Source organism: Andrographis paniculata, unplaced genomic scaffold, assembly GCF_009805555.1.
Source record: "Andrographis paniculata isolate CXL003 unplaced genomic scaffold, ASM980555v1 Contig34END, whole genome shotgun sequence".
Taxonomy (NCBI): domain Eukaryota; kingdom Viridiplantae; phylum Streptophyta; class Magnoliopsida; order Lamiales; family Acanthaceae; genus Andrographis; species Andrographis paniculata.
In genome coordinates, this window is record NW_026137567.1 from 1837675 (window position 1) to 1909763 (window position 72089).

Below are 72089 nucleotides of genomic sequence, written 5' to 3' on the forward strand. Positions count from 1 at the left end.
TCAAACATTAACCTCGAAAGAGTTTTCAAGGATAATAAGTCTCTAACTCCAACTACCGTTGAAGCTTTTAGCACCTCCACCATTTCTGGATTTGGGGCCAGTTCCACGAGGTCGACGCACTCCTTTGCCGATGGAACCGTTCCACCTGATTCCCCGAAGAAAATTTCATCCGAACCCTTAACTGCTTTCACATAGCTTCTCTTGTCCCTCAGACCTGGTCTCGAAACTCTTCTGTATGAGTTCCCACCCCCGTCTCTTATTGTCCTTCAAATTTAGACGAAAATATCTCCATTTCCACCGCCACCCATTAAACCTACTGATCGTCTTCTCTGCTTTTCTCTATCATAAAGGAAAAAAAAAATATTTTTTTCGCCTGTTAAACAAAAAAAGTCCTAATGTTTTTTCTAGTTTTATACAATTTTTTCTATATTTTCTATTATAAAAATCATAAAGTAACAAAAAAAATATTCTATTAAAATCAATGACAAATACAAATGAGTATATTTAATTTTTCATTTTTTAATTTTTAATTTTTATTTTTTTACGAAGGAATGAGTACTTTTTATTTGTATAATTATATAAGTATAATATTATTCTTTACAATATAGTATTCATATTAAATATGTTTTATTGGTTATAAATTTTAAAATATTTTAATATATATTTTTAATCAAATAGTGTCTTAATTCAATCATTAATCAAATTAAATCACATTCCAAACAATAAAATCAAATTTCTAACCGTAACCAAACATTCCCTAAACTTCCAAGGGCCACGATCAAAGCATCATTCATCCGACGGCTAAAAATGAGCGCAGCCATTCTCAGGCAAGCCGCGGTTGTCGGTCTCCGACACCACCCAAATTACTCAAACGCATTACTCACATGGCAATGGCATATCCTCCCAAAATTGTTCCGCCGACGTCCGCCACCACCGCAACCACCGTCTCCGGCGGCCCTAGCAATCCATCCATCCACATTATTCATCAATCAATCGATTGCAGAAACCAGAAACTAAATTAATTAATTTAAAAAAAAAAAAAATCAATAAGCCAAATTATTTAATGAATGAATGGCGCACGTTAGCAACTGCCTGCTCGCAATCTTCAACCTCCTCTCGCTCCTCCTCTCGATTCCGATGGTCGTCGCGGCGGCGTGGGCGTGGCGCGTCTCCGCCACGCACTGCGGCCGGTTCCTGCAGGCGCCGTTGGTGACGCTGTCGGTGGCGGTCCTGGTGATCTCGGCGGCGGGGCTGCTGGGCGCCGCCCTACGGCTGACGTGGCTGACGTGGGCGTACATGGCGGCGATGTCGGCGGCGATCGCCGGAATTATGGCGGCGACGGCGCTGGCCTTGGCGGTGGTGCGGGAGGGGAGGTCCGGCGTGGAGGCGATCCCAGGGAAAGCGTACGTGGAGTTCAGGGCGGAAGGGTACTCAGAATGGCTGAGAAATAGGGTTTTCGGACATTGGGATACGATGAAGAGGTGCTTGATTCAGGAAAACATCTGCCGATCCATGGCGGACGACCATGCCGCCATGTCCGCCCGAGAGTTCTACTCCAAACCCCTAAATCCTCTGCAGGTACGCACCTGAAATTTACACTATTTTCCTTCCATATTATTATTATTTTTTAAAAAACTCTATAATTAATATTATTTTATAAAAATATAAATATCATATCAAATTATTATTTTTAAATTTTAAGAAATCTAAAAAAAAAAGCATACCTAAAATCCCATGCCTAAGAGATTATTCTCTGCGAAACTAATAATAATTTTATTATTCATTGTGATGTGCTTACATGAACTTAGAGTGTGTTTCTTTAAGGGCTTTTCCATAAATTTGAATTTGAATTTGATTTTCATTTGAATTTTGAAGTGGGTTTGAATTTATACGATTATTTTGTATTTAGGTTTAGGTTGTGTTTGAAGAGTTTTGATGTGTACTAATTTGATGGTAATGAATATAATAATATAAATGTAAATTAATTTATATATCTTGATTATAAATTTATATTATATCTATGTATATATTTCTAAATTTTTATTTATTTCTATTATAAAAAAAAAAGAAAAAACAGACTATCAGCCACTGTCCTCCAAACCCAGTCTGTAAAATTGCACATGAGAAATACACTCTTAATATGTAGGCATATATAACCAAATAATTATGGTTTTCAATAAAAGTCTTTTTTGTATGTTATAAAAAATATATATCTATTTTTTTTTAAAAGTGAAAAATCATACTTTTTTTTTTATACTATGAAAGACTAAAAAAAATACATTGAATTAAAATTTGTGTCCAAATCAAATAAGTTTATTTTTACATAATAGATGAGCATATAATAGATTTTGTTTAAACAGAAATTTTAGAATTTTAAAACATTGAAAATAATATAATTTGAATCTGGTGCTAAATTAATAATTTTAGAACTTTCAAAATAATGTAACAACTTGGATCAGGTGCTGAATATTTTAGTTCACGCAACCATGCTGATGTTTAACAACTAGATACATACAAATATATTAATTATCTTATTTAATAATAAAAATTAAAATAATAGAATTTTAATTATTCATTACGGGTTAATTCAGCACCCCAACTCTTATGATAATATAATTAAAATTTTTATTTAATTTGATATTTTGTAAGATAAAAAATGATTAATATGATATTTTAATAAAATTTGAATGTTGTAAAAAAATTAAAGTATTGTTTATATAAAGGTTTATTAAACAATATATTCATTTTGTTAGACGAATCTTTATTATTATTATTATTATTATCATTATTATTATTATTATTTTGTTGGTTCTGAAAATATGATTGATCACCACTTGATTTTAATCATATTTTTGGGCTATAATTTTGAACTTGGAAGCAACATTACATCCACTAAATTAGCAATTTATATCGGCCGGAATATATGTTCAATTTTTCATTATATTATTCTACACATTTTTTCTTTTATTATTTATTTCTACAACCTTCAATGGTTAATAATTCAGCATAATTCTTTACATAAACCATATATATATATATATATATATATACACTCTCTCCGTCCCACGTAACTTGTTTCTATTTTCTATTTTTGTCCGTCCCACATAATTTGTCCCTATTTTCTATTTTCGTCCATCCCTCATAATTTGTCCTTTCTTTTTTTGAAAAATTAATTATACACTTTAATCATATTTTAAAATTTAAAATTTAAATTTTTTTAATCTTAATTAAACTATCTAGTTATCTTAATCATAATCTATAATTATTTTTACTAAATAATTATTTTTACTAATATATTTCTTAATTAGTTACTAATTATACTTTATCTAAATTTCCGTGTCTACAGTTACATGAGACGGAGGAAGTATATTATTCAAATCATAAGAATTTTTCTTACAAAAATCGAGACATAAAGAAAATGAGATAAACCAAGGGTAGCTAGAGATCAAACAAAGATTATAATTTCCCATTTCACGATGAAAACTATACAATGTACCTAAAAAAACACAAAACAGTTGTGGGATATAGGGTGTGTTTGTTTTGTATGTGTTCAGTTTGAAGTGTTTCTTTAAGTTAGATATGAAAAAAAATGTATTGTTAATATAAAAAAAAAATAATATTTTGTATTGAATTGTTAATTTTTTTAATAGATATATTGTATTTTTTGTAATACTATTTAAGAATTTTATCGAAATTTTTTGATTGATTGAACAAATTCACAATAATTTTAAATATATATATATATATTTTAAATAGTACGAAGATAAAGTTAAAAATACAAGTAATAAGCCAAAGTTATCCATATATAGACTAATTGAAAGATAGTTTTGGATGGGTGCAGTCCGGCTGCTGCAAGCCCCCAAATGAGTGCAAATTCGAATACGTGAGCCCGACAAAATGGAGGGCGACGGACAAGTCTAGCACGGCCAAAAATAATACTATTAATCCTGATTGCGGAGCATGGAGCAACGATGACAACATTTTGTGCTACAACTGTGAATCGTGCAAAGGGGCGATGCTCTTCCAGCTCAACCTAAGCTTGATGAAGTTTGGCGCTGTCGGCATCATCATCCTCAGCTACCTCATCATCGTCTTCGCCGTCGGATGCTGTGCCCTCCGGAATAATAGGAAGCAGGATGAAATGAAAAATGGACAAAGATGACATAATTAATAATTAGATAGGGAGGAGAAAAATTATGCAAATGAAAATTGTTACTTACAATTTTGGTAGTTCGGGTTTATGTTTATTATTTTGGCCTTAGGTAGCAATTTCCTCAGCTTGTTTTGATTCAACTTATTGTAATGATATTTTAGTTATATATATATATATATATATATATAGGGTATCTTTGTTTACAGGTTTGAAATTTAAGTTTGCTGAAAGAAAATAATTCGACATGGTGCTGGATGTTTTTATCTAACACTCAAATCCATATGCATTTAGGTTAGGATTTTAAATTGAAAAAAACAAATCTTTCAATTATATTACTTATGTCACTTTTTACATAAAATTTTAAATGATATAACTTTTATAGTTTTTATATATAATTTTTTTCTTATATCTTATTCAGAATGATTTTATAGATTATATTTAAAAGAATAGGTGAACAAAAGCTATGAAAAGTTTATGATGGAGTAATAGAGGGGTTCTTGACGGGTCTATGAATACGTATGTCGAAATAAATGCATTGAATCTTAGCAATATTTAAGTATTTGCAGCAGAATTAAATCAATGACAAAAGGTGAATATATGCTTAGATCGGTCATCAGATGATCGATGGTTGTTAGAGAAAAAATGCAAAAATTGTAAAAGAAATTGAATACAAAATTTGTTTACTTATTCGGTCATCAGTTGACCGATGGTTGTTAGTGAAAGAATGCGGAGATTGTAAAACAAATTGAATGCAAAGAAATCATTAAAATCATCATTTTATTTTTATTTGTTTGTCCTTACATGCAGTAAATCCTACTAATATTGTTTATATATTTCACGAAAACTTTTCTTCAAATGGGCATGTGTTAATTAGTCATGTCATCTTTAAATTGGAGTTACTAAATATTATCTTTCATTTATAATGTAAATGTTGGGTTTTATTTCACCCCGACCCGATTAAGATCCGATTTGATCCAAAACCAACCCGACCCGGACCGATATAAAATTTTTAAAACTAGAATCTCATCCATATTGATTCATATCCAATCCCTTCTTTTCTCTCTCTCTCTTTTTTTTTTTTTTTTTTTTTTTGTAGAGTTTACCATAATTCGCAAAAAATTGTTCATATCTTTTGGTTTTCCAAAAAATCCGCAACAAGATTGAAGTACTTCTCTGTTCCTTGGTTCAAGCTATATATCTGGTGTGTGAGCGTCGTGAGAGGAAAGAGAGATTAGAAAGTAGTTTTCTTTGTGAAACTCTTATAAAGATCATCTCCAACCCGTCTAACTCCATTTATTCAATTTTACCTCTAAGGTCATCTTCAACCTATCAACTTCATTTATCAGTTTTATCTTCAAATATGCAGTTGCTACATTAATTTTACTCCAACCATAACTCCATTTTTCACTATTATTCCTCAAATATTCAATTTTTCCTATTATTTTAAACAATTTTTTATTTTTATAATTTTAAATAAAATTTTAAAAAATTTTTAAAAATAAAAATTAAATTTAAAAGTCAAATTTATAATTTTAAAAATTAAAAAAATTTAAAAATAAAAATAAAATAAACACACCATAAATGGCGTTTGCTACAGTGCAATGGTGTTACACTATAGCAAACATAAAAAATGGTGTTGCAATTGGCGCCCGATTGGAGACCCATAGCGGCATAAATGGGGGTTGCAACGTCAAAATTGACGTTGCATTGGAGATGCACTAAATATGCAGTTGTTACGGTAATTTTAATTCAACCATAACTAAATTTTTTACTATTATTCTTCAAATATTCAATTTTTCCATTATTTTAAACAGCTTTTTATTTTTATAATTTAAAATATATATTTTTTAAAAATTTAGAAAAATAAAAAATAAAATTTTAAATTAAAATTAAAAATTAAAAAAAATATATATATCTATATATATATATAGCAACGCCATTTTTTTGGCGTTGCTACAGTGCAACACCAAAATTGGCATTGCACTGTAGCAATGCCAAAAAGTGGCGCAAGATTTGGCGTCGGTTGGAGACAACCGACGCCAAATTGGAGATGCTCTAAGCTCACGAGACTACCTTGGTGAAATTAGCTTTTTTTATTCTAGTTTTATTACTTCTCCAAACTTAGTGTCAACCCATTTCCTTATGTGGATTAATTTGTGAGATTTTTTTGGGTTGCATCATGATTGAACCAACATTTTTCTCCTTGTATTGGATGTTGCCTCATTTGGACAATTTGAAGTTGGCGTAGAATGGGCAGTTATCTGAGCCTGCCATAATTTTTCCATATCTTTCAATCGATTTTAGCACTATTTTAATTCTTTCAATTGTTATTATTCCGATTCGATTATTGGTATCTATTTACTAATCTATTGATATTCTTTGTGAGGATTTTTTTGGTTGTAGGAACAACCCGTAGCAATCCTATCGGGAAAGAATTCCCAATTTTTGTATCAGAGCAAGGTTGTAAGCTAGGCACGGGTTCTGTTTTGGTGAATTAGAAATAACTTTATTGCCAAAAATTTTTTGTAACAAAAGGCTAACCTGTACTTCTTATTTGCTAATTAGTTACAGGGTAAGTTGTGATTAAATTCTTTATGATTAAAGTTGTGTTTCTTTTAATGAGTTTAGAAAAAAAAATTTGGTTTGGGTTTGGTATGAAAATAATATTTGATAGGATGTTTTGTTAGAGGAAAAAATATATTTTTTTTGGAAAATGCAAAGTCAAAATAGTAAAATTTAGAAAAACTTTGCTAAAGAAAAAAAATACTAAATCTTGATTTCCAATTATTCTCGAATTTCTTGACACTACTGTCACGTTACTGGTTGCTCTAAGAGTAAGTAAGTAGTTGGCACTAATAGTTTGTGATTTCATGTGGTATACCTTAGTGGTGTAAGTTGGTCTACTCCAAAAGAGTAAGGAGCTGACCACTGATAGTCATTTGTGTGACTCTGTGTGAAATTTGTTAATATAATATTTTTTTTATTGCACGTTTTGATGAAAAAATTGATTTGTTTTTTTTCAATTTGGCAACAAAAGATTAAAGGAATTTTGCCAACTCATTAACTTTTGATGGAAAACTTGATTTTTCAATTTGGGTTGCAAGGAAATTTGGAGCTCTATATATGCAACCTTCTTTTTTACAAGGAGACTAATGATTGACGAAATAAGTTCATTATTGTGGGCTCATCAGGTAGATGACGTGCAGAAGAATGAACCATAGCAGGTGCTTTTCTAGAAGCTCGCCGAAGAAAGTGCATGACATTCAAAGTCATTACTTTTAACTTTCAAAGATCTTGGGTACGTCGGGGACTGACTCCTAAGTACGATCCCTCTATTTCTGCTGTCGTCATTGAACCAACAATTTTCTCCCCTGTGTGGGGTGTTGGCTCATTTGGGCGACTTGAAGTTGGCGCAAAATGAGTTGTGATCTGAACCTACCGGAATTCTTACATATTTTTTGTTTGATTATAATACTGTTTTATTTCTTTCAATTGTTATTACTTTCATCCGATTAATTGGTATTTATTTACTAACCTAATAATATTCTTTGTAAAGATTAATTTGGTTGTAGAAACTGTCTGATGCAGAATAACCGTCTCATCTAAAAGCTCAAACTGTTATGGATACGCATCATTAATTTATATATCCGCAAATGAGAATCCCAAACACGCTGCATCGGATCACGTGTCCAAAGTCCACCTCTGTCCTTCCTGTCCACCCAATAAAAGGAGTAAATGTGGATCTGTTATTTATTTAGTTATTCTTTTATTCTTTTAAAAATTAAAATATGAAGAAAAATTGCAAAAAGATCCCTAATGCTACCCCTCGTTACCAGAGCTGCCGTTGTGGACCAAAAAGCAATTTTGTCTCATCTTCATCTTCGTCTTCGTTTTCCTCATAGTCATCATCAGTCTTCGCACCTCACGTATATGTCGAATTAGGGTTAATTTAGGGATTTTCTTTATAGAAAAAAATAAATAAATTTTGAGATGTTGCAGAGCCTGAAAATAATGGAAGTTATGACATGATTTTGAATTATTATTAGTTTTATTCATTAATTTTTGTAACCAACATAGCAATATTTTCTCAAATCTGATTTATTTGCTAATTTTTTTGTGACATTTCCGGCTGGTTAAGTTTTATGATTTCTGGTTGCTGTCCGTTAAGACCAACAACAAAGACGGCGACGTCTTCTAGAGACAAGTTCCGTATCCGTCATTGATAACTACAAGTACATTGGCAGAGTTAATATCATCCATAACGACAAGACTAACTTTATCATTTTCCGACATGGCTAGCAGTCGTGAACCATAAGAGGAAGTTGCATGAGTCATGGTAGGTCGATCGAGGAGATCAGGTTTAATGCCAAGTTCTTTAAGCCACCAAAAAAAAAAAAAAAAAAAAAAAGGCTTGTTAAGAAAATGGAATGTAATGAAATGAACTAAAAAAAATTGCAACTTTTGTAAGAATTTTTTGTTACATCTTAGACGACTAAATAATACTAGTATAACTTTAGTATTTTATTTGAACTATATAAACATTCTGTTAATCAAATTCACATTAATTGTTGATTAGGATAGTAGTGATAATTATATTTGTCAAGCAATTTTCACAATTTGTGAAGAAAAAAACAATTCAGAGGGGGATGTTGATCACAAAAGAAACGGATATTGATCGACCGGAGGTGGGGAGTCTTGAAAACGCAAAAATAATTGAAAGAATATATGTTTATTCTACTATAATCAACAATTAAGTAAATAAAATAGATTTTACCATTACTTTAAAAAATTAAGTGAAATTCATGCGTTCAATATGCTTCATTGTACTAATAATTTTCAAAATAAACCATTGTAGGTCTTTTCAGCCGTAGAATTAAAAACTCGACCAACATTTGCTCCTTCTCAACCTGATTATCATATATGTCTTGTCTACTCAATCTTCTTCTGTAGCTTACCGTAGAAACATGGCCAGCATTTAGCCTTAATTTGACAGATACAAACCATGACTCTGAGAAAGACAATGATGGCACAAAATTGCTTTTTGGTTAGCGGCGGTAGCTCTAGAAGGTCGACGACGAAGGTTGAAGCAAAAGAAAAAAAGACGATGAACGCGGGCTCTGCTGCTCCATTGGGGAAGAGGGAAATGACGAAAAGGAGGGCTCAAAGGACCATTTTGCAATTTTTCTTCACTTCAAATTTTAATTTTCAAAAGGAATAAAAAAAAACATAATAAATCCACGTGTACTCTCATTGGGTGGACAGGAAAGGCAGGAGTGGATTTCAGACAGGTGATCAGTGAGGGTATGTGAAACTTGCACATGCATATGCCGCAAATGGGGACGGTGGGATTCGAACTCGAGACTTAGCCTAAACTTTGATACCAAGTCGGATGCAAAATGACCGTCTCACATAAAAAATCGAACTGTTAAGGATACGCATCATTAATTTATATCTCAGAAAATGGGAATCCCCAGTAAGAACAACTTTTGTCATCCTATCAGAAAAGAATTTCCAACAATATGTTTAGTAACAATCACTTTGGATTATTTGCAAGTGAAAAAAATTGAATACTTAATAAATCATAATATAAACATATATCATCGTGTCGTATAAAACTTAAAATAAATATGGGAGACTTGAATTGTATAAAATATGGATACATCAAAATAAAAAGCACGAGATGAGATACTCATCTCCCCTCACCTCCATGCCCCTTTGTATAAAGTAATATATATATACACATTGTATGTATATCCAATACATTATATATATATTTATATATTATATATATATACACAATATGTGTTAGAGGAGACTGGGGGGCCAAGTAGAAGGGAGGGCAGATGATCCCCTCCCAACAAGCACAACACAACGTGGTTACAACCAATCATTTGGATTAAGGATGGGTCCATCCTATTTCCAATATTGTTGTCGTCAATGTTGATAGTGAATTTTTCTTTTTTCAACATTGCATACAACACCGAGAAGTTGATGATAAATATAAATAGGAAAACATCTTGTATGTAATATATTTAATTCCTCTTTCTAACTGTAGTGCAGTGTAGCAAAAGCAAATTTATACATATATTTGTTGTCAATGAAAAAATAGGTTGTTTGCGTATATTTATTTTGTTTGTTATACAATTATTTTTGTCGTTTAGCCACTTATATACAATCTTAATGATTAAGTAATACAATATAAATACATGACAAAATTTACATTACAAAACAATAACACGGTGTAGCGCGCAAGCTGAGCACTAATATATATATATATATGTCTTCATTAGTTCCAAGTGTGTATATAGCCGAAGTTTTGATACCAAATAAATTTTTCTCTACACACAATTAAGTATATACATCATATTCATTGTAGTTTTGAATATGCCACCTACTGCAAGAAGATTTAAATTTGCTAAACACATTTCTCCATTAAAATGAGACAAGATTTGGCAAATTCAATTCATTTTGACAGTTCTACACATATTATTGAAATAATTTTATATTATATTTTTGTAACATATTTATAGAGTTTATAATTTCATGCAAATTAAAATGTTAAATTTAAAACCGTTTTAAAAATAAATTAAAATTATACAACTATCGAATTATACCAACCGACAAGCCAACCTATATAATTCAATATTTGACACATTTTGGTCAGGACAAGTTACGGAAAATATGAGTTAAATACTTTTTCCGTCTAATAAAAGTTTGTACAAATTTTTTTTGGACACGATTTCCATTTTTTTTTAATAGTCTTTTAATATTATTTTAAGAAATTAGTCTTTTAATATTATTTTAAAAAATTAGTCTTTTAATATAAGTATAGAGTTGAAATATTTACTCCCTCCATCCATAATCAAATGGGCATTTTGGAGTTTTGTAATAATTAAAAAATAAAAGTATTTTATTAGTTAGTGTGTAAGAGTTTTTGATATTTTTATCATTTGACGTTATGTATAAAGTAATTGTATGTGTAATAGCTTATTTGTAATTTAAGTAAAAGTTAAAAGTATTTTCGTACTAATGTAAGATAATATTTCCTGAATTAGATAATGAATGATTTGAATTGGGATATACACAAATGGTAAAAAAGAGTATTTTGAATTGAAAATGAGAGATATAAAGTCACTAACATAATTTTTATATTAAAGTAGAATAAATTGTGACATTAGTATAAATAGATAGAAAAATAGTTGGTAAAGATTTGAAGAAAAATTGTATTTTTTTAAAACAAATTTTTGGTAGAGAGATGAAAGTAGTAAATTTAGTATATTTTTTCAAAATAGAAAGAGTACTACTTTTTTTACCTATAATGTATGTATTTTACTACCAGAAATTGTTACAAAAGTCTCGGAAAAATTGCCTCAGAATTTAAAAGAGTTCCGAGGCAAATTATTTTTTTCCTCGAATTTTATCTCGTAACTGTACCGGCAGAGAAAAATCCGTTGCCATTTATGTGGGTTCAGAAATTCCAAGGTTAATTTCAAAAGTTTGAGAATTTTTAAAGCTATTGCTGAACTAAATAATGGTTCCGAATTTCCGAAGCATTTATAATTTTTTTCTTTACCTCCCAATTTTTATATTTATTATAATAAATATAATTATATTCATTGAGGGCTATAGCTGTAATAAAAGTTTAATATAAAACAAAATTACAAATATGAAGAAAAATATTAATCCACCAAAATCGTAGACATCACGTACACTTTCAACAAAATATATGTTTTCATCAAAATTAGAGTGCCGTATTCAACTATACACTATACAATTGATTATCCTCCGAAAAAATGTAAGGGTACGTCGAATACGATACTTTTATAATATAACAAAATAAGAGTAGTCATGGCCACCAGTTCAAAATGCACAATATCTCGATTGGTAGGAAGATTATAGTTTTTAGTTATTACTTACGGACGTCATTGATACTCAGTTGGAGGTATTGTTTCATCCGAGTCCCCACTATCATCATCGTTATTTGCGCATCCGTCGTCTCCATTATCATCCGCGTTGATCACTCCAACCACATCATTTTCATTTGTTGCCATAAATGGGCTTTGGAGAAGGCCCCGACTAGCAAGAATTGGAAATAAAAGCCCGGTGTTGAAGGTTTTTCCCGACACAAAAGCCTCCAATATCATCGCAACACTCCGTTACACCTACCACAAATTTATCGTCAGGTATTACAACAATAGTATCCTTCAAAGTAACTATATAATAACAACTAGATACGGTTTTGTCATAGAAAAATAGAAGAGATAATTGCGTAATTCTTTTCACATGGATTTGATTGTTTTTATTAGTCGAACAAAGTACCGCGACAGATTATGTCTAAACAAAATTTATATTGTGCTCACTAACATAACAAATGGTACATGATCGAAATAATCAACATAAAAATAAGGAAAAATGTTAAACGTTCAATTATTTAACAGAACATGTATTACCTGTATCATTATCTCTTCCTGACGTTGAAGAGCAGTTTGGGTTTGTCTCAAAGCTTCTTGTTGAGCTTGCATCTCTGCTTCCAAAGGGCATATATGAGCCTGTAGGGTGTTATGGACGGCACGCGAACTAGATCCACGTAATAGTATTCTGGCGGTGCTCTCTTGGGAGCCAAGCCCTGCCACTCGACCTTTATTTTCGTAGCCCCCGTAAGACTTGATAAACTCATTTCTCGCTGTAGAAGTAGTTTGCTTGCCATATTCTTCACAGTATTTCTTCAGACTCTCCTACATTCCCAATAATAGATTATATAAGGAACTGATGTATCAATAGTTACTTAACATTTTGCAAGTAATATCACACTCATGCATTTCCAACAAATTTGAGTAATGTTTCATTTTATGGGATATATGAGATTCATTTTCCATGTAAAACATGTTGTGCGCATAAATAAAGAATAGTATACCGCTATCTCAGCTAGCTTCGTAGAAGGATTCGTTCCATTCTTCTGTTTCAAAAAAAGTTCATGGAGCTCAATTGCAGATGAAGGTCGACCTAAATTCTCTTCCTGTTAAACAACCATACAAACGTTATATTAAACAATAAACAACAACTAATATAGTTATTGCCGTGAAAATTAAGCTCGATTGAAAACCTTTAAATTGTAATCTACATATTCTCAGCATTTTTTTTACAAGATCCATCGACCACGCTCCGCATCTATACTTATTAAGCAGTGCATCCTTATTTTTGTTTTTATTTTCCTTGTTGCGCTCCCGAATGTTTAAATACTCTGGGCTGGTAAACTTGTTAATCATGCCGGCTTGCAACTCTGGTTTAACCATTGTGGCATCTTTAATTTCTTTCGGGCTTCCCTCAAAGCCCGCGATAAAATTTAGGACTCTTTTCTCTCAAACAAGGTCCGAACGTTCCCCTCATCCCTTGCATCCCAACGATATAAATTCTAGATGCCATATCCGAAGATAGTAGATGTTATTGCATTTATTTCTAGCATCCATCTTATATGACACTATATAACTTAATATACGCTTGATTATATATTCATCACAACACCAAATAAATAATTATGAACTATTTGAAAAATAGATAAAATCCTTTTTGAGATTAAAGAAATATGTAAATGCGTTTTGAAAGTTAGGTCATAAAAATAATAAAACTAACCATGAACATTTGAAACCATCAATCCCGTGTATCACTTGGAACTTCAGACCATGTTATGCACCCGTCTATAAAATTTGAGGTGATTATCTTTCAAATTTGTTAGTGAGAGCAGTGGTGACACTTCACAACAAAACACAACACGTCAAGGGTACGCTATACCTTGTGATTTCCTACATAGGTAAACAAAAAATACACGTATGAACTATAAATTTCTTACTGAAAAGACCATGACGAAATAGTCGGTCGTTTGTTAATAAGTAATATATATTTGGAATATATGTTAATAAGTAATAAGTAATAGTCGGTCATTATCATTCCACACATTTTTTTCTTTTATTATTAAGTTCTACAACTCTCAATTGTTAATAATTCAACATAATTCTTTACATAAACTCTCTCTTTCTTTCTCTATATATATATATATATATATATTCAAATCATAAGATTTTTCTTTTACTAAAATTGACGCACAAAGAAAATCCATTAAACGATGGGTAGAGATCAGACAAATAGTACAATAAACTGCCGTGCGAACCAACAAAAATCGCATAATACAAAATAAAAGAATAATCAAAAGCGCGTAGGTAAAACATTTCGGAAAAAAGAAAGTTAGGGCTCATACAACCACAAAACTGTCCTTTCACTTTGAGACTAATGTGTGATGATGCCTCTACCGGCTTTATATCGTCTTTGACGCTCAACATTCTCATGGTCGTTGATGAAACTGATGCTGCTTGAATTCAGAGTTTGTACTTCGTTCTAAGAAGTGCCACTAACCACATCGCCTTATATAGGCTTTGGAAATAGTAGCAACGACTGAGATTTTTCAGTCTGTGATATGACGGGAGAAAGATTACCCATTTAATTACTCCATGTGAGAGAAATATTAAACGTAGTTTTGTTTACGTAACCTATCTATAAATACTAAAAAAATTATTTATAGATATTTGAGTACTAATAGAACGGTTCTCTTTTCTTATTTGTTTGCTCAATTTAGTGCAGTATGGACGAAGTGCTAAATAAACTATTTTGCTTATTTATTAAACCAAATTGTTTGTTTATATATTTATTTATTTCAAGCCAAAATGGTTTTAACACAAACAGTACAATATATATTTTTCTAGAATTTATAAATTATGGGAAAGCATAATTTTTCATCCATGGTTGAGTAAGCACTGGTTGGAATATTAGAACCTCCTTGATCTGATCAAAAGACTTCTGCTGCAACTCCCGGTGGCATTAGCAATGAACCTCTGCAGGAAATTGATTTTTCCCATAAGGTTCTACAACTTTTTAATATTTCGGGGCGAACCGAGATCTGAATGGCTTTTGTCTTACTGGCATCCACATCAATCATCTTATGATGCACTAAGAATCCTAGAAAGTTACCCGCTTGAACGCCAAACACACACTTGGATGGATTCATCTTTAGATTGTGCAACCGCATCCACAAGAAAGACTTCCGCAAATGCGCCAAATGCTCCTCAAAGGTTCTGGACTTCACCACAACATCATGTATATAAAACTTCATGGAGCTCCTGATAAAAACATGGAAAATTGTGCTCATTGTTCATTGATAAATAGCACCAGCGTTCTTGAGCCCAAAAAGGATCACGATCTATTCAAAAATGCCTATAGCTCCCAGACAGTGGAATGCTATTTTATGGGTATCTTCTTCAGCAATATAAATTTGGTTATACCCAGAATACCCATCCATAAACGATAAAATTTGATATTCGGCAGTAGCGTTTACCAACATAGACACCCATTGTCATTACATAGTTATTCTTAGGTATGGCTAGATTTAAATTCTTAAAATCTATACACACGCTCAACTTTTCATTTTTCTTAATCACTGTACAATATTTGATATTCACTCCGGATACCTACAACTGCGGATACAATTGGCCTTCAGGAGCTTCTCAATTTTCTCTTTGATTTTTGGAAGCAGGTCTTGGTTAAACCGTCTTGGTGGTCGTTTATGTAGTCGGCAAGAAGGCTTAGTAGGCAATCGGTGTTCTTCCAATCCTCGTGCTAACCGAGGCATCTCATGATATTCCTAAGAAAAGCATTCTCAAAACTCTTTAATCAGCTCAACCATATGCTTCTTTTGTTCCTGAACCAACAACGTGTTAATCTTAGTAACTCGAGGCTCTTTATCGCTTCATAAGTTAACATCTTCTAGTGGATCCTAGGCCTCGAATGGCAGAACCTTGTGCTGAATCGACAAGATAAGATTCTCGTCATGATTATTCTCAGGGGTCAATATTTCTTCAGGCTCCGACTGCCCCCAGTGGGTTCCGTTAATTGTTCCATCTCTTGGCATGATAGCTTCTGCAGCCGGTCCTCCCATTTGTTGATGAACTCGTAATCGTCAATCATCATTTTCTTCCATGAAATCCAGCCATGAGTCGGCCTTAACTCGAGCCTTAAAACCCTAGGTGGTAAAATTGCACCCACTCTTCACACCCTTGAGTCATCATGGATAAAAGGTACACATTCGGCAAATAATATATTAGTTCCACAGTGTGGACCTCTATCAACGGATCAATTTTCACTTCAACCTCTTCCACCTTGTCACCATTCCTAAACATCACTTTTTGGTGACTAGTAGAGGGTACACACTGGGAGGTGTGTATCCAATCACGTCCTAGAATGGTAGAATAAGTTAGTTTTCCTTCGATTACTAAAAACGTCATCCTATGCTTCCTACTTTCAACAATAACATCTGCTACCACCACTTCAGTAGGCGTTTCTTGTAAACTCCGCTGTCCTCATTGCCTTCGGTCTCATTTTATTTCTAGTTTTCTCGATTTTCCTCAATGTTTCTAGCGTCATGATATTTGACAGAAGCTCCACCATCAACTAATACTTTGCTTATTGTCCTTCCGTTCAGAGCAATGGTAAATAAAAGCGGTTTCAAGTGTCAGGTAGATTCTTCTGTTGGCTTCTTAAAAATCATGTTCTCTTGCTTAAATTCCTCTAGTTCCCCTGCATCTTCCGCCCATAGTATCGGATTAAACTCGTCTACCATGACATACCCTTGTTGAAATTGTGGCTGAACCGGTAGTCCCATAAACTCCTTCAAAAGAATCCCTATCATATTGACAGTGAATCCTTGTGGTATCTCATCGTCATTTTTAAATGCTCGTCGTTCACGATGATAGTGAAACTAGCTTTGGACTCATCATCATCCTTCAATAGTGCATTGCCCAATGGGTCATCCTTGTGACCCTCAAACAAGTTACTACCAGTGAAATCTTCTGGGAAATTTATACCGGCTTCGTCATGCATGATTTTTTCCTCCAACACACATCGGGGTTGCCACTAATGGATTCGCAAGAGGTTCCTTAACTCCATCTGGAGTATATTGTTATGGCTTCTATCAGGGTCTGCAGGTCCTGCTTTTTATTAAATTGAAAGAAAATGTATAAGCAGAGTAGAAAAAAAATGATAAAGAAAGCTAATAAAGTGTGGAAAAAGTAAAATTCTGGAATGAAAAAGTAAAGATATAAAAACTGAAAATTGTGTTGGTCAAGGACCCCTTTTCTGTTGCGACTCATCTTCTTTTATAACTTTTCCCTTTAGCCACTTCTCCTAACTTCATTGAAATCCTCCATTAATCTCCTCATAACTTCCCAAAACCGCCACTTGTAACCCTATCGTCTAATGACTCATAATTTGGTGATTACTTCATAGTCGAAACCTCTCAAAGTTTTCAATCATTACTTCCCCCTTTAGCTCATTTAATAGTTAACTTATAATGCAATTATTGTCCCATGAGTCATGAAATTCATAAATACAATCCATTCTTTCACTTTTTCCATCTGTTTCCGCAGGACGCCGTTCTTTTCACTTCTGCTACTGCTTCCCGGCCCATTATGCCTGCTTCCTTTGTTTTTGCCTGGGCTGCTCGTTCTTCCTTAGGTTACTTTTTCTTGGCTGAATTTTCCTCACATTTTAAGCCCAACAAATATATATAATATAATGTTTAACGTAAATACTATTTTATATATTAATTATACAATTTCTTATATCTCACATAAAAAATACTTCAAATTAAAACACTAAGCAAATACATATGTTGAACAACATAATTGTAAAATAAATTCAACAAGTATCCGATCAAAATAAATAAATAAATTCAACATGTAGCCCTTTAATAGTTACAGAAATTTGTTTTGCAGAATAATGCACAATTCATGGTCACGTCAAAAACAAGAGTTCCTCAACAAATGGGTTCAAATCTACACCAACTTGAACATAGAAATGACAATTCAAGATCGAAAAAATGTAATAAAACAAGAGTTCCTCAACAAATGGGTTCAAATCTACACCAACTTGAACATAGAAATGACAATTCAAGATCGAAAAAATGTAATAAAACAAGAGTTCCTCAACAAATGGGTTCAAATCTACACCAACTTGAACATAGAAATGACAATTCAAGATCGAAAAAATGTAATAAAACTCTCCTCCGACTCCATAGGCGCTACCAAAAACCCCTCGACCAATTGGAGCCAGGCAGCGACGACCACAACTTTCAAAATCGCCTTTACCAAATGTAGCAATAAAATCTTGAAAAAAAGATGGAGAAATGTCATGGCGGCGAAAAAACTAAAGGCAATACATGCCACATGCTCGCGCCGGAGTGCTCTCTTGAGATGGGCTTAGAAAATGAAAAATATGACATACGTGCTTCGAGGGCTCGTGCCCAGAGGGGATGCCATGGAGGATGAAACATTTCTAATTATGGAAATCATAGATTACATTGCTTCACTTTAAAGTTCAAGTGGGCGTAATGAAACATGTTCTTATTGCTATGAAAACCTAATTATTAATTATTGTAGTTTAGATTTGTGATCTTTTTTTTTTTTCTTTTAAATTATTTATTATTTATCCCGTTACGAAAATTAGAAAAATAAAAAAAATGAAAAACACACAAGATCACACCCAAGAAGACGAATATTTTGTTGACTCGATTCGATTAGATTGATATACGTCCGGGTGGTCAAACTAAATAGTTTCACTAGTATTTTTTGTGTATGTTGCTGAAAGAATACAACAATTATATATAGATTTTAGAATGTACAATATGCTCTAGACTGGACTTCAGAACACAACATATCTATTGTGATTTTATGTAAAAAATTATTATTTTCTTTTACACATTATAAATTCGTAATATCCTATCATCATCTAAATAACAAATACAAATATAAATCAAACATACTGTTTAATTGAAATGTAACTTCTAGGGTTAATTTGCAATATCAAAGAGGCATTGTACTACCTCCGTCCACCGCCTATCTATCTGTTTACTTTTTGCACGTAGATTTTAGTATATTAGTATTATATTGATATGTGGTACAATTGATATACATAAAGACTATTATACCCCTTAACATTTATGGTATTAAGTAGTGTTATTTGATGGCATTTGTGTAATACTCCCTCCGTCCACACATAAAGTATACAATTACTTTTGGCGCGGTGTTTAAGAAATAATAGTATTTTAATTATAATGAGTAGTTAAAAGTAGTGTAATGATATTTTTGCCCTTGCTTTTTGGTGTAAAAGTAATGATGTGATGTAAAATAGGGGTATTTGTGAAAAAAAAGTGAGGTATTTAATGAAATATTTACTTTGTAATTGGACGTACCAAAATATAAATATGTATACTTTCTAACTGAATATTTGCTATTGATAGACTAAAATGACAAAATAGATAGATTGACTGTGGACAGATGGAGTATTATGTATGATTGACATATTAGTAATATAGGAACTTGCTGCTGTTATTTTTCGCATGCATGCTATGTAAATTTCTAACCAAAGATAATATTATGCAAATTACATCAACAAGAATTCACACCCAAAATTTTTATTTAATGGTTACATAAGATTCTTAATTTGGATAGACAGCGATAGCATATGTACAATCATATTATTATTATTTCGCTGAGTTAAGTGTGTTTTAATTTATTAATATATTGAATTGCTTGGAGTATAAAAACAAGTTTAAAATATTTTAAATGGGAAATGCTCTTTCCATTCTGCAACAAAATATATATATATATATGGGGTGTGTTTTTTGGATAAAGTTTGAAAAAAATTAGTTTAAATATAGTATTAAAACAATGTTTAATGAGATATTTTATATATAAAAAAAATAGTATTGTTTTTGGAAGAATAAGATAATTCAAATAGTAAAATTTGAAAAACAAAATAGGCAAAAAAATACAGTCATTTTTGTCTATGACATAAGAAGATATATATATATATATATTACTAGATTTTTAACTTCACTATACATTATAAATATCTTTAAATTTACATTTATTTATGTCACTATATTACATCAAAGTAAAGCATAATGACAAAAAAAAAAAAGGAAAAAAAAAATGTTACACACAAAATATCACGAACTACCATTTAAACGTTATTATTTCTTAATAATATCTTTTGCAAAACGTAAATATATACCTATTTGCGAGATAGAGGATGTATAATAAAAAATCTATAAACACTATAGATTAAATTTTAAAAAACAAAATGCTAATAAACAGAATTTGTAAAATGAATTCCATTGAAATCGCCCCAGCTAACGTCTAACACTTAATTCATTACAAGCAAAAAAAAAATAACACATAGAATCAAGCGGGCACATTGAATTCAATATTGTCCAAATTAATTAAAATTTGGACAAACAAAAAGCAGGCATAAATTGCAATAAGCCCACACCCCAACCATTTATTATTATTATTATTCCCCTTCAAAAGCACCACAACTGTCCAAATGATCCCCAATACCAAAAACCCAGAAATCACATAAACTGAAACCCCAACACAAATAATTTCATAATCATTTGGATAAGCCCTCCAAGCTGATATCCCAAGTGACAATCCCAACCCCACAAGAACATTGAACAGTGGCCCAGCAAAGCATCCAGATGTCGCCACGTGGACATCATCCAACCCTCCATTCCTTGACATTGCTACGTTGGCAACCAAGTCACCCACTGAGTTCCCCCAAGCAAGAACTGTCAGCCCTATTAAGGAATGACTCATCCCCAAAATTAGGCTTAGTGACACTAACAAGGACACCAATTCTTGTGCCAACAAGTATGTCCAACAAATGCTCATTGTGAAACCTTCTACAAGCCATAGGACTACCCATTTTCTTGGTGGATTCTTCTTGTCTGAATTTAAGGATAAAAGAATCCCAGATGGAATCCCTATCAATGCACCTATTGCATAGGCTAAAGCTCTTGTCTTTGCCTCTTCTGTAGGGAAAATTATAAGTGCCAATGTAAGAGGGGCTAATGTGGCTGCAGCCACACCATATGGCTTGGACCATTTGTCGGGTGAGACGACGGGAATTGTTAGTCGACGTGGCAAGTCGAGTGGCAGCTCCAACATGCACAACGTTTGGTCGAGAAAATTTAAAAATCTCCCTTCCTTGTTAGGGTCTTGGACCCGAATTGGATCGTTTATGTTGTATTGTGAAGCCCAAATTGGAGTATGAAGAAGTACTGTACATCCAGTCTCTTGACCTAGCATGGCCGCTTCCAGACGTAAATCATTATGATCGAATTGGATCAACAAAGTCCTGTCTTCTTGTGTGCATGTTTTTGTGCGTTTTTCATTTTCTTGATTTTCTCGAATTTCGTAATAGCTTAGATTTAGCCCTTGATCGCTCCTTGTGTGCCCTAGCAACGGTGTGCTTAGATCGCCGTGTCGATCATCATAGTCCTCGCCAGATGTTGTGAAAACAACGATCACATATATAAAATACAAGAAAATGAGAGAAATGCCGCCATACATACCAACATGGCCAACTATGATGATCACGACGAGACAAGCAAGGGACAATAGTAAAAACACGACATTTGTAATAAAAATCTTCTTGTTGATGATAACACAAGATGGATCGACATATAAGCATATAAGTCCAAAGACGACGCAAATTACGAAGACCGCAGCCCCAAGAGTACTATTCAAGCCAATATCAACGGACTCATTCACCGTAAAGGATATCACACTTGCAAATATATCGGGTGCCCCATTCCCTAAAGAAAGGAGGGACACCCCCGATATGATTGGCAATAGTTTAAAATATTTTGACAGACCGATGAGTGAACTACAAAAGTAATTGCTCGCCGTGTCGCCTAATAAATAGAAGAGTATGATAAGCCAAAGGGTGATGAAAATGTAGTCAAGAAAATAAGGGGTGAAAGTGCAATAGAAGAAGTGGAGATAAGGAATGTATCCTCTTGGATTGCACCCTTGATGGGATCTTACATATGAACATTTTTGATCCTTTGTTCGAGAGTTTTGATGAATCTTTTGGCAATCAATGTCTTCTTCTTGAGATTCTCTTTGGTGGTAAGAATTGGGTAGTGGATTGGTTGTGAGACAAGAAATAATTATCATTCCAAGAAAGGCTAAGTTTAAGAGGGCTTTGGACATTTGTTTGAGTGAGGGTTTTGCCATTGGAATCTTTGTTATTGTTTGTGTTTTTCAAGTGAAATATATTGATTGGGAATTCATGTGGCTTTTATTTGTAGTGAGAGGGTAGACAAGAAAATCAATTACAACTAATGTGGATGATACGAGGTTGATCATAAGCATTCTTTTTGAGCTGTCTAATCTTGGAAATTATGTAATATATATATATATATATATATATATATATATAATAAAAATCTTATGTGGTTGTTGATCACAAGAAATATTCCAATTTGCTTCTTTATTAAAAAATAGAGAAAGCCCTGCCCACTTTATTACTTGATCAAATGGAACTCTGATCTGATTCGTCCCAAGATGTATGAATTCTTGATTTTGGGACACATACATGATACACACATGACTCATATGTCCCCTTATTGTCTATCAATTTCTCTGTTTCTATCTTTATTTATTCATTTATCCATTTATTTATTAAGGTTTGGTATTGGTGAAGTTTTGGCAAGCTTCTACTTTTTATATATATGGGCCTAATTATCCTAGTTGAGTGCATAAGATTTGGAAGAGCATTTATGCCGTCAAAATGATTTTCCATGCTATTTATTCATAGTATCTTTATATATATATATATATATATATATATTTTAAATTACATTAAATTCAATTTCATATTTAGTTATTCTTACAAAAATATCACATTGTTCGTCTTCCAAAATTTCAAAACTCCAAATGTGTGTCTAGTTGGTATTTTTTTTAAATAATATTTTGGACAATAATTTAGATATAATGTTTTGATGCTGATTTTTCATTCTAACACTGTAACTAGACAGTAAAATATAATATTAAAAATATCATATAATTATAATATATATATATATATATAATTATTATCATATTTAATTGACTGGATGCTAAAGTGCTAATCCGTACCACTACATGCTAATTTACTTTTAACTTGTGGGCCGTATGAAGTAATTTGTTTAGGCCTGTATTTTAATAAACCTAGAAAATTACAACTCAAATCCATTTAAAAAATAAGGATACAGGCCAATTTGGAAGATTCAATCCATTTTGATGGCTTTAAAAACATCAAATTTAATCACTATTTAAACATGTAACACAAACACAAAACATAAAGTGTGTTTCTTTAGGAGTTTGGAAAAATTTAACTATATTGTTGTTGTTCAGCTTCAATAGGCATGAAACACACCCAATGTGACAACTCATGTAGTCTACGATGGTAGATTCTAAAGAGCTGAGGTTTATATATATCTATATCTATGTATATTTATTTATTTATTTATTTATTAAATTTACAAAAATATGTCAGTGCATTTGAGTTAACAAAATTTTTCTTAATATTATTTTTAATTTACAAAAAAAAAATTATTATATTATACTTTTACACCAACACACAATCATTATCCATTAGATCAATAACATCAAAATTTTTAAAATTCAAACACACCTATGAATTTAAAGAACACAAAATATAAATGTTAGTCGTAAAGAAATCGCCACCGACGGTTTAATAGAAAAATTGATGAAAACATAAGGTGAAAATAACACTACAAAAAATATCGCAAGTTAAGACGGAATTATTTCGTCGCAACTTGATAGTTTTCGGTTGCAAATTTACATTGTGATGGATTTTACATCCAAATAGGAACCGTCGTAAATATTTGGTTGCAACTCCGAAACGACGATATTGAGGTTCCGTCGCAGAAAATTGCAACGATATTGCAAGTGAATAATCTCTTCTTAATGCCGTCGCAACATTAGAGAATATTGCAATGCATTTCTTCTATTGCTAATTCCGTCGCAATATTAGAGAATATTACAATGCATTAATTATGTTGCTAATTCCGTCACAAAATCTCTATTATTACTCAATCCTTTAGCTTATTTTTATCTCTGCTATTCCAAAGATGTATATACCTATATTAATTCAATCCTCCACAATAAATCAATTGAAAATCTGAATTAATAACTCTCGTCAAATATGCAAAAATTAAATAAAACTGGATACAAATTTTTAATTTAAAAAAAAATCTAATGAACTACATACATTATAATAGAAACAAAATGTATTTAGCAATGATGTTGAAAAGAAAGAACATCCCATGTTAAAATTTCATGCAAAACTGATGACATATCCCAACAACAACTAAATTCCAACATAAAGAAGCAATTGCATTAATGCGAAAAAAAAATTGATAATAATAAGCTATGTGATACATGCCTTTCGCACAAAAGCATTAAGTTTGGTTTCACAAGTACTGCATTTTTTATACTGTTTCATCGGGGATCCATTTAAATTAAACACCCACTAAAGTTGGTATTTGAAGTACCTATTGCTCTTTGAAGGCTATAACTTAGGACGAATCTTATGCATAATAATCACAAAACATCATGGAACTCGGTTATGTTCTGCCCATCTCAATCTGCATTGTCAGACAAGAAAATAATTTAATGAGCTGTTGGTTTTCGGGAATATTAGCAATTTAGGCGCGTAGTAGAAATCACTCACAACAAGCTCAAAGTCTTCGGACATGCCCATTTAAAGCTCACATTGCTCTTCTGCTATCCCCAGTGCTTTGTAAACATCACTCTGATAATTTGCTAATGTCTGAGAATCACCCAACAATGAAATCTCAAAAACAATTGAGAATTGGATCACAACAAACAATCACCATCTCCTTCAGCCAAGTTCAAAACAATGCCGGACAAAAAAAAAAAAGAGAACAACCAACACTATCTCCTTCAAGACTTTGTTAGTTTGATGAGTTTCCACTAGCAACTATAAAAGAAGACCATGGAGAACAAACAATGCATCACTTTATTCTATTTATAGCTTTATATTCCATATCCGAAGAGATGATAGCCTGTAAGTTATATAAGGCCCAACATGTTCTTTGCACAATACAAAACTACTACTTTAAATTATAAAAACATCCTACACATTATTATTGAACATATTATTATTATTATTATTATTATTATTATTATTATTATTATTATTATTATTATTAAGCATACTTGTGTAGACAGACGCATGCAGAGATAAAATAAGAATACAAAAAGATTATTACCAAAAAATTAATTAATAATAATAGTTAATTAAGATCCCAAAAATATCTAAAAGTGATGAGAAACATGGGAAGCACAAAAAATGGACACAAAATATATCTATTATCTCATCACAGATTTAGTCTCTGGCAGTCTCAAATCATTTAAAAAAAACAGTGATCTGATGTGCTCTGACTGAGGGTGGATTCTTTCATGCATACATAGACACATACACATACACCAAATTATAGTAGTGGTAGTAGTAATAAAACTGAAATGAAATAATTACGCGAAGAAGACATGGAAAGATTTACTTTACCTGTCCTGCAAAGACTATATCTCTTAAACATGCATGCTAAATAGAATCACTACCCCTTTACCATCAAACACCCACACCTCCAACTTGATGTCTCTGGACATGACATGTAAGCAAATAAAGAATTAGAATGAAAATTTTATTCCCCGGTAAGAACAAGACATTGATTCAAATAAATCACCGCTGCTCCACTCACACATAAGTCAGAAAACCACAGCTAGAAATCCAAATAAAAATGCGATAAATATTTTTCATGTAAAATTAATTAGTATTAAGCATATAGTGATCAATAGACATCTAGAATTAAACTAATAGCCATGCAGTATTATTTCATGGTTTTTGTTTGCATGTATTTTAAAAATATTTCAATCAAGTATATATTTCTAATTCAATTTTTAATTATATGCTTATATATATATTAACCATGATCCACCATCATTACGATAATGATTGTTCTCCATTTTGCACACAAACAAATGTTCTAATATGTATGCATTTCCCCATTATAGAATATTGAAACTAGTATGCTTAAATGAGTTCTATAACATAAGCTAAAGACAAGACTAGAACACACATACATGCACACACACAAATAAATTCTACAGGCATGCAATACATAGGCAGCACAATTCAATTGTTGGTTGCAGCGAGCACTTATCATCATGTTGCACAATTACCATTGCGTAGGATATGTGCTCTGCCAATTATGTATGGAACAATTGATCACCTCTGGCTTCTTGTCTTCAGGATTAGGAATATATTCCTTATCATACTAGTCTTTAGGTTGCTATTGAAACCCAAAAATTATAACACTGTCTAAAGTACAAGATATACAAATGTGAATTTTTAGTTTATATGTGTGAACCAAAATGAAAGAACCTTTTTCGCCTCGGTGTCCTTGATTTTCTTTGTAGGTAGATATCCCGGTCAGAGTACAAGCTACCAGACTGGTTCTCAACATTGTGCTTGATAGAGAACTGGAAAACTAGGATCTTATCTTTGTTGGTAAATTTAGGGAACTCAACAGAAATGGCATAGAACTTATAATCTTCACTTGTCTGGATACCTGTAGTAAGATAACAAAAATAATAGAGCTTTCATCCTGTGTACTTTCAATACCTATAAAAACTGCACAACGCAACACAATTTTATTAATTTTGTGATTAGTTTCGATTCCATTTTCCATAAGTGTGATTCCATTCACCAGCCATGTTCTCATTTCTCTTCCAGTCAGATTTGACCCATCGAGTTTCCCAATTGAGCAACACATTTCTGAAAATTAATTAAAAATAACTATTCGCCAGAGTTCTAACGTAGAAAATATTTTTATCTTCAGCGACAACTACAAGGAGAAATTACATACTGAAATTTCGGTAGCCGAAGGAACCAACAAGCTAGTAGTCGATCCATAGAATCAACTGAAATTGCAGTTGCAAAGTGAGATTGAGCTAAACCTAATCGATTCGGCAAGGTCTAGCAAAACAAAGAACCTAATAAGCTAATGAAATTGTTACATTGTGGGAAATCACAAAGCAAGCTTACTAATGAAACTGCAAAGGCTTTTTCCCAAGCAAAATTAAGCCTCCCAAGTCCCGGTCACTGGTACAAAAACCTTAGAAAGGATCGAACTCGATGTCAACGTTGAGGGGGTTGCTGGCGATGGATGTGTTTGCGTCGGTGGGAGAGTGCTGCGCAATGATGTGTTCACCTCCGCGGGAGAGTGGTGGTGCAATTAGAGGAAGTGGGAAATATTTTGCCCTCATGTGACGGTGCGCAAATCCATGACAGAATCCTTTGCAGAATTGCAACCGATCTGAATTATTCGTCGTATAAAAATTTTATTTTGGGGCAGAATATATTTCCTTATATTCAGCCATTCAATTCAGTCTAGGTAGCCATTTGTGACTGAATATTTTTTGTGCAAATTCTGTCACTAAATTGCAATTGAGCACATTTTTTTTGCAAAATCTCTTATTAATTTGTAACCATTTAATAGTTATTTTGCGATGGAACAATTTTTCTTGCGAATTTCATCACTAAAATGTGGCCATATTACGACTTCTTACATCCTTTTCAATATTCCATTGCAAAAATACTTAATTACAACGGATTAGAGCTATCCTTGCAATGTCCATCACAAAGTTGCGACGAAATGTGGACCCTTGCAAAATTCCATTGCAATTTATGATTTTTTTTGTAGTGTAAAGCTAATAAAACATGAAGAAAGCTGGAAAGGAAGCTGGAATTAATGTGAAAAAGCTGTAAAAAACTTACATTGTTCTTGAAAAAAATTAAAGTAGAAAATGCAGAGAAAATATTGTAGAAGATGATTGTGAACGGAGTCTGTTTTTTGCTGCCCTAGATTTTCCTTTAATTTTGTTTGGATAAAACCTATCCCTAATTATCTTCCAACGTCTTCCTATCCCTTTCAACCACCTTTGATTAGATTTCTTCACCTTGGATGACCTGCATTATGGTCTGGGCCTCCCTGGACAATGGGCCGGGTATTGCAACAAGTTTGTGACTGATTAGGGTTGGACATGGCCCACACCGGTTTCAGGTCGGAGGTGGCCTTGGTCTTAAAATCTCATTTTTGGACTGCATTGACATTGGGCCGACCTCATAATTTATTCGGGTGTATACAAATGTGCCCACTAAATTATCTGGACAAAAGTTAATTTGTAGTCCGGATAATTTTGTTAAATGTTACTCGATTTATCCACATGTTTTTCCTCATTCTACATGATCGCGCCTTCCGCCCAACTCCCATAGAGAAAGATAAAATCTTTTATAATGTTTTCCATTGATAAATACCTTCAGCTTCTCCCTTTCGGGCTCCATCAATCTATATGCGCCACTGGATGACTTGGTCGATACATGAACGGTCCTTCCCATGTGGGAGACCATTTCCTCAGCTTCGCATCTTTGGGACCTTCCGGGAGGATGGTCTTCCAGACTATGTCACATTCTTGGAAGGTTTGGGGCCTCACACGCTTCCGGAAAGGTCGATTCAGCCTTCTTCTTTTGATTTTGAATGCACTCAAGAGCTTACAGCTTCTCTTCAGGCAAGGCGTCGAACTCCTAAAGTAGGGCCTGATCTTGCTCTTCCATGGACAACTGATTTTCCTTCAAGATTAAGAGAAAAAGGACTGTGATTTCCAATGGAAGCAAAGCGTCATGGCCGTAGGTCAGTCTATAAGGAGTGTTCCCGATTACAGAGGATTTGGCATTTCGATATGCCCATTAAGCCTCTTCTAAAGTATCATGCCAGCCCCTCGGGTTGTCCTCCAGCACTTTTTCGATAATGGAAATCAAGAGTTTATTCATTGCCTCGGCTTGCTCATTTTCCCGAGGATAATAAGGAGATGAGTGGAGTAGTTGGATCCCGTATTGAGCTGAAAATGCCTTGACCTTCGCACTCATAAACACGGTCACTAGGTTGGTGGTAATCGTCTTTGGAATACCAAACCTATGAATGATGTTATTCTTAATAAAGCATATGAAATGATTATATTGTACCTTGGCCAATGGAACAGCTTCCGTCCATTTCATAAAGTAGTCGGTGGCTACGACGATGAAGGAATGTCCATTGGAAGATGGAGGATGAATCTTGCCGATGATGTACATCGCCCATCCACGGAAAGACCAAGGTTTGATAATCGAATGAATTTTGCATGACGCTGACATGTTGGGCATCCCCGAGCACAATCTATGCAATCCTGTGAGATTTTTGGCAAAAATAGCCGTATCGGAGGATCGTCCATCTCATAACGTGTCCGGCCCTATGGGCGTCTCCGACACCTTCGTGGATCTCGGCCATGAACTTCATCGCGTCCTCATGACCCAGGAAGCGAGCTAAAGTCCCATCGGATTTCCGTCAGTATAGCTCCCCGTCGATTTGAGTGTATTTTAGAAGTTGATGGTGCATTGCTTTCGAAGCGACCTTCTCAGGATCCCTCAAACCTTTCAGCAAAGGGTCTCGCCAGTCTGGGTTTCGGTCAGTCTACAAACATTCGTATCTTGGTTGTATTCCTTTTCTTTTAAATCCGAAAGCCCACTGCGCCAAACTGTTTGCCTCTAAATTCTCTTCCTGAGGTATTGACGAGGACGTCCAATCTTCAAGCATTCAAATGCCCGTGGGACCCATCACTCGAAGCCGAGCTCGTCAATTTCAAAAATCCGTCACTGCATTGATCAGATGATTTTTCATGGAGAATCAATTTAAGGATGATGCTTGGAGACCACTTAGCCCTCACCTGACGCTCCTTCAATGGGACCCGCAAGAATCCCAATTGAAAGATCAAGAGAATCGCTAATAATGGAAGGTTATCAAGGGAATCATCACTTATGGAGAGAATCACTAATCATGGAAGTATATCAAGAGAATCCTCACTTATGGAGAGAATCACTAATCATGGAAGTATATCAAGGGAATCATCACTTATGGAGAGAATCACTAAATCATGGAAGTATATCAAGGGAATCATCACTAATTTCCTTTTATTATAAGTTTCCATATAGAATAATTCCATATCTAAAACTTCCCTAATTATTTATTTCCTTATAGTTAGACTTACCTTTTGGTTTGTTTCCTTTATTATTTGTTGCCTTTTATTTTCCTCAAGGACCTCTATATAAGGTCCTTGCCTATCATTGTAATGCGGACCTTTTTTACATCTTGAATTGAATTTCACTTTTATATTTTCTAGTGTTAGGGAGTGATTTCCTCGCATTTAGAATCTCAAATCGGGTCTTTGGAGTGATTCCATCGGTTCGTGGCTTCCAATCCTTTGCAGTGGGATTTAGCCTATTGTTTGTGTTTTACCTATAGATTGATTTCAGGTCCGAGACTTATTCTCGTGGTTGGTTATCATCTATACTAATTCACATTCTCTGCACTATCTTTCTTCTTCCTTCTCTTTTCTTTTATACATATTGTTAATCCATTTGTTCTATTGAACTTTGTGGGTAAGAATATTATGTTGGTTATAATTATACGCGGCCGGGCCGTGTCATCTGGTATCAGAGCTAGTTGATACAATCTCTTGATTGATATCACGGTTCTTATTTGAAAAAAAAAAAGCAAAAAAAAAAAAGAGTAAAAAAAAAGCAAAAAAAAAAAACGAAAAAAAAAACGAAAAAAAAAAAAAGTTATTATCAAATATAATATATTTGTTATTTACTTCTAGTTCTCGAATCATCTTTTCTTTTATCAAAAAAACAAAAAAAAAATAATCTATTTAGATTATTTGTCTTCTACCTTCATTCTGAACTTATATTTCTTTTGGTTTCCCTACTGTTTTGGATTTTTTGGCTATCGTCTTTGGGAGAATTCCATCGATTTGATTTGAGTACTTTTTGCGAGACGAAGAGGTACATAAGGTGTGGAGTGATATACGAGAGTTCTAGTGAGGTTATTTTCTTTGTTTTTTTTCTTCTATTTCTAATGGCAGGGGGTGAAGGATCCAATTCTCAACAAGTTGATGTACAAGGTCTTCTCAACACCATTCTACAAGAGTTCAAAACTCTTCACCATTCTGGATTGGAGTTGATGAATAATAGGATGGATCAACTGGAAGAGAATCAACAAAAGTTACAAGAGAATATCCGACCGTTACCTGAAGCTCAAAGGCGAAATAATGTTCAACCGCATTTGAGGCCAAGACGCAACATCTGGCCCCCATCACCACACAACACTGACGAACCCGATGATGAGGAGTTTGGAGGAAATTGGGAATGACCTAGGCATCATAATAACCATCACCGACGGGATGGAGATGAGGCGATCAACTCGATTAAGTTCCAAGTGCCACCGTTCCAAGGAAAATCCGACCCTGAAGCATTTTTGCAATGGGAGCGAAGGTTAGAACTAATCTTTGATGTTCAACAATTAACTGACCAACAAAAACTCCGTGTGGCCGTAATGGAGTTTTCAGATTATGCGCTTGCATGGTGGGACCAATTGAGCATCAACCGCCGCAGAAATAGGGAGGCTCCAGTGCGTACTTGGACAGAACTTCGTACACTCATGCGAAAGAGGTTTGTTCCCCCTCATTACCATCGTGAAGTATTGCGGAGATTGCAGAGTATACAACAAGGGGCGCGGTCAGTGGAGGAGTACTATAAGGAGGTTGAAACACTTCTTCTACAAGCCGATATCCATGAAGATCAGGAGCAAACGATGTCTAGATTCTCGAATGGACTTCAAAGGGATATTGCTGATGCGGTAGAGATGTACCAATACGTGGACCTTGAGGAGATGATACACTTGGCCATAAAGGTGGAGAAGCAACTAAAATCAAAGCGGATGCAAGGTAATCAGTTTAAACTTTCTCCAACTGTAGGGTTTCCTAAAGCGCCACTTTCACAACATATCAACAAAGGAAAAGAGATAGCGGGAGTTGATTCGACGCGGCCTAAGCCGCCAACATATGCCCCCCCAAAGAGCACCACCCGTAGCCGAGATGTGTTATGTTTCAAATGCCAAGGCCGAGGACATTTTGCGAATCAATGTCCAAACAAGCGTACTATGGTTCTTACGATCTCCGGTGAGTACGAATCTGAATCAGAAACTGAAGAGGTCAATGAGGCAAACTCCTACCAACAGGAAGCTGTAGAATCCATACCGGAGTCCAATTTGACGTTAGTCACTCTCCGAGCTCTTAGCACTCTTCCAAAGGAGGTTGAAGACACCGAACAACGCGAAAATTTATTCCATGGAAGGTGTAAGATTGCGACTAAGGTATGTAGTCTTATCATTGACGGTGGTAGTTGTACTAATGTGATTAGTGACCTCGCAGTGAAAAGACTTAATTTGAGGATGAATTTGCATCCGAGGCCTTACAAACTACAGTGGCTCAATAATTACGGGGAAATCAACGTCACCAAACAAGTGTTGGTGGAAATTGAACTACAAGGTTACAAGGATGAGGTAAAATGCGATGTAGTTCCAATGCAAGCATGTCATATTTTGCTTGGGAGACCATGGCAATTTGACAAAGAAGTTGTACACGATGGCCGCCGTAATCGATATACTTTCACACATGCCGGACGGACCATAGTTCTAAGGCCGTTGAGTCCTCGAGAAGTAAATGAAGATCAAAAATACTTGTACAAGCAATTTGCCACTGAAGCAAGAGAGAAAATGAACCAAAGGAAAGACAACAAGATGGTGGGCTATGTCGCTGAATCAACTCTATGTGAGGAATCCAACTTGAAGCCCTCCTTAGAATCACCCGCAACAAAAGGTACTCCGCATACAAGTGCATCTACTCTTTCATATAGCCTAACTACCCCACAACCTTTCAAATCTTCATCTTCACCAATAAATACGTCTGCCCCGAGCCACTCTCAAATACTCTACCCTTCTACTCAAAAATCAAACACGAGTGTAGTGATTCAGCGTGAAACCTGCTGGAATATTAAACACGAGAGTGAGAGGTCTAATCTTTTTATGTGTAGGAAGGAAGCTTTACGCTTGGAACATGGAGTTCATTGTTTGCTATTACTTTCTAAACCTACTTATTTTTCCATGAATGACTCTAACAAACTTCCATCTAGTTTTTCTAACTTATTGCAGGCGTATGTTGATGTTTTTCCTAATGAAGTACCCCATGGTTTACCACCCACTCGTGGGATTGAGCACCAAATTGATTTTGTCCCGGGAGCATCAATTTCTAATCGGCCAGCCTATCGAGCCAACCCGGATGAGGTAAAAGAAATACAAAGGCAAGTGGAGGATCTACTGAGCAAATGTTGGATTCGTGAAAGTCTAAGTCCTTGTGCTGTACCTGTCCTATTGGTGCCAAAAAAATATGGAGGTTGGCGCATGTGTGTGGATTGCCGAGCCGTCAACGCTATAACAGTTAAGTATCGTCATCCCATTCCTAGATTAATGAGATGCTTGATAATTTGTGTGGTTCTGTAATTTTTTCAAAAATTGATTTAAAAAGTGGCTATCACCAAATTCGGATGAATCAAGGTGATGAATGGAAAACTGCCTTCAAAACTTCTTTTGGTCTATATGAGTGCTTAGTTATGCCATTTGGACTTACCAATTCCCCAAGCACATTCATGCGATTGATGAATCGTGTTTTAAGGAATTTTATAAATAAGTTTGTGGTAGTATACTTTGATGACATACTTGTTTATAGTACTTCTATTGAAACACATGTTGAACATTTACAAGTAGTTTTAGATGTTTTACGGGTTGAGAAGTTATATGCTAACTTGAAAAAATGCAACTTTTCTGTCGACAAGTGCAACTTTTTGGGTTTTATTGTAGGAAAGGATGGAGTATGTGTAGATCCTGCGAAGGTTGCAGCCATCCAAGAGTGGCCTACACCTACTAGCGTACGTGATGTCCGCAGTTTCCATGGCCTTGCAAGTTTCTACCGTCAATTTGTGCGAAACTTCAGCACTATTGCAGCACCCTTAATTGAAGTTACCAAAAAGGAGGATAAGTTTGAGTGGGGAAGTGAACAACAAAATGCTTTTGATACTTTAAAATCAAAACTTACATGTGCACCCGTACTTGCTTTACCTGATTTACCTAAACCGTTTGAACTTGATTTTGATGCCTCTGGTGTAGGTATTAGCGCCGTCCTCTCGCAAGAAAAGAGACCCGTTGCATTTTTCAGTGAAAAGCTACATGGCCCTGGGTTGAATTACTCAACCTACGATAATGAATTGTACTCCTTAGTGCGGGCCCTGCAAACATGGCAACATTATGTACGTCCTCCCGAAGTTGAAGGTGCAATTCGTTGGTGTACAAGGTGCCTCTCGTTGAAGTCTACTGTTCATCCACGCAGTTTGTATACTCCGCTACCTATTATTGAATCCCCTTGGGTTGATATTTCTATGGATTTCATATTAGATTTGCATAGGAGTAGGTCTGCTAAAAATTCAATATTTGTTGTGGTTGATCGCTTTTAAAAAATGGCACATTTTATTCCATGCACAAAAACCACTGATGCTTCGTATGTTGCTTCATTATTTTTCAAAGAGGTTCTTAGATTGCATGGTGTTCCAAGATCCATTGTTGCTGATAGGGATTCTCAATTTTTAAGTTATTTTTGGAAAACACTTTGGGCTAAATTAGGTACAAAACTAATGTTTTCCACATCACACCACCCTCAAACTGATGGTCAAACAGAAGTTGTTAATCGAACTGTGGGTAGCTTGTTACGTGCCTTAGTTAATAAGAATTTGAAGAGTTGGGAAGAATGTTTAGCTCATGCTGAATTTGCATATAACCGTACGGTTCATAGCTCTACGAATTGTTCTCCATTTGAGGTTGTTTACGGTTTTAACCCATTAACTCCTCTTGATCTTATGCCATTGCCACGCAATGAGCACGTTAGTTTGGATGGCAGAAAAATGGCTGAATTTGTACAACAACTTCATTCTCAAGTTCGGGATAACCTAAGAAAGGCAGCTGACAATCACGCAAAACAAGCTAACCGTGGGCGCAAGAAAGTTGTTTTTGAGATAGGAGATTGGGTTTGGCCACACTTAAGGAAGGAAAAATTTCCAGAATTGCGAAAGTCAAAACTTACTCCCCGTGGCGATGGACCTTTTCGAGTGTTGGAACGCATTAATGATAATGCCTACAAACTTGAACTCCCAGGTGAGTACCAAGTCCATGCTACTTTTAATGTTTCTGACTTAAGCCTTTTTGATACAGCGGATGAATATCTTGTTCGGGAGAACAAGAAAGCTTTTCAAGAAGGAGGGAATGACGAGGACGTCCAATCTTCAAGCATTCAAATGCCCGTGGGACCCATCACTCGAAGCCGAGCTCGTCAATTTCAAAAATCCGTCACTGCATTGATCAGATGATTTTTCATGGAGAATCAATTTAAGGATGATGCTTGGAGACCACTTAGCCCTCACCTGACGCTCCTTCAATGGGACCCGCAAGAATCCCAATTGAAAGATCAAGAGAATCGCTAATAATGGAAGGTTATCAAGGGAATCATCACTTATGGAGAGAATCACTAATCATGGAAGTATATCAAGAGAATCCTCACTTATGGAGAGAATCACTAATCATGGAAGTATATCAAGGGAATCATCACTTATGGAGAGAATCACTAAATCATGGAAGTATATCAAGGGAATCATCACTAATTTCCTTTTATTATAAGTTTCCATATAGAATAATTCCATATCTAAAACTTCCCTAATTATTTATTTCCTTATAGTTAGACTTACCTTTTGGTTTGTTTCCTTTATTATTTGTTGCCTTTTATTTTCCTCAAGGACCTCTATATAAGGTCCTTGCCTATCATTGTAATGTGGACCTTTTTTACATCTTGAATTGAATTTCACTTTTATATTTTCTAGTGTTAGGGAGTGATTTCCTCGCATTTAGAATCTCAAATCGGGTCTTTGGAGTGATTCCATCGGTTCGTGGCTTCCAATCCTTTGCAGTGGGATTTAGCCTATTGTTTGTGTTTTACCTATAGATTGATTTCAGGTCCGAGACTTATTCTCGTGGTTGGTTATCATCTATACTAATTCACATTCTCTGCACTATCTTTCTTCTTCCTTCTCTTTTCTTTTATACATATTGTTAATCCATTTGTTCTATTGAATTTTGTGGGTAAGAATATTATGTTGGTTATAATTATATGCGGCCGGGCCGTGTCAGGTATGTCCTCCAACGTCACCTCCATGAGCTGCTGAAGAAGATTGTAGTTCGGCCAAGAAATCTGCGATGGTTTGTCCTCTCACGACCTTAAGGGGTTGGTATGTTAAAGCAAATAATGCCAACTTTAATGCCCATTTAACTAAACAGCCTCGGAGGACTAGCCTGTTTAATGAATAGCGTAGGAGGTCGACTTTGCATATGACTTTAGTTTCGACTGACACCAAATAATACCCTAATTTCGTGTATGCATTATATAATGATAAACACAGTTTCTCAATACACGAATAACGAGTTTCAGCATCATTAAGGTCTTACTAAGGTAATACATAGCTTGTTCCCGACTTTCATCATCATCCTGGGCAAGGAGGCAGCCGGTGGTGTCGTATGTCGCAGCTATGTACAGCTTCAGCTTTCTTCCACTGATTGACGGCATTAGCACCGGAGGATATGCTACTGCTTAAGCTGATCTAGGGCTTGTTGTTGGACTGTTCTCCACTCGAACACATCCTTGTTCCCACACAGTAGCACCGAGAAGGCCTTCATTTTTCGAGCAACATTAGCAATGAATCTCTTCAGGAAATGGACCTACCCCATCAAACTTTGCAGCTCTTTAATGTTGCGTGGGGGCCCAAGGTCTTGGACAACCTTGGCTTTATTTTTGTCAAATTCAATGCCCTTCTGATGCACCAAAAATCCTAGGAAATTCCCAGCTTGTACTCCGAAATCATACTTCATTGGGTTCATCTTGAGGTCATGTTGTCTCATCCGCTTAAAGGTCTTCCGAAGGTCCAACAGGTGGTGATCGAATGCTCGGGACTTTAAAACCATGTTATCTATATATACCTCTATATAAGCACCGATCAGGTCGTAAAAAATTGCGTTCATCGCCCTCTGGTAGGTCGTTCTGGCATTCTTGAGGCCGAACGACATTACTATTAATTCGAAGATTCCAACTACTCCGAGGCAGTGGAAAGTTGTTTTATGGGCGTCTTCTTCAGCCAAATACATTTGATTATAACCAGAGTAGCTGTCCATAAGGGAAAGGATCTCATATCCGGCCGTAGAATCCACGAGTCATGTATTCGTCCTTTGGCCTTGCCAAATTAAGGTTTCGGAAGTCAATGCAAATCCAGATCTTTCCATTTTTCTTCACCGTTGCTACAATGTTAGAAATCTACTCCGGGTACCTGCATATTCAAATAAAGTTAGCTTTAAAGAGTTTTTCGACCTCTTCCTTCACTTTCGGCAACAATTTCGAGTTGAAACGCCTAGGGGGCTGTTTGTGCGGCCGAAATAAAGCTTTAGTCGGTAATCGATGTTCCAGTAAGCTTCTTGACAACCCCGCCATCTCATGATAATCCTATGCAAAGTAGTCCTTGAATTCAAGGATCAAAACAATCATTTGCGCCTTCTTCTCGATATCTAACAAGGCGCTGATCGTTTTCATCCGAGGGACTGTCATATCTCCCAGGTTGACCTCTTCTAATGGATCCTACGCTTCGAAAGATAGAGCAGCTCTCCAAATCGGTAAATGAATCTCTTATTCGTCTTGGTTGCGAATAGGCGGCTGGGAGGATGTCCCCACATGCTTGTCACAAGGTTGAACGGCATGATTTCCAGCCCGTATAAATGGACATCCAGACCTACATGCCCTCGCCTACAAATCCTATAAAATCAGGATGTCAAACATAATAAATACCTGAGTTATTAGGCCATGCGTTGGCCTTGACTTTGATTTCGAACCCTTTCATATTTATATTGCATTTTTTCCACATCTCAGCCTCTTCCAGCATCATGGACAAGGAATATACGTCGGGGGAATAATAAAAAGCCTCTATGGAATGCACCTCCATAGCTGGATCAGCCTCGGCCTCCACTGTCTTCCCTTCGATGATGAAAAAAGCCATCTGGTTCATCCTTGTTCCAACTGTCATTTTCGCCACCTACACGCCTATGGCCGTATGCGTATTTCCATTAAAGTCGGTCGTTCGCATGGTTTTCGGGATGAGATCATTTCTATTTTCCCGATCTTCCCTAGGGTAGACAAGGTCATGATATTGATGGACGCTTCTCCATCAACTAGGAACTTGCTGACCGTCCGCCCATCTAGATTTATGGTAAGAAACAGGGGCTTCAAATGATATGTACTCTTGTCCGTTAATTTCTGGAAGATTACTTATTCCGGGCATCCTTTTTTAATATCGGAATTTTGGTCCACCCAACATAAAGAACCCACTCCTTCCAACAGAACATCTCTCTGGAGATAGTCGAGCTGGACTGGAAGAGCTTCAAATTCTTGAGGTAACACACCTATTGTATTAACCTTGAGGTCTCCCTCATAGCGCGAAGGTCATTCAAGTTCTTGGTCGGAAGCAATGATATCCAAGCTAGCGTCCGACGCCTCATCGCAATCAAGAGCACCTATCATCGGATCACCCTGAGGAATCTGGTCCTCCCCGAATGTTACAATAAAATGAGGTTCGGTAGGATATTCAACCCTGACAAAAATTCCTTTTGGCCTCCATTCCTTTCGGGCCTGAAGCTGGTGATGAAGGTCCTCCCGACCAAGCTTCGGCCTTCTAGCGAAAGCTCTTTTTTAGTCCTGGATCTGCTTCCCCTTGGCCTAACCTTCATGGTCATCAGTATGCTTCCCCTAGCCTAGCACTCTCGGGAAAGGCGAGTAGCCAAGCGTTGTCGTTGCATTCTCCCATTTTCAGTCCTAGTAAAGGGTCGCATCACTTGCTCCTTCCTATTCTTTGTCCAACTTCCATCATCTAGAGCTTTCCTAGAAATGCGGGCCTGATGGGGTATGACTACCATCTGATCCACGGAGGTCATTCGCCAAACCTCACCTCCCTTTTCAAAACTTAATTCTGCGACCGTGTTCATGGGGCAAAGTCTATCATACACCGAACCCCTTCTCGGTGGTTTCATTGACCTTCCAAGCCTTTCAAACACTATTTTTTTAAGTCCTGCTCCCCTACCATTTGTTCTAGACCCTGAATTCGACTTTATGGACCAGGTTGGACACACTCCAACGATATTTATCAGTGTGGGGAACGGTTCCATATTTACTTTCATATCAGGTTTTTCGGCCAGCTTGAGGCGACCTTCTTTAATGGCCTTTTGGACTGCATTTCGGAAGACAATGCAATTACTGATCTGATGGCCATATACTCCATGTCATTTAAAAAATACATTTCCATTCAGCTCCTCTTCAGTCGGCATTTTGTGACCTTCTTTGAGGCGGAGCTGGTTGTCTTTAGCAAGTAGTCCAAAATCTACTCCGTCTTCGCAATGTCGAAAGAGTAAGATACCTTCGGATTTACCTCATTCCATCGGGGCAGCTTAAGAGCCGGGCATGTATATGTCTTAAGGTCTCCTCATGTTCCTCATCGGCCTTGGCAGCCTCTTCTTGGGCAAAGACGCAATGATTTCCACTCTGGAATTCCTGATTTCGGGATGTTTTAGCCTCTTTCATGACCTGCTCGGCCTTCACAGCTTTGGATGTCAGTTTCTGGAAGTCATAGTATTCTTAGAGGGCTAATTTATCACGCAGCTTGTGTGTCATGTTATTTATCGCCACATTCACCACCTGGTACTCTGGTACACAAATCTGACATCTAGTTTATGCCCTCCTGAATTGTTCCAAGAACTGCTCGACCGACTCCTTGCTTCTTCGATCGTCATACATCCTATGAATCGCATTTTCGATTACTTGTGGATTTATGATGGAATGTGCTAGCGGCACATCTCTTCCTGCCCCCCAGGCTGCTCGGAAACTGCCTGAACGGACGGAAAATTGCGTAACGCCCGCTGCAAAAAGACTTGATAAGTAAGTCCACATTATGAGAAACGAACTTGGGAGCCTTCCGTAGGTTCTCTAAGGACTAGAACCTGCTGCCATGGTTTGTTTTTGGGGGCTGGTTGGACAGGATATTCATAACTTTATTGTGTCCCGGAACCAGCAGGGAATCGACCTTCCCCAATAGCTCCTTACCCCCCTAGTTTATCGGGATAGTGTCCGGACGGTCCCCCTAGTTCCCAACTCATTTCAGAAGGTGTTGGAGTGAAGGAAGGTGCTGGAACTACTGTCGGCCATGCCCCCCAAGCGTTAGAAATCCCTTGTCCCGCCGTCGGGTTTCCTTGGAGGCTCGGAGTGTGGACTGGGGTGCTGAAAGTAGTTTAAGCAAATAAGAGATTTTTTTGCCCATGTGGTGCTGATGGGATTGACTCGAAGGTTATTCCTAATCCATCGGTTGAAGGCAGGCCAAAGTAAGCCTGCCCAGTCGATGCTAGTGATTCTCCGACCTTTTGGGTGGTGATCGGAGGTCCTCCAGATCCAGCACGCCTACCGAACAGAATAACATGACCATACTTAAGTGTTTGAGAGATTGGATCTGCTGCGAAGCTGGTTGTAAGGCCCGCGAGAGGCCAAATCTCTAGATGGCTGGACTTTTTCGAGTTTCTTCCTCTAGAAACAGCACCAACTTGTTCTGAATAACGGATTTCAGAACGTCAGTAATGTATCGTGATAGTTCTAGGGCGGATCCGTAAAGGGACGATCGAATTTCCCTACAGATCTGATATTGAAGGACGCTGGCTGTAGGCCTAATGATTTGGTCCGGTCTTCCAGCAGCCGCAGAAGCCTCGTCGCATGGGGTAGCTTCCTGCGCATGGCGCAATGAAGAATCGCCAACGATTTCTTTGTTTTTTTTTACATCTTCATAGTTGTCGGCAGTGTCAGTTTTGTCTTCCGAAGTTGCAAGAAAATGTCGCGAACGTCTGTGTCTCATTGGACGTGCCAATTTTGTTGTCGTAAAAAAATGGCCACCGATGGCTTAATCGAGAAAGCCTGTCGAAATTGATTTAAGCGTAGGGTTCCCCGGCTTCCTCAAGAAAGGATCCGGGCTATCTCGCGATAACCGAAAAATTGATGAAAAAAAAAAGGTGAAAATAAAGCTAATAAAACATGAAGAAAGCTAGAATTAATGCAAAAAAGAAAATTACATTGTTCTTGAAAAAATTAAAGAAGAAAATGCAGAGAAAATATTGTAGAAGATGATTGAGAATGACGTATGTTTTTTTGTTGCACTTATCTTCTTTTAATCTTGTTTGGATAAAACTTTATCTATAATTATCCTCCAACTTCTTCCTATCCCTTTCAACCATCTTTGACTAGATTTCTTCACCTTGGACGACTTGCATTCTGGACTGGGCCTCCTTGGATGATGAGCCGGGTATTGCAGTAAGTTTGTGACTAATTAGGGCTGGACATGACCCACACCAATTTCGGGTCGCAAGTGGCCTTAGTCTCGATATCTCCCTTTTGTACTGCATTGACATTGGACCGACGTCATAATTTATTTGGGTGTATACAATAAATTCAATTTAACATTTAAATCTAATTCAAATCCAAGTTCAACGTTCTCAAATTTTCTCGAGAGAAACACGCACATCGAATCCTAGGTGTTTATTTTTGTAACGATATTTTCAGGTTTTATTGTTGCTGTGAAAAGTCTTTTGTAGAGAAAGTTTTATCACCATGAACGTGGTGCTGATAAAAAAATAATTTCAGTATGGATATTGAATAGTTAAAACTTAATTATATATACTTAGCATTTAAACCCGTGCTATGCACGGGTGTATATATAATTAAAATATTTTTAAAAATAATAAATGAAGTATAAATAATTATTATTTTAAAATAATATTTACATTGTACTTATATATTTAAATGTAGGTTTTTATTTGAAAAAAAAAATTAAAATAATTAATTATATTTATTAATAAAAAATTAAAAAAATTTAATTTTAATTTCAATGTAAATATATAAAATCATGCAAGTCTAGTGTTTTGCATAATACATCCAAATAAAAAAATTATTCGATAATCAAAATACTAATTCAATAAGATTGAATAATACATCTAAATAAAATATCCAAATCAAATTATTAATGAAAAAATAATAATAATAGAATTACTTATCTTTATATATATATATATATATATATTCTTCTCTTTTTAATGTATAATACATTAGAATATGTACAAATAATAAAAATAAAGCTTATTTTTTATATTTAATTTTAATTTATCGGAATAGTAAATAATTATATGCTTCAATTTTATATTACAGACAATCATATTATTCAAAATTGTAACAATTGAAAAATATATTAAATAATTATATTTATAATAAATGTTATATTTTATTTATATATATATATATATTTAACAAATAACAAACTACATATTTATAAAATATAAATTATAATTATTTCAAATAATTGAAACATAAAAAGAAAAAGAAAAACATAAAAATAAAAATGTAATTTCAATCGAATTTATCAATAAAATTTATAACCAATTAATAAATATATAAATTTAATTTTAATAATATATAATTAATTAACACCAAATAAAATATTAAAATAATAAAAGTATATAAAATATAATTAAGGAAATGAGAGAATCAAATAAAATAAAACAATTTTATCAAATAACTATTATTTATAGTTTTTTATTTAAAATATAAACGTATTTTATATTAAATAAGAAAAAAAAATTAAAAAATAAGTATATAGAAAATAATTAATATTATTTAATGTGTGTATATATGTTTTTATAAGTTGTTGTTTATCAAGATTAAAATAATTAGTGATAATTAATACTAAAAATAAAATAAATAAATTTAATTTTATTAAATTTCAAAATGGATTTCTTAATTAAACAATTGTCCATAAATATAATTGACAAAATATAAAGATACACACGTTAATATAATATATAAAAATTATTATTATACACTCATAAAAAGTGGACCGCTGATTGAATTAGCTAGTTTGACTCATAAAAAGTGAACCGCCGATTGAATTAGCTGTTTTGACTAGCTGATCCAATTAGCGATTTGTATTCAAATACTTGGTAAAACAATTGTTTGATATTGACGATTTATACATAAAATGACTATTAAGGACATTGATATGTTATTTTTTAAATATTTAATTTTGTTCATTTTGATTTAAAATTTATGATAATTTTGTTATTAATTATTGAAAATTATAAAAATATTATAAAATATTTATTTTTATTTTTATTATTTAAATTTAAAAAAATTATTTTATAAAAAACAATAATAATTTCAATAAATTATGTAAAATATAAAATAATAAATCTTTCGTATATATAGTTTTATTATGTTAAAATTATTGTTTTAATATATATAAATAAATTAATAACCTTTATTTTTCTATTGATTTAGTTTTAAAGATTTATATATTTTACAAATAAAATAATTTATATGTAATAATTAATAATAAAAATTATTTTAAATTTAAAAAAATAAAAAATAATTTAATAAATTAAATATATTAAAAATAATTAATAAATACTGTTATAAAAATATATTTATATGTATAAAAAATTTTAAGGGTAAATAAGAAATAACCAAAATTAAAATGAAAAAGCTCTGCGCTGGTTAGATCAGGCTTTTCAGAAATTAACTTTTTGGGTCCAAAAAGCTCTTTCAAAAAACTAATTTACCAAACATCTAAATTAGCTAAATTAGCTTTTTGAAGAGCTTTTAACTTATTGAACAACTTTTAATTGTTTGACCAGTCAAAAAACTAATTCAGGTGTTTTGTAAATTAGCTTTTTGAAAGAGTTTTTTTGGATCCAAAAAACTAATTTCTGAAAAGCTCATCTACCCAGCATTTTGAAAGAAATTTTTCATTTTAATTTTGGTTATTCTTTATTTACCTTTAAAATTTAATTATGTATTTTATATCTGTAATTTATATAACTATAGCAACTTTGAGCAAGTTTGAGATCCCTGTAATCTTAGATTTTTGACATTTTATTTTATATTTTTATTTTGATTTTTTCTTTTACAGTTTTTATGTATATGTTAGTGGAACTACAGTTTTGTTATTTTTTTTCACATATTAACTATATAATCCACTCTTTTATTATATATTTTTTAATTTTGTATTTTTTTCTACAATTTTTAGAATATTGTTATTAATGGTGTTTTTTCTCCCCTTATTTATTACTTATGGCCAATAATTAAAAAATATTGAACATTGTCATTTTTTTCCTTCTTTTTGTTTTGAAACGGTTTTTTTTCCTATTAGTTTTATAAAGTGGATATTTTTTTTTTAATATATTTTAACTATTTATCTCTCTATATATATATATAAGATTTTTCATATATGTTTTGAATTTTTTCTTTTCAATTTAATTTTCAAAGGTACTTCTATTTCTTCTTCTTTTGTTTCTGATTTTTAGTAATTGATTTTCACTCATCCTAATTATTTTACTCATTTTTTTCTACGCAGGAACAAAAGGTCTACAAACAGAATTTATTATTGTTGTTGGAGGATACTGCTATTTGGACACAGAAAGCTATTTTGTTTGAGTAATTGATTAATGTTCTTATTATAATATGTTTGTTTAGATTGTTCTGTTTGTTTAGATTGTTCTGTTTGTTTGTTTGATTTTATTTTTAAATTTTGTCTTCCAATATTGATTATAATTTCAATATATTTTTATGTTTATTCTTACGAGATTAATTCAAAATAGCTTCCTGCGTCCAAATAGTAGTATCCTCCAACAACAATAATAAATTCTGTTTGTAGACCTTTTGTTCCTGCATAGAAAAAATGAATAAAATTAGAATGAGTGAAAATCAATTACTATAAAACAGAAATAGATGAAGAAATGAAAGTACATTTGAAAAATAAATTGAAAAGAAAAAATTCAAAACATATATGAAAAATCCTATATATATATAGATAAATAGTTAAAATTTATTAAAAGAAAAAACTATCCACTTTATAAAACTAATAGGAAAAAAACCGTTTCAAAACAAAAAGAAGGAAAAAAATCACAATGTTCAATATTTTTTAATTATTGGCTATAAATAATAAATAAGAGGAGAAAAAAAATATCATTAATAGCAATATTCTAAAAATTGTAGAAAGAAATACAAAATTAAAAAATATATAATAAAATAGTGGATTATATAGTTACTACGAAAAAGAATAACAAAACTGTAGTTCCACTAACATATACATAAAAACGGTAAAAATAAAATAAAATAAAATAAAATGTCAAAAATATGATATTACAGAATCTCAAACACCCTTTGCTGTAGTTATATAAATAGGATTATATTAGATATATAACTTAATGATATAAATTAATATAATTAAATTTTATCTATTCAACTATATGTTGAAATTATTTTTCAGCCGCTGTGCTCCCTTCCAAGCTTTATCTTTTAAAAAAAAAAAAAAAAAAAAAAAAAGAAAAAAAAAAGAAGGAAAGAAAAAAACAATCAAACTTGTCATTTTATAAATTTATGTTTTGAATTGTCCATGGTTTGAATTGTAAAAGTATGAAGTTTTTGCATATTTAATTATATTAAACGAAAATTACATACCAAGTCATAGTATTGAATTGTACTGCATTAAACTAATAGCATACTTTTCTGTTTTTTTATTTTTTTATTTTTTATTTATTTTTTATCGGATAATGGCATACTTTTCTTCGATTGCGTGTCTTGCTCCACTTATATTATTGACCATGGACAGTTGACAATTTCAAATTACAAATTCGTATATAGTCTCAATATTAATATATAATTCCTCTGTCTAACTCTAATATTAATTAAATTATTTGTAACAAGTAAATTAATAAATATTAGTATTTTTTTTTAATAATAGTGACTAAATATAATAATATAAAGATCAAATTATATTTACTTTTACATATAAGTGTATAATAAAATAAACATAAATTAGTAAATAAATGTATAAAAAATATTAGTAGTCAATAATACGATGCATATTTACTAAAAAATATATATAAACTTTTGAATTAAATAGACAAAAATTATGTAAATATTATAAATGAATTAATAGACTACTTTTCATTCCAACTAAAAAGTATAATTTTTTTTTTTATTTTTGTGATACTCAAAAGTACCAATTTGTTATTATCTTAAAATAATTATGTATTAATATAAAAATACTCTTAATTTTTATATTTATTTCAAATATATCATTATATATATATAAAATACAAATGACAAATATATCAAAATATAATTTTACTGATTAATAAAATATTATTATTTTTTAATACAAACGGAGGTACTATATATATAGAATGTGTTTTGGATGATATTGTAGGGTTTTGATTTGATTTGATTTGATTTTATTTTATTTTATTTTTAAACAATGAGTTAGATATAATATTATGTAAAATAAAATATTTACATAATCAATCAATTGAATATAAAAAAACGAAAACAAAAACACTCCATTATTATTCAAATAGTAGATACTAGATAACACATTGATGGTATACTTTTATTCACAGTACTTGTCTTGGTTCATTTAAGTTGGTATTTGACCATTTCAAAATTTAATTATTTATAGAACCAATATTAATATATATATATATATATATAATCTCCATTGTTATTCATAACACATTGAAATCTCTAATAGTTGGATCAAAAAGATCAATGGAGCACTTGACATCTTTTGGTTTTTATGCAATACTCATCGAATCCTTTAAGCTTCTTCCTAAAAATGGGAAGCTCACTATGCTCATAGCAATTTTCTCTATTGTTATGCATTCGATTCTTTCTTTCTTGCTCTTTTATTGTATTGATTTCTTGATATCCGATATACTTGTTCATCTTATGCCCGATCCTACTTCTTTCGATCCTAACAACCCTACCACATTTGCGCCCAAAACAAACTCGAATTTCCCCCTACTAAACCCTAGTTTCAAAAAAGATTTATCGTTCGTTCTAATAGTTGAAATTGCCTATATTGTTGCAACCTTAATGGTCGCCTTCTTGTCGGGGATTTCAATAATCATAGTTTCAATTGCTTCCTACTCCGCCAAGTCATTATCGCTCAAAGAATTGCTCGGTTGCATACGGAGGACATGGACAAGGCCTCTTATTACAACCTTGTACATATGGTTGCTTACATTTTCTTGTCTTGTCTTTACATCTATGCTCATCTCTCCTCTCTTGATCTATAACACTCCCCCTACGATTATGGTAGCAATTGTATTTGGGATCGGTGCTTATATATTTTTATTATATCTTAATGTCCCATGGCTTTTAGCCATCGTGATTTCAGTAGCAGAAGAGAATTATTCGGGACTTGAAGCTTTAGGAAAGGCTTCAACATTGATTAAGGGCAAAAGGGTGCATGGTTTCTTGATCAATGTTTCGTATTGTGTTTTCTCTATGGTTGTTGTCGGTGGTTGCAAAATGATTTTATTACGGAACCGGTGGCTATCGCATCATGTGATGGTTTATACATTTTTTGTCGCGCTTTTGTTGCATTTGACAACATTGCTAGCGATTGTGGCGTATACAGTATTGTATATTCGTATCAAGAAGATCGATGGCGAAGATGTAGAGCTATCTGGGAGTATTTTATATGCGAAACTACCAACTATACAACCATATTCTACGGACTAATGTTTCTTTTGTTTTAGTTTAGAAAAGTTTGATTCAAATTTTGTATTTAAATATGTTTAATGGAATATTTTGTAAGAAAAAAATATATATATGTTTTTTTTGTGTTTTTTTTTTTTTTTTTTTTTTTTTTTTTCGAGAAGTGCAAAAGTGACTGTTGTGATAAGGAATACACAATTTTCCAAGAAAGCAGTTTAAGGCACATTTGTCTTTTTTTTTTTTTTTTTTTCTGTTTTTTATTATTTTGTAAGCTATTATGAATGTATTTTATTTCAAGTATTCGTTTTTATTTATCACGGTATATTATTGTAATTTTCAATAAAATTTACTTATATATAATAATATCATATTCAACAATCATTTCATACCAATAATAAAAATCAAAACACATAAAAATACACACTCAATCGTGCATTGTGAATGGATAAATATATTGTTACGTAAATATATAAAATGTAATGTGTAGATTTATTATATACCTAATATTTGTATTAGACAAAATTATTCAAAAAGATCTTTATTTTATGAACCATGCATATATATTTATGTTCATTATATTTAATATGACAGGGGACTATATAATAATTTAAAGATAACACTATATTGGGAAACTTCTAGGAATTAAATTGAATTAATTTGCATTATTCTTCATTGAAAATGTCAAATTTGGCCATTTGTTATGCCGTGCACCTTATCGTTGCATTGCACAATTAATAATTTTGGGTTTAATTATATAATTAGTTTTTATACTCCCTCCGTTCCAGTGCAAGATTGTCGTTTATTTTTTACATATAATTTTTTTTTAAATATTAATATTATAATGAGTTGTAATGAAAAAGACGAAAATACCTATATTAGTATTGTGTAATATAAAAGTAATGACATTTGTGTAATATAGTATAAGTTTGAAGGATATTTATTATGTTAGGTACGTAGTACAGTTACTAAATTAGGAAATAATAACTTTGTTTTGGGACGGACGAAAATGAAGAGTGACGACCCGGAGGGAGTATTACTTATCAATATTATTATTTTTCAAAAAATATAATATAAAATATTTTTTCTCACAACATATCTCGTTAAATACTAAATTTTTCTTATAATTTTTTCAAACTTCTATCTAAGTCGTGCCTATAATATTGTAGGCAATGAATAATGGATTGTAATGTTATTTTAAAAGAACTTAATCAACATAAATAAGTGTTCCAATTTTAACATCAAAGGGTCAAAATATTGGTTGACATAGTGTTGAGCTTGTAATGAGTTTAGCGCGATGTTGATTTAATACTTATAATTAAAAATCTTAACTATATTATATTAAATTAATATTTTTAATTTTTTTATTTGTTTAGTTGTAAATTTAAAAATTGAGCTAAAATATTGTATAATAAAAATAAATTACTTCCTCTATTCCAGCTAAATTGTCTTATTTAGTTTAGGTATCGAGTTTTTTAGGTATTGTGTAATTAGTAAGTAATTAATAAGTGTATTAGAAAAAATAATTATGATTTAATAAAAATAATATAGATTAAAATGACTATTTTAAAATGTGACTAAAATGTATAATTATATTTCCAAAAAATTTATGTGAAAAAAAAAATTAAGTGGGACGAAGTGATTAAATATTTAATATAATATAAATAAGTATTTATCCAATTTTAAATTTTTTAAATTAAATTTTAATATAATATTAAAAAAAATTGATGTTTAATTTATAATTTATGGTTGGAAATTTAATTAGAAATGAGATTTGATTTTGATTTTTTTTCTTTGTTAAAAAAATAAAAAATAAAACTTATTTATCATGCAAAATTATAAATTTATTTTTAATTTTAGTATTTTGATGATTATATTCTAATACCGTGTTTACAATTCAGTTATAGATGGTTTTAGACAATATACTGAAAATATCGAACTATATTGTATACCCTACCAATTTTGTGAATTTATTAAAACAAATATCGATATTGTATCAAATAATCGGTATATAAAAAAATACCATATTTTTCTATATTTTTTGAAAATATCTAATTGTATATCGTTATCATACAAAAAAAGTCATATCGTACTGAAAATTTGAAAAAAAAATTCGTGTTTTTTTTCTACGAGTATGCATGTTATCTCCGTAATTCAATATTTTTTTTATTCGTAAATTCGGTATATCAAAATACTTGTACCGTAACGTACGGTAAAATATCATACCAAAAGTTTTGGTACCGTATACAATGTGGTATTAAATTTGGTATGTCATAATCAATTATTTCTAACAACCAAATTCGAAAAATTTTATGTAATGTTTATAAAAAAATTTTATTGTTACATTTTTTGTTGTATCAATTACATTTAAATTATTTAAATTATTTTCATCTAATTGCATGTGTATAAATTACAATATATATAATTATTATTATTTTAAAATGATTTTAGGAAATAAAAAATTCAATATTTTTAAAATAAAAAATATTTTTACTTTTACTTTAATATTTTATAAAATAAAAACTATTTAGGTATGTTTTTTCAATGTAATTTTGGCCAAAACTACTATATGGCCACTGTTGCCCGGGTTTAGGCGCCGAACCGGGCCTCTTTTACTGCCCCGACAAGCTCTGTGCACAGAGCTGACATATTTGTTTTTAATTTAAATTATATATGTAAACTTAAATTTTTATAATATGTATAATTTAATAAAATATATACGTTATATATGTCATCTTGTAGAAAATAAATTTTTTTATAATACAGATAAATAAAAATTTAGAAATATATATGTAGATATAATATAAATTTATAATTAAATTATACAAATTAATACACATTTATTTTATTATATTTATTATTCATTAAATCAATCATATCAAAACTCTCCAAACCCCAATCAAATCTAAATACAAAAGAAAAATCAAAATTCAAAGTCAACTCAAAATTCAAATAAAAATCAAATCTTAACCCAAATTTTCCAAAACCCCCTAAAGAAACACACCCTTAATATAACACTTTATTATATCAACTAATCAAATAATTAACTAAATAACACAATATTTCTTAAACTGCGTGCCGAAAAGAAAGTTGACTAATTTCACATGATAAAAGAAGTATTTTTTTTATAATAATACAAAATTTTATTAAACGAACCGTTTGATCAAGTCTCATTAAAATCTATTACATGGATAGGGTTTTAAGTTTAGTTTTGTGACAAATAAACAGTCCAATAATTATATCCGTAGCAATTATTCTAGTAGATTTGTGATTAATAAATTTCATAGGAATTATTCCATCACAATTTATTCAAATTACGACTACCCAGGTAGTTTATAGCAAAAGTGATAGCTGTTTTGCAATAAAATAAATTTCATATCAATTATCCTTAGCAATTATTCTAGTAGTTTTGTGATGAATCTGGATAAGTTCATATAGCCAAAAAAAAAAAAAAAAGAACTTCATATTCTCCGCGGATGTTCATTGGAAAAATATATATATATATATATATAATAAAGAACTTCGAGCGTGAAATAAGATGGAACAAAATAATGCGCATTCCAATGAATTCCAATATGACATGGACGAAGATAACATTCTAAAAAGTGTAAGCACTACAAAGAAATAATATATTTGTTACGGAATTCCGTCCCTAAAGTTCACGTAGCTAACGTAATTCCATTCCTAATTCCGTCTCTAATGTCATTAGTAACGGAAAAAGTAAATTTAGAAACAAAAAATTTTTGTTACAAAAATGATTTTTTCTTGTAGTGAAATGCCAAAAGTTTTTTTCTATTTTTTTTAATATATTGACAAAGTAACTTATTGTCTAATTTTTATTACATCATCTATACCTTCTCAACATCATATTCTAAAGATACATGCATGATCATATTAGTCATTCAACATATCAATAATCGCACACAGAAAGTATTGAATCAATGCTCGAAATAGTCGAGGAATTGTGGACTTTCAATAATACAATGCGAAACCTTAAATTCATCCGAATGATCAAACACAATAGTTGTGTGGTTGGTATGTAGACCCACAAAAAAAAAAAAAAAAAAAAACAAAATCGGTTTGCATTATTTCATGAAACGATTTTAGATCTTATTGTTTTTGTAAAAAATATGTAAATATTCACTTTAAAATAATATTTTTTTGTAACAAAATTTAATCGATTACTCTAGAAAATCATACTCCATCCATTCTAGCACAAGTGACCCTTTTTCTTTTTTTGTCCATCCTATAAAAGATGACTCATTTATATTTTCACTAAATTTATTCATCTTAAATATATTTAAAAAATATAAATTAATTTAATTAAATTTCTAATATCTTACAAGTAGGATAAACTCAAAACGTCTTTATTTCTATATCTCTCTTCAATAACTATATATTTTTTTATCTATATTTAAAATTTCTCATTTTTTATAAAATTAATTTTAAGTTAAATATAAATATATATTTCTATTTATTTTTATTATTTACAAAATAAAATCCATATTTTATATATTTTACTGGGATATGATGCTATAAATATTTAAAATACTAACAATATTACTAGTATAAAAATAATAAAATAATATCATAATTTATTATTATTAATTTACTAATCTACCGTATCTAAATAACTGTATTCATAACTAAAAGGATCATCATATATGAGACGGAGAGAGTATTTGAAACCGGCAAAATAAAAAGGATCATACTTCATCCAATTTTAAAAATGTTGACTTATAAAACCATCCACAACTGGCGCATCGCCATTGACATCATCATTTAAAAAGATATATAGAAAAAGAAGTGATTTTTGCTCACCAACATCTGTGTCCTTTTGACATGTGTACTAATTAAATTGGGACACATAATATAAATATTACTTTCTGCATCCGCATCTAAGGGTTACATTTACCTTTTGTGTCATTATACTTAGCATTAAAAATATCTTTATATTTGCGTAACTTTTTATACAAATATCATTTTATTAATATTATAAGACACCAATGGAAGTATTTTTGCAATTTTTTCTTAATTTGTACTATGTTTTGATATAATAATCAATTTTCAAAGATCAACAGACAAAAGATAAATGAGATCCTTAGAGCTGGACAGAGGTAGTATATTTTTTTTCCATTCCATCACAAATGACCATTTTAGTAAATCTATTCATTTAAAACATACTTAACAAATCTAAATCAATTTAATTAAATTTTAAATATCTTACACGTAGGACTCACTCAAAACTCATTTATTTTATCTCTCTTTAATAAATAAATATTTTTATATATATTTAAAACTTCACGAGTGTGTTTGTTTAGTGAGATTGTTTGAAGATATATATATATATATATATTGAAGTATAGAGAATTATGTAAGTAATATAAAAATAATAAGTTTGTATCATATGCTCCCTCCGTCCCACCAAAGATGAGCCCTTTTGTTAGTGATACGGTATTGTATTTTAGGTAGTGTAGATTATTAAGTTATTAATAATAAGTTATGATATTATTTGATTATTTTTTATATGAATACTATTGTTGGTATTTTAAATATTTTTAGGATTATATCTCAATAAAATATATGTAATATGGATCTCATTTGTAAATAATAAAATTTTATATAATACAAATAAATAAAAATATATTTATTTATTCATAATTAACTTAAAACTAATTTTATTAAAAATGAAATGTTTTAAGTATATATAAAAATATTTGCTTATTGATGAGAGATAAATAAATAAAAAGGTTTTGAATGGGCTTTACATCCTAATAAATTAGAAATTTAATTAAATTAATTTTACATTTATTAAGTATGTTTAAGATAAATAAATTTACTAAAAATAGAAAGAGATCATCTTTTATGGAAAATGACAAAAAAAGGAAAGTGATCATTGTGGCGGGACATAGGGAGTATTCATTTTTTTGGAAAAATACATTTATGGGGAATTGTTGAAGAACAAACCCCACATTCTTTATAAAATTAATTTTAAGTTAATTATAAATAAATGTTGGATCCTAAAATTTAGAGGTTCCAAGACCGTTCATCGATTTGTCGGTGTGGGTTCCGGAAGTATTCCAAAGAGACTGTCCGTCCTCGGATTTTGGGCGGCTCCTTCGGTGGAGTTTGCACGTCTTCGAGCCTAAACGATCGATTTCGATAGATTTAAACTAACATCTACTAAAACTAGGATAAACCTACTGGAAAGCGAATAAGAAAAGCATGTAATTCGAATTAAAATGCATAAAAAAAAAAAGAGAAATATACGAGTTTATCTTCTTGTGCGTGTGTGTGATGTGTTTTTTCCCTAATTTTAATCCTAAGCTAGAATAATCACCTCTCCCACTAAAAGGGGCGGTTACAATTATTCATCCACCACTCTCAACCGTCTGGTAACCTCCCACTCTACCTCCAACTTCTTGGTAACCTCCTTCCACTACCTCCTAACCACCTGGTAACCTCCTTCCATCAGCTCCCAACCACTTCCATTGCCTCTGGACCGGGTTCCACTTGCTCTGAACTTCTTCCATTGCCTCTAGACCAGATCTGCTGTTTACTTCGACTTGTTTCCATCGTACTACTAGCCGGTCCACGGGGATGTATCCCCAACAGCCTCGAGTTAAATGGAATCTTCGATTTTCCTCTTGTTGGCTTGTTCCATGGAGCTTTTTGAATAAAGTATGAAAGAGCATAGGTCCTCCACTAATTTTAAGTATGAAGTTATTAACCCAGGGCCAATGGAGGTAATTATCTCATGATCTGTGGAAGCTGTTGCTTTCTATCTTGTGGAGGCAACCTTTCTCTGTTTTATGGAAGCACCGCAGTGGAGGTAGTTGTTTTCAATCCAATGGAGACAATACTTTCTAAGCTTATGAAAATATTGTTCCGGGATGGAGGCGCCATAGTCCAAGGAGTTGTTGCCCTAAGGTCCATGGAGGCTGCTGCTTTCGGCCCTGTGGAAGCACCACAATCCAATGAAAATTGTTACCTTCGGCTCTGTGGAGGCAGTTGTCTTTGGCTCCAAGGCTTGAAGCTCCATTGCTGTTGAGCGGCTCCGTGGCCAATGAGCTCTGGCTCCACTTTTATCTTTGAGTCTCCTTCACGTTTAGGTGCTTTTAGACCCGTGTCCAACAATGCTCTCCTCAAAAGGGCTGGGCGATTGCTTCCATTGAGCCCATGTCCTTTTGCTTTGAGTCGTTCACTTGAATCAACTGTGGTCACTTCTGTCGATAAGGGATCCTCCTCGGCCTTCACTTCTTGGACTTCATTTCCATCCTAAAAATCAACATTTGATGGAGTTTCGAAGGCACACACTCGCATGCATGAATCCAATTTCGTCTCAAGAGAGCCGAATAGAATGGCCTACTATCAATCACCATGAAATTTGATGATATTTCCTTTGTCCCCACATGCACATTCAAAGTGATCATACATGCCGGTTTGTAAGAATTTCCCACAAAATTGGCAAGCCGTACAAATGTAGAAATTAAATCGTCACTAGTCTTTCCGAACTTCCGTAGGGTCTCAATTGGCAACACATTCAAAGAAGCTCCACTATCCACCAGAACTTGGTCAAGCGGATAGCCATTCATCGAGACCTGAATGTGCAAAGCCTTGACATGTTGGTTTTGGCTAGGCCCTAGCCTCTTAAATTCTATCATCGTTGCCACATCATTCCATTCGTAGATAGGTTCTTCATTAACGACAACTTCCTCTAACTCTTGAACTTCTTCCGGAGGCTCCTCTACTTGTTTTCTTTTAGGAAAAGATTCCATAGCCTGGTTCCTTAGCAGCTCCACAACCTCCTTTCTTTCTGAAAGTGGCTCCACAACCTGTTTCTTTTTTTAAAGCTGCTCCAGAACTCGCTTCCTTAGCGGTTCCACCGTCTACTTTATTTCTTGAAGTGGCTCCACAGCCTGCTTGTTCTCTGAAAGTGACTCCACAACTTGCTTCCTTTCTGAAAGCGGCTCCACAACCTGCCTTCTCTCTGAAAGCGGCTTCACAACTTGCTTCCTTGGAAGCTCTATGACTTGTTTTCTTTCTGGAAACGGCTCCATAGTCTGCTCCTTTTCTTGAAGCAGCTCCACAACATGTTTTTTCTCTGAAAGCGGCTCCACAACCTGTTTTTTCTCTGAAAGCGGCTCCACAGTCTGCTTCCTTGGCAGCTCCATGGCCTGCTTCCTTGGCGACTCCATGGCCTACTTTCTTTCTGGAAGCAGCTCCACAGCCTGCTTCGTTGGCACTTTCATGGCCTGTTTCCTTAGCGGCTTCATAGCCTGCTTCCTTAGCGGCTCTGTAGTCTGCTTTCTTTCTGGAAGCGGCTCCATAACCTGCTTCTTTTTTTGAGGCGGCTCTATAGCCTATTTCCTTTCTGGAAGCGACTCCATAGCTTGCTTTGTTGGTGCCTCCATGGCCTGCTTCCTTTTTGGAGGTGGCTCTACAACTTGCTTCTTTTTTGGAGGTGGCTCTAGGGCTTGCTTCCTTAGCGGCCCTGCAGCCTGTTTTCTTTCTAGAAGCAACTCCATAGCCTGCTTCTTTTTTGGAGGCAGCTCTTCGTTCTGTTTTTCTTTCGGAGACGGCACATGTGACATTTCCTCCTCCAAACGAGCCTCCAACTCTCTTCTTTGAGCTCGCCTCTTTTAAATCCTGGTGAGTCCCCTTATTGCCCCCCTAGTGGAAAGCTTCGGCTCATTCATAATCCATTTTTTATTCTCCTTCGTGATAGGAGGCTTCTATGTCACCTTGGGAATAATGGTGATCTGGTTAGCCGTGGTGACTTTCCAAATGCGTTTCCCACTTATGACTTTCACTTATGCTATAATGGCCTCCGGCTTGGGTTCTCTGTATAATTTTCTCTTCTCCAATCCTGAGGCTTTCAGACTTGGGATGGTGACACCGACATTAAGCTCTCTCTTGACCATCCTTTGTCTTACCTTATCCATGTTCGAACTTCAGACTTTATCAAATGTTACTCTTGTTAAGACGGTTTTTTTATCGGGTGCCTTCGGTCCTAGACAGTCTTGAACCAAAGGTTTTGAAGGCTGGGTGCTAAGCCTGTCTTCCATAAGCCCTTTAGCCGACATAGTATTAGCAAAAGGAATAAACCTTTTGGTCGGCTTCAATATCGCACACAAATAAGTCTTTCCATTTGCTAATTTTGTGGCCAAAGCTTCTGCCTCCGCAAAGTCCTTTTTGTCTGAAGTTGCTAGGGCTTCTACCCCCTACAGGCTCTTTTTCGTATGGAACCTCCACAGCCTCTAGAGTCTCTTCCCCTACAGCCTCCTTTTCGTAAGGAGCCTCCATAGTCTCTGGAACCTGTGTCCATGCGGAATCATTTTCATATGGAACCTCTGCCCTTGCATCCTCCTTTTCTTTAGGAGCCTCCATGGTCCCTAGAGTCTCTGTCACGGCAAATTTTGGAGCTTCCATGGCTTCTGGAACCTCTGTTTCCGCAGATTCCTTTTCGACTGGAGCTTCCACAACAACTGGAGTCTCTGCCTCTGCAAACTCTAGAGCTTCCATGGCTTTTGGAACCTCTGCCTTCGCAGACTCCTTTTCGATTAGAGCCTCTACAACATATGGAGTCTCTGCCTCCGCAAACTCTAGAGCTTCCAGGGCTTCTGGAACCTCTGCCTCCACGGACTCCTTTTCGACTGGAGCCTCCACAACATCTGGAGTCTCTGCTCCTGCAGCTTCTTTTTCATATGAAGGCAAATTTTCCGCACTCTAAGTGGTACTAGGCTTCTTTTCAAAACTTCTTTTTGAAAATGCCCTCCTTATGCAATCTGCGATGATATCAACGTCCATTAGAGGCTTGGCCTCTCGTTAATTTTGTGTCAACGGATGCACTCCAGTTGCCTGCTGATGGAAGGTTGGCGGTTGCATCTCTGCGGCCTGCCCTCCTTGCCCCTGTGTTTCGATGATCCCCTTCCATTGGAGATTATCCACGTTTGGACCGTGATATCCCCATGGTGATGTTGGAAAATTCCACATAGGTTGTGCACTTAATCGCCCTGGCGGGATCATGCCAAATGTTGAGAATTTGCTTGCCCCTCATGGAGGCTCAACACTGCTTTTCAAAACTCCAATGGCCAAGGGGTTCCAGCCCTCCGCAGCCTGTTGGCTCCAGCGCTCCGCAGCCTGTTGGCAGCCTTCCGTAGGCTGTTGGCTCCAGCCATCTGCAAGCTGTTGGTTCCAACCTTTCACAAACTGATGGTTCCAGCCTTCCGCAGGCTGGTGGTTCCAGCCCTCCGCAGACTGTTGCCAGCCTTCCACAGGCTGTTGGCTCCAGCCATCCGCAGGTTGTTGGAACCAGCCTTCCGCAGACTGGTGGTACCAGCCCTTGCAGGTTGTTGCTTCCAGCTTCCTGCAGGCTGTTGGTTCCAACCTGATCTTGCCTGCCTCGGCCCTAAGGCCTGAAACATTGGATGTTTTGAAACAATTCCGTAGCTTTTTTCAGGCGGTACAAATGAATCCCATGTCAACCTCGACATCACACTTTGAAAAATCCGACTTTGGTCCCACTAGGCGTGTCAATTGTTGGATCCTAAAATTTGGAGGTTCCAAGACCGTTCGTCGATTTGTCGGTGTGGATTCTGAAAGTACTCCAAAGAGTCTGTCCGTCGTCGGATTTTGGGCTTCTCCTTCGGTGGAGCCTGCACGGCTTCGAGCCTAGCAAGGTTTCGAGCCTAATTAATCGATTTTGAGGGATTTAAACTAACATCTATTAAAACTCGGATAAATCTACTGAAAAGCGAAGAAAAAAAAATGTAATTCGAATTAAAATGCATAAAATGAAACTAAAACATGAAAATAAAATAGAGAAATATACGAGTTCATCTTCTTGTGCATGTGTTATGTGTTTTTTCCCTAATTTTAATCTTAAGCTAGAATAACTACCTCTTCCACTAAAATGGGCGGTTACAATTATTCCTCCACCACTCTCAACCGCCTGGTAACCTCCCACTACTACCTCTAACTTCCTAGTAACCTCATTCCACTACCTCCTAACCACCTGGTAACCTCCTTCTATCAGCTCCCTAGTAACCTTCTTCCATAAGCTCCTAACCACCTGATAACATCCTTCCATCAGCTCCAAACCGGTTCCATTGCCTCTGGACCGGGTTCCACTTGTTCTGAACTTCTTCTATTGCCTCTGGACTAGATCTGCTGCTTACTCCAACTTGTTTCCATTGTACTCCTAGCCGATCCACGGGGATGTATCCTCAACAGCCTCGAGTTAAATGGAATCTTCGGTTTTCCTCTTGTTGGCTTGTTCTATGGAGCTTTTTGAATAAAGTATGAAAGTGCATAGGCCCTCCACTAATTTTAAGTACGAAGTTATTAACCCAGAGCCAACGGAGGTAATTATCCCATGATCTGTGGAAGCTGTTGCTTTGTTTCTTGTGGAGGCAACCTTCCTCTGCTTTGTGGAAGCACCGCAATCCAATTGAGGTAGTTGTTTTCAACCCAATGAAGACAATACTTTCTGACCTTATGAAAATATTTTTCCGGGATGGAGGCGCCATAGTCCAAGGAGTTGCTGCCCTAACGTTTATGGAGGCTGCTGCTTTCGGCTGGAAGCACCACAATCCAATGGAAACTTTTGTCTTTGGCTCTGTGGGGGCAGCAGTCTTTGGCTTCGAGGCTTGAAGTTCCATTGCTGTTAAGCGGCTCCGTGGCCAATGAGCTCTGGCTCCACTTTTATTTGAGTCACATTCACGTTCAGGTGCTTTTAGACCCATGTCCAACATTAAATATATATATTTTTTATTTATTTGTATTATATAAAATTTTATTATATACAAAATTATATCCATAATTCATATATTTTATGATATAATGCTAAAAATATTTAAAATACTAATAACACTATTCATACAAAAATAATAAAATAATAGCATAATTTCTTAATAATAAGTTACTAATGTACACTATATAAAATATTGTGTTTCTAACCAAATTGGTCATTTGACCCAGGACAGAGGGAGCATATTTTGTTTTTGTAATTTATATCAAATTTTTATTATTATATTTTAATTTTGTAATATTTTTATAATTTATATATATATAAAATATTCTACAAAATGATGCAAATATTAAACATATTTTATTAAGTTAAATTTTAACATAATTAAATAATATAAAATTTTATTAAAGCTTGATTGTATATATAAATATGAGAATAAAAATTAATTAAAAAATTAGAATAAATATCTTTGCTGTGAATATAAAATAGAAGAGAATGTATTTGTTGATGTGGCTGAAAAGAAGTGACCTGGAGGATAAAAGATACTCACAACAAATTACTCATTCTAATTTTTTAATTAATTTTTATTGTCATCCTATCATATCATATCCTATCCTATCCTATATCATATATCATATATATATATATATAACACTATAGCATAAGTGTATGGAATCCACATCTCAAATTCCTGACTTCTCATATTTTTGAATTTATAAATTATTATTATTATTATTATTATTTATAAGTTTTTTTTTTAGGAAAAACAAAAAATAAAATTTAGTTAAGTAGTTTTTGTTTTGAAATTAGTGTTTAGCAGTTTTCTAATAATGAGGTAGTGGGTGGGTTTTAGATTTAATTTTTAATATGACAAAATTGCTTTTATTTTCAAATTTAGTTAATATAAATTTTTATAGAAGAAAAGATTACATGGGAGACAAATTTGCACTGAAGAAGAAGATCACACGGGGGACAAATATGCACTAAAGAAGAAGATCACGGTAATATATCTTATTTGTTTTTCCATATTCTTCACCAATCAATTTTAAATTTGTTTGAGTTTTTCTCTCTAATGTCGAATTTTTTGTATATTTCTTTTTCTATTCACTAAATTTTTATTGGCTTTTTTTTTTTTTTTTTTTTTTTTTATGCAGTATAGATTTTGTATATGGTGGACGTTTGAAGAAGAATGTGAGATCCACTACTGCTGGAAGATACCGCTGCTAGAAGATATTTCGCCGTCTTTACCAATCAATTTTACATTTATTTGAGTTTTTTTTTCTCTAATTTCTTGATTTTTATTTCTATTTACTAAATTATTTTTTCTTGCTATATATATTTTTATAAAGTATAAATTTTGTACATGGTGGATTTCTGAAGAAGGTGAGATCCACCACTATTAGAAGTGACTGTCACCTTCTTCACGAATCAATTTTTAATTTGTGTATATTTATATTCATTAGGTAATATTCATTTATACCCGAGGAGATCGAAAATTATTCATCTGATTGAAGTTGAACATAATATTTCAGATAAGTTTTTATAAAATTTTATTTATATTATTTACAATAGTTGTAAAAAAAAAGAAAAATAGATGCCGATATTTATATGTATAGTTTTATTTTTTTATTTTTAATTTTTTGCATTTTCTTTTTCCAATTTATTTTTCAAATAGATTTTTTCATCTCTTTCCCATTTTTTTTTATTTTATACGAATTGATTATATTCGTCGTTGTCATTGAAAAACTGTTTGAAAATTTGTATTTGTTTCTATATATGATGTGTGTATTTTTTTTTTTTGTTAATCATTATTTAATTACTAATAATAATGTTATAATTACAAATTAATTTATTTTTTTTAATCAGATATACAAAAAAATAATACTATGATGAAAATATTATAAAACTATTAAAAAACTAATAAAATAATAAAATATTAAATTATATAATTGTTTTACATAATTTTCTAATAAATATTTTTTTATACATATAATATAATTTTTTTTCATTTATTTAAATCTAAAAATAAATAATAATTATTGAGACTCTCAATTATAGTTAAAAATATTGATAGTTTGATATTATAATTTTATTTTATGTACATTTTTATAAATTTGCTTTATATATTTTTTATTAATTATTATACTCTATTGTATTATTTTATTAACTAATTATTATATTTAGGTGATTTCATGAAAAATGTTATTTATTTATTAGAAATAATATTTGATAGATTATGTAGATCATGTCATATGAAATAATAATTTAAAATTTTTAAAATTATTGAAATTAACATTTCACATTTTTTTACTCAATTTTTTCCCTTCTAGGCAAAATATTATAATTTTGTACAATAAATTTTAAGAAATAATAATAAAATTCTACTTTAATCTTATTACTTTTATTTTTAGTTTCTACTTTGTCTAGATAATTTAATATGTATTATTTTATATTTTTATAGTTAATATGATCAATTCTTCTTTTACAAATTTTATTTGGTAAATTATTAATAATAAAATTATAATTAAAAAATAATTAATTTTATATATTTTTAATTAAAGATATATATAAATATATTTTATTTATTTTAAATATTTATAAAATTAAATAAAAAATAATATAAAAATTAAATTTAATTATAATAATCCCGTGCATACCACGAGTTTAAACACTAGTATATATCTATAGTAAATGGTGTTTGAAATTCCTGCAATCTCATATTTTTTATTTTTTCTTACAATTTTTATGTATATGTTAGTGGAGCTACAATTTCTTTATTTTTGTTCATGTATTAACTATATAATTCACTCTATTATTATATATTTTTTTAATTTTGTATTTATTTCTACAATTTTTAGAATATTGTTATTAATGGTATTTTTTTCTCCCATTTTTTATTATTAATAGCCAATAATTAAAAAATATTGAACATTTTGTTGTGATTTTTTAACTTTTTTTTTTACTAATTTCATATAAAAATGATTCAATACTATTTTTTTTATAGTTTTATATTTTTATATATTATGTATATTATATCAATAATATACATATTTGAATAATTCAAAAAAATTATAGTAATTTATAAATTTCAATAATTTGATAGATATTTTTTTTTAAAAAAAAATTCAAATCTTTTGTTGCCGATTATTTTTATTCAAATGCGGAAGAAAACAGTTTTTGAAACAGTTTTTTCTACTATTAGTTTTATAAAGTAGGTAGTTGTTTCTTTTAATGAATTCTAACTATCTATCTATATATAGGATTTTTCATATATGTTTTGAAATTTCTTCAACTTTTCATTTCTTCTTCATCTGTTTATATTTTATAATACTACTATTTGGATTTCGGGAAGGTGTGTTGAAAGTTCGAAAAAAGCTCGGCAAAGATTTGGTGACTCTCCCTTATATCCATACTAGATAATACGAATGCACATATGTATTCCCTCAATAATTTAGCAAGATCAGAATATCGGAAATTATCCTCCGGCGATGGATTTCGGGAGGTGTGTTGAAAGTCCGACAAAAGCTCGGCAATAATTTGGTGACACTCCCTTCTACCAATACTATCTTTATTTTCGAATGTGTTCTTTATGAGAAAATTGCTTTTATTTTTAGGATAAATTACGAAGAAGAAGGTAAAGATATAATAGCTATTAATATTTTTAATGTATTTTATAGATATTTTATATTTTATTTGTTTTGTAGATAGATCACGATCTATTGAAGAAAAAAGAGGTAACACGTAATATTCATTTATAAAAAGGAGGTAACACGTAATAGATCACAGTTTCTTTAAATATATTTTTATACGATGAAGAAGAAGAAGGTAATACGTAATATTCATTTATTTTTTGATATATTTTGCAGATATTTTTTATTCTATTTTATTTTGCAAATAAATCAGGAAAAAAAATAAACATATAATATTCATACAATAAAATATAAATATAATATTGATATAAAGTTATATTAAATAATATAATTATATTTTATATTTTTTCTGTATAAATTTTATTTTATTTTTTATTTATGTTATGTTATACTCCCTCCGTCCAATTAGAAAGTATACATATTTTTATTTTGGGACGTCCAATTACAAAGTAACCATTTCATTAAATATCTCCTTTTTTTTTTCACAAATACCCCTACTTTACATCACATTATTACTTTTATACCAAAAAAGTAAGGGCAAAAATATCATTTTACTACTTTTACCTACCCACTACAATTAAAATACTATTATTCCTTAATCTTCGCGCCAAAAGTAATTATATACTTTTAGTTTGGACGGACGGAGTATAAAGAAATTGAATAATATAATATTATTCTATGTAATTTTTTAATTTTTATTTTATTTTTTAATTTGGCATATTTTGTTTTTTACAGATTTAAAAAATATAATAATTTTTAAGATTGATAAACAACAATTTATATAAAAATACAAATATATAAACACATGAGATAATATTAATTATTTTCTAAATATTATTTTTTTTAAAAAAAATTAATTTTTTCTTATTTTATATAAATTATTTTTTTTATTATAAATAAAAAAATATAAACAATATTTATTTGATAAAGATTGTTTTATTTTATTTATTTTTCTTATTTTTTTAATTATACTTTATATACTTTTATCATTCAAATATTTTATTTGATAGTAATTAATTATATATTAGTTAAAATTAAATTTATATATTTATTAATTGAATATAAATTTTAATAATAGATTCAATTGAAATTAAATTTGTATTTTTATGTTTTTATTTTTGTTCTTTCTTTTATTTCAATAAATTGAAATAATTCTATTTTATGTTACATTTTATAAAATATAGTTGTTATTTGTGAAATATATATAGAAAATAGAAATATAACATTCATAAAAAATATAATTATTTGATATATTTTGTAATTTTTACAATTTTGAATCAAATTTTATATGATTATCTACTAATAATTTTATATATTTTAAATTGATAGTTTACTTATTTCAATATATGCAATATAAAATTAAAAAAAATAATTAATTATTATTCTGCTAAATTAAAATTAAATGTAAAAAAGAAGTTTTAATAATAAATATAGTTAATTTTTTTTTAATTTTTTTCAAATAAAAACTAATATTTAGACATACATGAATAATAACTATTTTAAAATAATGTTACGTTATACATTTATGTTTAAATATTAGTTTTTATATGAATATTATATTTATACTTTATTGTATGAATATTATGTGTTTACTTTCTTTCCCGATTTATTTGCAAAATAAATAGAATAAAAAACATCTGCAAAATATATCAAAACATAAATGAATATTACGTATTATTTTCTTCTTTCTTCTTCTTCATCGTGATTTATCTACAAAATAAATAAAATAGAAAATATCTATAAAATATATTAAAAATATTAATAGATATTATATGTTTACCTTCTGCTCTTCTTATTCTTTACATCGTAATTTATCTGCAAAACAAATAAAAAATATCTGTAAAATTTATCAAAAATGAATATTACGTGTTACCTCCTTTTTCTTCAATAAATCATGATCTATATGCAAAACAAATAAAATATAAAATATCTACAAAATATATTAAAAATATTAATAGATATTATATGTTTACCTTATTCTTTACATTGTAATTTATCTGCAAAATATATTAAAAATAAAATTTATCCTAAAAATAAAAGCAATTTTCTCAAAAAGAAAGCATTTGAACATAAATATAGTATTGGTAGAAGGGAGAGTCACCAAATCCTTGCCGAGCTTTTGTCGAACTTTCAACACACCTTCCCGAAATCCAATGCCGGAGGCTAATTGCCGATATTCTGATTTTGCTAAATTATTGAGAAAATATATATGTGCATTCGTATTACCTAGTATAGATAGAAGGGGGAGTCACCAAATCCTTGCCGAGCTTTTGTCGGACTTTCAACATACTTTTCCGAAATTCAAATAGTAGTATTCTCCTACAACAATAATAATTTATGTTTGTAGACCTTTTGTTTCTGCATAGAAAAAAAAAATGAGTAAAATAATTAGGATTAGTGAAAATCAATTACTATAAAATATAAATAGATAAAGAAGAAATGAAAAGTCCTATGAAAAATAAATTGAAAAGAAGAAATTTCAAAACATATATGAAAAATCTTATATATTTAAAATTTATTAAAAGAAACAACTACCTACTTTATAAAACTAATATGAAAAAAAAAAAAAAAAAAAAAACTGTTTCAAAAATTGTTTTTTTCCACATTTGAATAAAAATAATCGTCAACAAAAGATTTGAAATTTTTTTAAAAAAGTTATCTATCAAATTATTGAAATTTAAAAATTACTATAATTGTTTTGAATTATTCAAATATTTATAACCAGATATAATATACATAATATATAAAACTATAAAAAAAATAAAATAGTATTGAATCATTTTTATATGAAATTAGTAAAAAAAAAGTTAAAAAATCACAACAAAATGCTGGATATTTTTTAATTATTGGCTATTAATAATAAATAACGGGAGAAACGAAATACCCTTAATAACAATATTCTAAAAATTATAAAAATAAATACAAAATTAAAAAAAATATATAATAGTAGAGTGAATTATATAGTTAATACGATGAAGAAAAATAAAAAACTTTAGCTCTACAAATATATACATAAAAACTGTACAAAAACTCAAAATAAAAAAATAAAATAAATGTTAAAAATCTGAGATTGCGGAAATCTCAAACACCATTTACTATATATATAAATATATTTAGAGGATATGATAGGATTGGATAAGATATGATAGGATTTATTGTCTTATTTTCTAAGCTTAAAAAATTAGCTCCTCTATGTTGATGTCAGGTTCCCCCACCATTTATATTACATTAACTATGATATTTTATATAATGTATAACAAAATATAACTAATGTATAACAAAATATAACTATAGTAATAATATATAATATATATGTATATATATATATGTATATGAGTGTATGTATATAATTTAGAGATATGAAAATAGAGAGAGCCGAGAGAGACAAAGTGAAGGTAAAATCAAAATCACACTTTAGTACACAAGATTTAGGTCTATTTATAAACTATTTACAAAATCATCATCAACATAAATAAATGACACCTATCATTATGTATGATGTGTCATAATACTCCTCCTTAGGTGTCATTAACTGTAATGAATACGCCTCGTTAAAACCTTACTAGGAAAAAACCGAACGGGACAAAAATCCTAGTCAAGGAAAAAGAGTACGTCATTCATGCATTAAAAATACTTCCCTTGATGTGGACATCACTTGAAATATCGCTCCCCCTGATGTGGACATCATTTGAAATCTTGCAACCGACGCATCCCGATGATCTTTACTAATTTCTCGAATGTTGAGGTCGGTAAAGCCTTGGTCAACAAGTCTGCTAAATTTTGGTCTGATCGAATCTGTTACACATTTATTTCACCATTTTTCTGGAGATCATGAGTAAGGAAAATTCCGGTGAAATATGTTTCGTTCTATCTCCCTTGATATATCCTTCTTTCAGTTGCGCTATACAAGCTGCATTATCTTCGTACAAAATAGTAGGAGGATTATCATTTTCAGATTTCAAAACACAATTCTGTAAAATGTGGTGAATCATTGATCTTAGCCAAACACACTCTCTACTGGCTTTATTATTTGCTATTATTTCTGCATGATTTGAAGATGTGGCGGTTAATGTTTGTTTAGTGGATCTCCAATATACCACTGTACCGCCACAAGTAAACATATAGCCAGTTTGAGACTTGGCTTTATGCGGATCAGAAAGATACTCAGCATCTGCATATCCAATCAATACATGTCGAGATCCTTTTGGATATAATAGACCAAGATCAATAGATCCTTGGAGATAACGAAAAATATGTTTGATTCATTTCCAATGTCGCTGTGTTGGCATTGCACTAAATCTGGCTAATAAATTTACAGCAAACGCTATATCTGGTCTAGTACTGTTAGCCAGATACATTAGTGCACCAATAGCACTTAAATATGGTACTTCAGGACCAAGTGCTTCCTCATTCTCCTCTTTTGGTCTAAAAGGATCTTTAATAGGATCGAGAGTTCTAACGACCATTGGAGTACTTAATTAATGTGCTTTATCAATTGCAAATCGTTTCAATACCTTCTGGGTATATGCATATTGATGTATCAAAATTCCATTTTCTAAATGTTCAATTTGTAGACCAAGACAAAATTTCGTTTTCCCGAAATCTTTAATTTCAAACTCCCTTTTCAAATATTCAATAGCTTATTGAACCTCTTCAGGGGTTCCAATTAAATTTAAGTCATCCACATTTATAGCTATTATTACAAAATTTCTCCCATTTTTCTTTATAAAAATACACGGACAAATAGAATCATTGGCATATCCCTCTTTCAATAATGATTCACTGAGACGATTATACCACATGCGACCAGATTGTTTGAGCCCATACAAAGACTTTTGTAATTTAATAGAATAACATTCTTTTGGCTTTGATTTGTATGCATCAGGCATACTAAATCCTTCAGGGATTTTCATGTAAATATCACTATCCAACGAGCCATATAAATATGCAACTACAACGTCCATCAGACGCATATCCAAATTTTCATGTACTGCCAAACTGACAAGATATCGAAATGTTATTCCATCCATTATTGGAGAATATGTTTCATTAAAATCAACTCCAGGTCTTTGGGAAAACCTTGGGCAACAAGTCTTGCTTTATATCTGGCAATTTCATTATTCTCATTTCGCTTTCGAATAAATACCCATTTATAGCCAACAGGCTTAACACCTTCAGGTGTTTGAACAATGGGTCCAAAAACATTTCGTTTTACCAGTGAATTTAATTCAGATTGGATCGCATCTTTCCATTTTGGCCAATCTATTCTTTTCCGACATTCATCAACTGATCTAGGTTCTGGATCCTCGTCATTTTCCATTAGATCAAGTGCTACATTATATGCAAAAGCATTATCCATAATTATATCACTTCGGTTCCAATGCTTTCCAGTAGTAACATAATTTATTGAATTTTCAATAATTTCATTCTCTTCAGAAGAAATTCTATTATAATTAGCATCCTCATCAAGTTTATTAGGATCAATTTCTCTAGAAATCTGATCCATATTACTACTTGTTTCTTGAGGGTTTTGATTAACATTCAAATCTTCAATCCTTTCATTTGTTCATCTTTTCTTTCGAGGATTTTTATATTTGGAACCTACAGGTCTGCCACGCGATCTATGAATCTGTCAATCTCCTGGTCCTGTGCGTTTCTGCCCTAGCCGTTCTCTCTTCCCAAATAGGCGTGTCTTTTTCCTTCTTATTTGATTTTTGCCCTAATTATTTTGTAGATGGGCTTTTGGGCCTTTAATTAATTTTATTTCCTTTTTCTGCCAATTATGCCAAATTTAATATTTGCCCTCTGCATACAGCAAATAAACAATTCGCATATAAATTAGGTAGAATCCAATCAAAATCACCCAAATATCGCATATGATATGAATATAAAACGCATGCGATTTCTAACTATCAGCTATATAAGATCTAGTGACCCTGCTGGCGTCACAAAAAGTATTAGGCAACTGATTTGCTATTCGCTGCAAATGTAAAATTCTTTGTACCTCTAATTCACTTTGACTTGTACGAGGATCAAGAAAACTGAATGGTATTTTCCAAGTAATTTCCTTTTTCAGTTGATCAGTTTCTCCCCCTAATATCGGGAAATGCAACTCGTCAAAATGACAATCAGCAAAACGAGCCGTAAACGAATCACCAGTTAATGGTTCAAGATATTTAATGATAGATGGTGATTCGTAACCGACATATATCCCCAATCTCCGTTGGGGGCCCATTTTTGTACGTTGGGGCGGTGCAATTGGCACATAAACCGCACACCCAAAAGTTCTCAAATGTGAAATATTGGGCTTTTCATTGTACACTAATTGTACTGGAGAGTAGCTATGATAGCTTGTCGGTCTTAATTTTATCAGTGTTGTTGCATGCATAATTGCATATCCCCAAACAGATACGGGAAGTTTGGATTTCATTAGCATAGGTCTTGCAATTAATTGCAGCTTTTTTATAAGTGATTCAGCTAGACCATTTTGAGTATGTACATGAGGTACAGGATGTTCAATGTCAATTCCAATAGACATGCAATAATCATCAAAAGTCTTAGATGAAAATTCACCAGCATTATCAAGATGATTTTTTTTTATTGGGTGATCTGGAAACTGAGCTCGTAATCTAATTATTTGAGCAAACAACCTCGCAAATGTCAAATTGCGGATAGATAATAAACACACATGCGACCATCTAGTAGATGCATCGATAAGTACCATAAAAAATAAAATAGTATTGAATCATTTTTATATGAAATTAGTAAAAAAAAAGTTAAAAAATCACAACAAAATGCTGGATATTTTTTAATTATTGGCTATTAATAATAAATAACGGGAGAAACGAAATACCCTTAATAACAATATTCTAAAAATTATAAAAATAAATACAAAATTAAAAAAAATATATAATAGTAGAGTGAATTATATAGTTAATACGATGAAGAAAAATAAAAAACTTTAGCTCTACAAATATATACATAAAAACTGTACAAAAACTCAAAATAAAAAAATAAAATAAATGTTAAAAATCTGAGATTGCGGAAATCTCAAACACCATTTACTATATATATAAATATATTTAGAGGATATGATAGGATTGGATAAGATATGATAGGATTTATTGTCTTATTTTCTAAGCTTAAAAAATTAGCTCCTCTATGTTGATGTCAGGTTCCCCCACCATTTATATTACATTAACTATGATATTTTATATAATGTATAACAAAATATAACTAATGTATAACAAAATATAACTATAGTAATAATATATAATATATATGTATATATATATATGTATATGAGTGTATGTATATAATTTAGAGATATGAAAATAGAGAGAGCCGAGAGAGACAAAGTGAAGGTAAAATCAAAATCACACTTTAGTACACAAGATTTAGGTCTATTTATAAACTATTTACAAAATCATCATCAACATAAATAAATGACACCTATCATTATGTATGATGTGTCATAATACTCCTCCTTAGGTGTCATTAACTGTAATGAATACGCCTCGTTAAAACCTTACTAGGAAAAAACCGAACGGGACAAAAATCCTAGTCAAGGAAAAAGAGTACGTCATTCATGCATTAAAAATACTTCCCTTGATGTGGACATCACTTGAAATATCGCTCCCCCTGATGTGGACATCATTTGAAATCTTGCAACCGACGCATCCCGATGATCTTTACTAATTTCTCGAATGTTGAGGTCGGTAAAGCCTTGGTCAACAAGTCTGCTAAATTTTGGTCTGATCGAATCTGTTACACATTTATTTCACCATTTTTCTGGAGATCATGAGTAAGGAAAATTCCGGTGAAATATGTTTCGTTCTATCTCCCTTGATATATCCTTCTTTCAGTTGCGCTATACAAGCTGCATTATCTTCGTACAAAATAGTAGGAGGATTATCATTTTCAGATTTCAAAACACAATTCTGTAAAATGTGGTGAATCATTGATCTTAGCCAAACACACTCTCTACTGGCTTTATTATTTGCTATTATTTCTGCATGATTTGAAGATGTGGCGGTTAATGTTTGTTTAGTGGATCTCCAATATACCACTGTACCGCCACAAGTAAACATATAGCCAGTTTGAGACTTGGCTTTATGCGGATCAGAAAGATACTCAGCATCTGCATATCCAATCAATACATGTCGAGATCCTTTTGGATATAATAGACCAAGATCAATAGATCCTTGGAGATAACGAAAAATATGTTTGATTCATTTCCAATGTCGCTGTGTTGGCATTGCACTAAATCTGGCTAATAAATTTACAGCAAACGCTATATCTGGTCTAGTACTGTTAGCCAGATACATTAGTGCACCAATAGCACTTAAATATGGTACTTCAGGACCAAGTGCTTCCTCATTCTCCTCTTTTGGTCTAAAAGGATCTTTAATAGGATCGAGAGTTCTAACGACCATTGGAGTACTTAATTAATGTGCTTTATCAATTGCAAATCGTTTCAATACCTTCTGGGTATATGCATATTGATGTATCAAAATTCCATTTTCTAAATGTTCAATTTGTAGACCAAGACAAAATTTCGTTTTCCCGAAATCTTTAATTTCAAACTCCCTTTTCAAATATTCAATAGCTTATTGAACCTCTTCAGGGGTTCCAATTAAATTTAAGTCATCCACATTTATAGCTATTATTACAAAATTTCTCCCATTTTTCTTTATAAAAATACACGGACAAATAGAATCATTGGCATATCCCTCTTTCAATAATGATTCACTGAGACGATTATACCACATGCGACCAGATTGTTTGAGCCCATACAAAGACTTTTGTAATTTAATAGAATAACATTCTTTTGGCTTTGATTTGTATGCATCAGGCATACTAAATCCTTCAGGGATTTTCATGTAAATATCACTATCCAACGAGCCATATAA

The 72089-nt window shown here is 32.3% G+C and overlaps 3 protein-coding genes, 1 long non-coding RNA gene and 1 pseudogene across 16 annotated transcripts; 3 read left to right on the forward strand and 2 right to left on the reverse strand.

The window, feature by feature from the left end:
* The first annotated feature begins 1071 nt into the window (after window positions 1-1071).
* On the forward strand, window positions 1072-4162 carry LOC127248494 (tetraspanin-8-like). The gene is made up of 2 exons (XM_051270857.1): window positions 1072-1578; window positions 3842-4162. Exons 1-2 carry the CDS (start codon window positions 1072-1074, stop codon window positions 4160-4162), a joined length of 828 nt encoding a protein of 275 aa, XP_051126814.1.
* A 13974-nt stretch (window positions 4163-18136) lies between these two features.
* Window positions 18137-18617, forward strand: LOC127248495 (uncharacterized; annotated as a pseudogene).
* Window positions 18618-20439: 1822 nt separating this feature from the next.
* On the reverse strand, window positions 20440-22289 carry LOC127248496 (cation/calcium exchanger 2-like). The gene has a single exon (XM_051270859.1). It carries the CDS (start codon window positions 22276-22278, stop codon window positions 20440-20442), a length of 1839 nt encoding a protein of 612 aa, XP_051126816.1. The 5' UTR covers window positions 22279-22289.
* Window positions 22290-24449: 2160 nt separating this feature from the next.
* On the reverse strand, window positions 24450-27522 carry LOC127248420 (uncharacterized). Of its 13 annotated transcripts, none has more exons than XR_007838095.1 (6): window positions 27179-27522; window positions 27000-27109; window positions 26314-26702; window positions 25640-25732; window positions 24782-24880; window positions 24450-24695 (listed from the first exon to the last, which is right to left on the reverse strand). It is a non-coding gene; the product is annotated as an uncharacterized LOC127248420 (long non-coding RNA). The 13 variants fall into 13 exon arrangements; XR_007838097.1 differs by having other exon boundaries at window positions 26516-26702; window positions 27179-27517; XR_007838093.1 differs by adding an exon at window positions 26841-26908 and having other exon boundaries at window positions 24782-26702; window positions 27000-27054.
* Window positions 27523-46797: 19275 nt separating this feature from the next.
* Window positions 46798-47883, forward strand: LOC127248781 (uncharacterized). The gene has a single exon (XM_051271304.1). It carries the CDS (start codon window positions 46825-46827, stop codon window positions 47800-47802), a length of 978 nt encoding a protein of 325 aa, XP_051127261.1. The 5' UTR covers window positions 46798-46824; the 3' UTR covers window positions 47803-47883.
* Window positions 47884-72089: the final 24206 nt, after the last annotated feature.

What these genes read in the sequence shown, in the direction of transcription:
- LOC127248494 (XM_051270857.1), top strand. Translation starts at nt 1,072, where the DNA reads ATGGCGCACGTTAGCAACTGCCTGCTCGCAATCTTCAACCTCCTCTCG. An exon ending in AACCCCTAAATCCTCTGCAG is followed by an intron (nt 1,579 to 3,841) that starts GTACGCACCTGA and finishes GGATGGGTGCAG; the next exon opens with TCCGGCTGCTGCAAGCCCCC.
- LOC127248781 (XM_051271304.1), top strand. Translation starts at nt 46,825, where the DNA reads ATGGAGCACTTGACATCTTTTGGTTTTTATGCAATACTCATCGAATCC.
- LOC127248496 (XM_051270859.1), bottom strand. Translation starts at nt 22,278, where the DNA reads ATGGCAAAACCCTCACTCAAACAAATGTCCAAAGCCCTCTTAAACTTA.